The 60,948-nt window shown below is 46.4% G+C and overlaps 2 protein-coding genes across 2 annotated transcripts; one reads left to right on the top strand and one right to left on the bottom strand.

Moving 5' to 3' along the window:
• Positions 1 to 17,083: 17,083 nt before the first annotated feature.
• On the top strand, positions 17,084 to 42,835 carry LOC134413402 (uncharacterized). The gene is made up of 9 exons (XM_063147585.1): positions 17,084 to 17,408; positions 21,315 to 21,422; positions 22,207 to 22,293; positions 23,462 to 23,591; positions 30,103 to 30,188; positions 33,634 to 33,873; positions 35,305 to 35,412; positions 39,796 to 39,882; positions 42,526 to 42,835. Exons 1-9 carry the CDS (start codon positions 17,220 to 17,222, stop codon positions 42,637 to 42,639), a joined length of 1,149 nt encoding a protein of 382 aa, XP_063003655.1. The 5' UTR covers positions 17,084 to 17,219; the 3' UTR covers positions 42,640 to 42,835.
• Positions 42,836 to 46,448: 3,613 nt separating this feature from the next.
• On the bottom strand, positions 46,449 to 58,048 carry LOC134408117 (cathelicidin-2-like). The gene is made up of 4 exons (XM_063140629.1): positions 57,751 to 58,048; positions 50,907 to 51,014; positions 49,624 to 49,710; positions 46,449 to 46,985 (listed from the first exon to the last, which is right to left on the bottom strand). The coding sequence occupies exons 1-4, from the start codon at positions 57,931 to 57,933 to the stop codon at positions 46,848 to 46,850; spliced, it is 516 nt and encodes a 171-aa protein (XP_062996699.1). The 5' UTR covers positions 57,934 to 58,048; the 3' UTR covers positions 46,449 to 46,847.
• Between the last annotated feature and the right edge of the window lie 2,900 nt (positions 58,049 to 60,948).

A 60,948-nucleotide genomic window follows, 5' to 3' on the forward strand; every position in this document is an offset into this window, starting at 1 on the left:
AACCCCCCGCTCAGTGCAGGAATTTGCACATCCCTGTTTTGATTCTCCTTCCAACTTTCCTCTCTTCTCTTCTAGGCTCCGAGGCCTTTCATCAGGACCAAGAGGGACAGAAAGAAGGCAGCCTTTGCACCGCGCCGAGGGAAGCAGCGGGCAGGCACCAGGCCCGTGTGCCGGGGCTGCTATTCCGGGCTGATGATCATCGCCCCTCCTGTCCAAGAGAGCCAAAACGGGAGCTTTAAAGCGAGCGACTCGGAGTCAGGCGGGGATTCCAGCGGAGAAGATTAGTCCCCTCCCGCCGCACAACCTGACAGGCTGCTTCATGCCGGGGCTTGGAGCCCAAATCCCTAATTGGCACTGGGGGCCCAACTAGACAGGGTGTTATTCATGCAATTCTAACCGTGTGGGTGTTATTTAAAAAATAAATAGCTGTAGCACTGGGGATCTGGTTCAGGGCCACCGTTTGGGGCAAGGGGGCACAGGCCTTTATCTCACCAAAAAAGAAAACAAAACCTTCACAGAACGACTAATTGCATGAATAACTCCACGGCTAGTTTAACCCACCAAGGAAGCAAGATGTCTAAGCACAGTGTTGCCACAACCGCACAGAAAGTGGTGGATGAAGAAGGAGCAAACGGGGCGTGAGGGAGAGGAGTGTGGATCTATCCCCACCTCGCCCCGTCTGCAACCCTTCTCCCAGCGCACTTTTATCCTTCCAGCCCTGGGGCCCAGCTAAGGACAAAGTGAAGTTGTCAGGGAAAAGGCGGCGAGGCTTATAAACCGAAGATGGGACTCCGTCGTGCATCCGACTTCCTCTGTGGTTGTGACATAGGTAGATTTAGAGACGTCAAGCTTGGCAAATCCGCTGATGACGATGGCTCCTCATGCATTTGGGTAAAATGAATACACACAGACGGGAGCAGCCTCGGGGCAGCTGACTCCACAATCAACCACAAGTACATTTGAATGTCTGAAGAAATGCCCCTAAGGGGTTCATAGGTTAGAGGTGGAGCCTGCAACCATGATGCTCCTCCCATCAGGTGGACAGCGCACAAGAACAGGCAGCAAGCAGTGGCGAGAGGGGAGGGTGAGGGAAGGCACAGCGCACACACACCAGCCCCAATACAGAAACAAACTTCAAAGTGATCTTGATAGGCTGGAGTGCTGGGCTGAAAACAACAGAATGAAATTTAATAGGGATCAATGCCAAGTTCTACATTTAGGGAATAGAAACCAAAGGCACAGTTACAAGATGGGGGACACTTGGCTCAGCAATACTACAAACGAGAAAGATCTTGGAATTGTTGTAGATCGCAAGCTGAATATGAGCCAACAGTGCGATATGGCTGCAAGAAAGGCAAATGCTATTTTGGGCTGCATTAATAGAAGTATAGCTTCCAAATCACGTGAGGTACTGGTTCCTCTCTATTCGGCCCTGGTTAGGCCTCATCTAGAGTATTGCGTCCAGTTCTGGGCTCCACAATTCAAGAAGGACGCAGACAAGCTGGAGCGTGTTCAGAAGAGGGCAACCAGGATGATCAGAGGTCTAGAAACAAAGCCCTATGAAGAGAGACTGAAAGAACTGGGCATGTTTAGCCTGGAGAAGAGAAGATTGAGGGGAGACATGATAGCACTCTTCAAATACTTAAAAGGTTGTCACATAGAGGAGGGCCAGGATCTCTTCTCGATCCTCCCAGAGTGCAGGACACGGAATAACGGGCTCAAGTTAAAGGAAGCCAGATTCCGGCTGGACATCAGGAAAAACTTCCTGACTGTTAGAGCAGTGCGACGGTGGAATCAGCTACCTAGGGAGGTTGTGGGCTCTCCCACACTAGAGGCATTCAAGAGGCAGCTGGACAACCATCTGTCAGGGATGCTTTAGGGTGGATTCCTGCATTGAGCAGGGGGTTGGACTCGATGGCCTTGTAGGCCCCTTCCAACTCTGCTATTCTATGATTCTATGATTCTATGATTCTATATCAGCAGTGTGCAAACTGAGAGCTGTTTTCCTCCCTGCCCTCTGCACGATTGCAAAGCTGCCCAGGGTGCATCTCTTCCTGCCCTCCCTGGAGATGGCGGGGCCTGAACCTGGGACCTTCTGCATGCAAAGCGGGGGCTCTTCCACTGAACTACAGCCCCTCCCCAGGCCCTGTTCTGTCCCTTGCCCTGACTTAAATGGCAAGGCTTTCTCATCAGCATTGAATGATTTGCCTGTCCAGTGGGAGTAATATTCCAGAAACGTACTAAATTTGTTAGGAGAGCTGTATGGGAAGAGTAAATGCTTGCCTTTACAGAGCTTCTCTAAATGAGTGATTTATGTTGAACCACTCACGGAAGTTTGCGGGTCATTTACATGACCCTGTTTACCTCCAAGACATCTCCCGCACCTTTCCCTTGAAATCTTGCTTTATAAAGAAACGGAGATAATGGAGTATTTGAAATAATCCTGGGATTAATTCCCCCAATAGATGGTGCTCTTTCATTGAACTTTATGGAACATTGCCCAGAGGGGAAGTTTCCAATTACAAATCACTTGGTTGCTGTCTAAAGGAGCCTGTAGTGAATGTGGAAAGGCCTGAGGGGAAAAAACTTGGTAAGGTTGCAGTTTTCCCCCTTAATGTAGAGATGCCCACACTATTGAGAACTCATTTAGTTGCACATCTGAGGAATTTGTTTAATTCATTCTAATCCCATAGGTTTAGGACTACAATCTTGAAAAACATAATCGGACAACAGAAGACTTGCCCCCGTAAAATTTATACACTGCTGATAATGACCCTATATCAGCTACAACAACTGTTCAAATAAAGGTTTTAAGAAACCTGAAATGTTATTCCTCCCCTCTCCCAGCTCAGTCAACAGAGGTTGTAATGAAACACATTTTTTTTAATCACTGGAATTTTACTCTTATCTAATTTATAGTGTCTGGAGTTACTTGAGCAATAAAACATTTTGATCAAAATAACTGGAATCTGTTTATTAATTATTGGAACAGGTGTAGGCCAAGACAAGAGGTCTGTCAGTTTTAGACATAGTTCATGTGTGTTAAGCTCTCTTCTGTTTCTGGTCACTCTAGTATAGCTCTTGCAGCTTTAACTGTTGTGATGGAGAGGGAATTCCGCCAGGTGTTGCATGCATATAAATGACACTTGTGCTGAAATCTCCTTTTCTAGACAACTGTTAAAGATACAGGAGCCCTGTCCTCCTTTCCATAGGGTCAGCTTACTTTAGGTGAGACCTGAGTTTAAGCGTGCAAATATGCTACCATCACATGTATTTCAATCCCTTTCTTCTAAGGCCCTTTCTACACCTAAGGGTTATCCCAGGAAAATGGAGGGATTGTCTCTGCCTGCTCCCGGGATCCCCCTGTGTGTCATTTGGATGCACAGGGATGATCCTGGGACAATCCGAGGAGAAAAGGCAGGTGTAGAAATGGCCTAAGTAAGCCTATCCAGGATTGGGTTGCATGTGAGCAAACCATCACACGCCAAATTGAAAACAAAACAAAACTCCAGTTTGAGGAGTGCATATCTCAAACGAGTTTTGTTTTCAGAGGAGACCCAAACCAATTATTCCATGAGCGTTCCATGTGGCATCCCTTTTGCCTTTGTCTAAAACATTCATAAATATGTATCTAAGCAAGATATGCCTTTCACACGCTTTATTTATTTATTTATTTTCTATACCGCCCAATAGTCGGAGCTCTCTGGGCGGTTCACAAAAATTAAAACTAAAGTGTAAAACAACAGTATAAAACCATAATATATAATACAATATAAAAGCTCAACCAGATAAAAACAGCAGCAATGCAAAATTACAAATTTAATACACCAAGTTAAAATTTATTTATAGACTGTTAAAATGCTGGGAGAATAAAAAGGTCTTCACCTGGCGTCTAAAAGCATATAATGTAGGTGCCAAGAGAACCTCCTTAGGGAGCTCATTCCACAGCTGGGGTGCCACAGCAGAGAAGGCCCTCCTCCTGGTAGCTACCTGCCTCACTTCCTTTGGCCGGGGCTCATGGAGAAGGACCCCTGAGGATGACCTTAGGGTCCAGGCAGGTTCATACGGGAGGAGGCGTTTCTTCAGATAACCTGGCCCCAAACCTTTTAGGGCTTTAAATGTTAATGGCAGCACTTTGAATCGGGCTCAGACCTGGACTGGCAGCCAATGAAGCTGGAAAAGGACTGGCGTGATGTGGTCTCGTCGGCCAGTCCCTGATAGTAACCGTGCTGCCCTGTTTTGTACCAGTTGAAATTTCCGGACCATTTTCAAAGGCAGCCTCATGTATAACGCATTGCAGTAATCCAAACGAGAGGTTATCAGAGCATGGATAACTGTAGCTAGGCTATCTCTAACCAGATAAGGGCGCAGTTGGTATATCAACCTAAGCTGATAAAACTCCTTCACTATAGTTACGCTATATGGGCCAGCAATGACTCCCAAATTACTGTCTCCTTGCTGTTGGTCAAGAAGAGGCATTTCCCAAGCCAACTGGTTCACTGAGTCCCCCACTACCATCAATTCTCTCTGATCTAGATCGGTAATTCTTTCTCCGTGATCAGTAATTCCAGACAAGTGTTCAGAATGGACACGGCTGCACTTGAATCTAATGAGGAGAAATGAAGCTGTGTGTCAACTCAGCACGGTGATGACACCTCATCCACAGCTCTGGGGTGTCCTCTCCCAGTGATCCATGCAGATAAAAAAATATTGTGGTCAAAATTTAACCTTGGGGAACCTCATAGGATAACTCCTAAAAATTTCTTTGTCCCCAGCCGTGCAAAGGAATAGCAGAGAGCAGATTCTGAGATGTGTTCTAAACCTTGATCAACTGGATTAATCCAGGCTTTTCCATGATCTGTGCTACACCTGTAATCTGACCCATCTCAATGCAAGTAGCTCCTCTGCCAACTATTAGACCATCTTAGAGGGCCCATTCAGAAGACACCTTAAACCATGGCTTTAACCATGGTGGTTAAGCCAGGAATAGGTTGACCATATTTTGGAAACCAAAAAGGAGGACGATACGGCTGCTCTCAAGGAGACATGCCCACCCCAACATCATGCCCGCCCCCCAAAGGGGTGGCCCCATCTGCCCCCCAAGGGGGGCGTGGCCTTGGTCACATGTCTGGTTCTACAGCTCACAAGTAACACCAACCTGTTCTACAAAATACATTAATGTTAAAATCGCTGAAATAAAGAACAAGTGAGACATTCAATGTATCTGAAATCAACATGTATTTTTAGTTGCTGTACAAATTTCTTTATGGTAGTTCTTTTTGCTGTCCTCATACAAGACCAGTAGAAAAGACAATTATTATTTTCTTTTCACCCTGATATTTTTACAGCAAAAAATCCATTACAAAATAAAGGGGTACCTTTAAAAAAAAATTAAAGAAATTATAAGCACCATCAATGTACATGGTGCAGTACGTAATAAAACAATAAAATAAATAAAGTCAGACAGGACATTGTTTCTTAGCTTGCTGCATTTGGTAATTTTAATTTGATACTGATGGATCCAGACTTACTCAAACTTAAGAGTAGACCCACTGAAATCAATGGGACCTACGTTAGTTCATCACTCCCATTGATTTCAGTGGATCTACTCTATGTATGACTCGGGGATAGGGTGCAATGCTATTTGACAAGCTCTAATGAAACAGACTTAGATGCGTGCAATAAATGTCGCCATGCCACCCACAGTCCTGATATTATGAAATTACATTTTATAACCTTTTCCTTAACAAAATGGTTATGAATTACAAGAAGAGCTAAATGTCTCTTACTCTGACCTCTATTTACAAAGCAGCGGTGTAATAGATGTGTGATTCGACATAACTATATTACCAATGTCTACAGAAATGATTTTTCCTAGGATAAGCAGAGAAACACAATACAATTAATTCTAGAAGAAGGACAGTGCCAGGACAAGTAATAAGACCTTGACCCAAGGATTTAAACATCTCCAAGCGTGTTTTTCCCCCTTTCTTTCTATTTTCTCATATTGTAACCAATCTTTTAACATTCTATTCATAACAGAAGGTCAGGAGATAGAAATTCTAAGAGGGGACCAGACAACAACAGACATAGAGTTCCAACCGGGATTAACTCCGCTCTGTAAACATGGAAATCTCCTTCATTAAAGAATTAATGAAGAAAAAAGAAACATTCTCCAAACTCTGTTATTTATTGTGAGAACCACTAAGCTAAATCACTACAATGCACTCTACGTGGGGTTAATCTTGGAAGACAGGCAATGAACTGCAGATTGTGCAAAATGCGGTGGCCAGATTATTAATTAATTCATTACATTACATTACATTTATATACCACCCCACAGCTGAAGCTCTCTGGGCGGTTTACAACAGTTAAAAATTGTAAACATTAAAAAGTATACAAGATTTAAAAAAAACATCAGAAACATAAAAACAACAGTATGAAAACAACAGGGCCAGAAGGCCCAAAGACCAATTCTCTAGCTGCCTGTACGTTTCTAAGCCCGATTCAAGGTGCTGGTTTTAACCTAGAAGGCCTTCCATGGTTTGGGACCACAATACCGGACGGAACGCCTCTCCCGGCATGAACGTACCTGTACACTACAAGGCTCACCTAAGGCCCTTCTCCAAGTCCCACCTCTTAGAGGTCGGGGTGAGGTATTCTGGCCAGATTGGAACGTTTGAAGGACAGGTGCTGAAAGAGCCACTGTGGCATCTAAGACCCAGAGAGGAGACACTAGGAACATAAGGGAAGCCATGCTGGATCAGACCCAAGGATCAGACCCAAGGACCTTGTCCATCATTAAGAACATCAGAAGTGCCCTGATGCTGGATCAGACCAAGGGTCCATCTAGTCCAGCACACTGTTCACATAGTGGCCATCAGCCAGGGATGAACAAGCAGGACATGGTGCAACAGCACTCTCCCACCCATGTTCCCCAGCAACTGGTGCACCCAGGCTTACTGCCTCGAATACTGGAGATAGCGTTCCAGTTCTGGGCGCCACAATTCAAGAAGGACGCAGACAAGCTGGAGCGTGCTCAGAGGAGGGCAACCAGGATGATCAGGGGTCTGGAAACAGAGCTCTATGAAGAGAGACTGAAAGAACTGGGCAGGTTTAGCCTGGAGAAGAGAAGATTGAGGGGAGACATGAGAGCATGTCTCTTCAAATACTTCAAAGGTTGTCACACAAAGGAGGGCCAGGATCTCTTCTCGATCCTCCCAGAGTGCAGGACATGGAATAACGGGCTCAAGTTAAAGGAAGCCAGATTCCAGCTGGACATCAGGAAAAACTTCCTGACTGTTAGAGAAGTACGACAATGGAACCCGTTACCTAGGGAGGTTGTGGGCTCTCCCACACTAGAGACCTTCAAGAGGCAGCTGGACAACCTTCTGTCAGGGATGCTTTAGGGTGGATTCCTGCATTGAGCAGGGGGTTGGACTCGATGGCCTTGTAGGCCCCTTCCAACTCTGCTTTTCTATGATTCTATGATTCTATGTTGGGCAAAGATTCTTGCAATGAAGTGTCTCTCGTAGGAACCAAGGAAACAGCCTTATCCTGAATCAGACTTTTGGTCCATCTAAGCTCAGTATTGTCGACACTGACTGGCAGCAAGGGCTCCCCAGGCTTTCAGGGTGAATTAAATCCATGAGCAAGTTGACTACAGGGTAGAAGGTCTCCTCTTGCGCTGAAGGTGGCTGGAGGGGGCAGGAACCAGGATGGGCCCCCGTACTTATCTGTTTCTCTACTTGCCTTACCTCACCTTTTCTTGGCAGAGCTCTTGTGCCTTTGTCAACTCTGTGTTGGACTGAAAACCAAAAGATGCCGTTCCACCCACCACTGCATTTCCACCGCCAAGGACTCATTCTGGGAAATGCCGTGGGTTACCAGCAAAGGGTCCCTGTAGAACCAGACCCTGGCTGGTTCTGTCACTGCATCACCGCAAGATGGGAACGAGAAGGCAGAGCCATCAGGTGGTGGGCACTGCCTGCTCCACTTGATGGTGGGCGGAATCCATTTTTTTCCTAACATTCCCCTGTATAAAAACATCCTAAACAAAAAATGGCGAGAAAACTAGAACAAAGGCAATAGGGGAGAGAAGCTTCCCTCACCTGCAGTCTGAAATGGTACGGTCTGCTCTTCAATTCAGGACTCTACCACCGCCTTCTGCTGCCTCCACCAGCCAGCCTCTTCTCTGAGGCGGTTCAACAGGTGCAGTCCAACGGCTTTGGCTTAACTGGGCTATGGATCCATTTGTAAGGCTAATTTTAACCCACTGCCCTTGGCACTCTGGGAAATAAATGGGACTTGGCAAGCTATTCCTAAATGGTAATTTGAGATGGAAATTAGAAGCTAATCACTTGCTGAAATCTAAATTGACCCAGTTAGGCGTCTGTGGCCCAGCTGTTCCCTGGGAGGAGATTAAATAGAATGGGCACGGGTTGGGTGAATTCGCTCTGCTGATTCTGGACTAGTTCTTGGAGCCGGTCCATACATTTGGGAAAACATGGACCCCTCTTGGAGTTGGTCAGCCTGCCCATGAAGCTCAAGCAACGTGATCCTATCAGCTCAGCAGGGAAAGATTTGCACTGGGTGCCAGTAATTCTCCAACCCCAATTGAAATCATTTTTATGAATGATTTGGACGAGGAGGTGCAGGGAACACTGATCAAATTTGCAGATGACACAAACTTGGGTGGAATAGTTAATACCCTGGAAAACAGAAACAAACTTCAAAGTGATCTTGATAGGCTGGGGTGCTGGGCTGAAAACAACAGGATGAAATTTAATAGGGATAAAAGCCAAGTTCTACATCTAGGAAATAGAAACCAAATTATTATTATTATTATTATTATTATTATTATTATTATTAATTTATTTATATAGCACCATCAATGTACATGGTGCTGTACAGAGTAAAACAGTAAATAGCAAGACCCTGCCGCATAGGCTTACATTCTAATTAAATCATGGTAAAACAATAAGGAGGGGAAGAGAATGCAAACAGGCACAGGGTAGAGTAAACAGGCACAGGGTAGGGTAAAAGGCACAGGGAAACCAAAGGCACAGTTACCAGATGGGGGATACTTGGCTCAGCAATACTACAAACGAGTAGGATCTTGGAATTGTTGTAGATCACAAGCTGGATATGAGCCAACAGTGTGATATGGCTGCAAGAAAGGCCAATGCTATTTTGGGCTGCATTAATAGAAGTATAGCTTCCAAATCGCGTGAGGTACTGGTTCCTCTCTATTCGGCCCTGGTTAGGCTTCATCTAGAGTATTGCGTCCAGTTCTGGGCTCCACAATTCAGGAAGGACACAGACAAGCTGGTGCATGTCCAGAGGAGGGCAACCAGGATGATCAGGGGTCTGGAAACAAAGCCCTATGACGAGAGACTGAAAGAATTGGGCATGTTTAGCCTGGAGAAGAGAAGATCGAGGGGAGAAATGATAGCACTCTTCAAATACTTAAAAGGAGGGCCAGGATCTCTTCTCAATCCCCCCAGAGTGCAGGACACGGAATAACGGGCTCAAGTTAAAGGAAGCCAGATTCCAGCTGGACATCAGGAAAAACTTCCTGACTGTTAGAGCAGTATGACAATGGAACCAATGACGTAGGGAGGTTGTGGCCCCTCCCACACTAGAGGCCTTCAAGAGGCAGCTGGGCAACCCTCTGTCAGGGATGCTTTAGGGTGGATTCCTGCATTGAGCAGGGGGTTGGACTCGATGGCCTTGTAGGCCCCTTCCAACTCTACTATTCTATGAGTCTATGATTCTAAGGCGTTGGCTTTGCCCTTCAAAGATCTAAAGGCCTTAGGGGCTGATTCTCTGGAGGGGCCACCTGTCCTGGTCGAACTGACTCTATTACTACGAGCAGCAGGGGAGGGGGCCAGTGGCTGTGTTGTCAGTTGGGCAGTGAATCTGCTCCGGGTTTCAATCAGACCTCGAAAAGGGCTCTCCAAGGCGTGGAGCCCACTGACATTGGAGCCACCAGCCAGCCTCCGCTGCTTTTCAAGACACCCTCGCTGCAGAGGCCTATTTGTCCGGCATGCAGGAAAGGGCCTTCTATTGTGTTGCTCCCAAATTCTGGAGTTGCGAGGGGTCCCCACTCTCTCTGTGTTCAGAAAGGAGGTCAAGAGACAAACTTTGAAACTTGGCTTTTGAAGTTGTTATGGCTTTTAAGCGTGTTTTTCATGTTTTAGTACGTTTCAATGTGAAGATGTCTTTTATGTTTTGAACTTTTTGTAAATCACTTTGGTTGGCCTCAGAAAGGCAGACTAGAAATACAATTAAGAAAGAAGGCAGCCCCTTGGAACACGTAGCAATATTTACAGGGGTGCCACAAAAGCAGCAATGCCGTCAGAAAGCTGCACCTCAACGCACAGCAGGGCAATGTTGCAAAGGATGCTGGGATGTAACTGTCCTACCCTACTTCTAATCCTCCTCCTTGGACTTGTTAAGGTCAAGCATGAATTCCTGTTCACCTGTTCCTTCCATTCCTACATCAAACAGATAAAAGGGAAACCGGGACTGCACCCATCAGCCCCAGTTGCTGGGGAACACGGGTGGGAGGTTGCCCCATAGAATCATAGAATAGCAGAGTTGGAAGGGGCCTACAAGGCCATCGAGTCCAACCCCCTGCTCAATGCAGGAATCCACCCTAAAGCATCCCTGACAAATGGTTGTCCAGCTGCCTCTTGAAGGCCTCGAGTGTGGGAGAGCCCACCACCTCCCTAGGGAACTGATTCCATTGTCGTACTGCTCTAACAGTCAGGAAGTTTTTTCTGATGTCCAGCTGGAATCTGACTTCCTTTAACTTGAGCCCGTTATTCCGTGTCCTGCACTCTGGGAGGATCGAGAAGAGATCCTGGCCCTCCTCTGTGTGACAATCTTTTAAGTATTTGAAGAGGGCTCTCATGTCTCCCCTCCATCTTCTCTTCCCCAGGCTCAACCTGCCCAGTTCTTTCAGTCTCTCTTCATTGGGCTTTGTTTCCAGACCCCTGATCATTCTGGTCCTACTGTGTTGGTCCCTGGTCGACAGCTGCCTGGCCCCTGTGTGAACAGAGTGCTGGACTAGATGGACCCTTGGTCTGATCCAGCGTCAGGGCTCTTCCGATGTTCTTATATGCTGCTGTCCAAGCGTTGGGCAGAAGTCACGAAAGGGCTGTTTTACACACCTCATTGTAGAAAACATCAGAGCTTCCTTTTTACAGATGGTTAAGAACCTTGCTTGAAGTTTGCTTTTCATCCCATAAATGGAACTGAAAAAAATTGAGATTCAAAAATTTGAACGTGGGAGAAAGCAAGACGGACCAATTCTGCCTTCCAGGGAGAGGGTTTGGAGTTCTTAGTCTTGGTTTGCACCCCTGTGTATTTATCCACATCTGTGGTGTGGCGCTGGGATGCCAACTTGTTGTTTTTACAGGCTCTTCATCTTTAAAACTTGCAAAGCAGGTAGTTGCGACATGGTCCTCTCCGTATTGGAAATAGCTGTACATGGTCGGAGCGGCGAGCCAAGAAGATGATCTTTGCGGCAGAGTGGTGAACAGAAACCAACGGACTGATGTGAGAAGAAGGAAGGCCAGAGAGAAGAAGGTTGCAGTAGTCCAACCGTGAAATAACCAGTGCATGAACAAGCGTCTTGGCGGAAGAGACAGACAAAAATGATCGAATCCTGGCAATATTATACAGAGAAAGATTAATAATATGTAGCAAGGAAGGGAGGATAGCAGGAATAAGACTAATAAAGACGTGAGAAGGAATCGGATCACGAGAACAAGTGGAAGGCTTCGAAGAGCGCAGTATTGTAGACAGTTCATCCGCTGAGACGGAAGGAAACGCAGAGAAATTTCCAGGAGGAGCTGACAGATGAGGAACAGGAACTGGAAGAGGAGCAGAGCTGGCCAGATCAGAGCGGATAGTTTGGATTTTAGCATTGAAAAAAGAGGCAAAGTTATTAGCAGCCAGAGAGGCGGGGAGAGATGGCGGATTAGGCTTCAGAAGAGAATTGAAGGACGCAAAGAGCCGCTGAGGATGCCTAGAATTTTAACTTGGCGTTTTAAATTTGTAATTTTGCATTGCTGCTGTTTTTATCTGGTTGAGCTTTTATATTGTATTTTATAGTATGGTTTTATACTGTTGTTTTATACTTTGAATGGTTTTCATTTTTGTGAACCGCCCAGAGAGCTCCGGCTATTGGGCGGTATAGAAATGTAGAATGACCCTATGAAAAGGAGGACAGGGCTCCTGTATCTTTAACAGTTGTATTGAAAAGGGAATTTCAGCAGGTGTCCTTTGTATATATGGAGAACCTGGTGAAATTCCCTCTTCATCACACCAGTTAAAGCTGCAGGTGCCCTGCCCTCTTTTAAATCTGGTCACTCTAGTATAGCTCCTGTACTTTGTTGTGATGAGAGAATTTCACCAGGTTACCCATATATACAAATGACACCTGCAGAAATTCCCTTTTCAATACAACTGTTAAAGATACAAGAGCCGTGTCCTCCTTTTCATATGGTTACCCTAAGAAATGTAATAAATAAATAATATATTAAATAAACTCTTAACAAGGCGTGTGTGTCACAGAAATTTTTTTCTGTGTGTGCATTTCAGCACCTCAAAAGAAGTTCTGACTCTTAACTAGTGTGTGTTGGGTGTGTGTGTATGTCTTTGTAGCTGATCATGGGGGAAGGAGAAGAAAGTGGAAGAAAAAAAAGAGGGTTTATCATGAGATAATTTAAATATGTGTTAACTTTAGGGTGACCATATGAAAAGGAGGACAGGGATCCTGTGTCTTTAACAGTTGTATTGAAAATGAAATTGTCGGAGCTATACTAGAGCGACTAGATTGTATATATGGAGAACCTGGTGACATTCCCTCTTCATCACAACAGTTAAAGCTGCAGGTGCCCTGCCCTCTTTTGAATCTGGTCGCAGTATAGCTGCAGCATAGCTCCTGCAGCTTTAACTGTTGTGATGAAGAGGGAATTTCACCAGGTTCCCCATATATACAAATGACACCTGCTGAAATTCCCTTTTCTATGCAACTGTTAAAGATACAGGAACCCGGTCCTCTTTTTCATAGGGTCACCCTAGTAATGGCTAAGTATTAGAGCTTTCCCTCACCTTCTCTCCTCACTTTCCCTTTTCCACACACCCCCTTGCCCCCCTATTCTTCCCTTTCCTTTGTCTTAAGAGGCTGTTTTATCGACCAAGGACTTAAATCTTAGCTTTTAGTGATTGGAATAAAATTGTTTTGGTCCCTAAATGTGAGTCTCTGTGTTATTCCTATGAATATCTGGCTCATCCCGGTTGTGGACAAGGCACGGAGGTGGGTTACTTGGGAGTTCAGGACGTTTGGTCCAGGAGCCTACCTTGCAGGGTTGTCAGGTGGACCTTGACATCCTCTACACAGAGAACTGAAGGTTGTCTCCCGTCCTCCTTGCTGCCGCAGCTCCTTTGTATATGGGCCCTCCTGCAACTGGGCCGGTTGCTTCGAAATGAGACTGGGGAAGCAGGCACAGCTAGGGCTGACCAACAACCCGGCTGGAAGGAAGGGAAGCCGGGCGCCGCTAGCGTTGGAAGCCGGGCCGGTGCCAGACTATTTTGCACCCTAGGCAAGGCGAGCTACTTGCACACACCTCCAAAAATTGCCAACTTCGATTCAGCTGTTCAAGAAGAGTTTCTGAACGATTATATTTTCCTTTTATGTGTCTTCCTTAAAACAGCTAATTTGTATAAAACGGTGAGCCTTAAAGGGCAGCACTGCGCCCCTCTTGAGGTCTGCGCCCTGGGCGGCTGCCTAGTTGGCCTAATGGTAGCGCCGGCCCTGAGTGCGCTCTTTGCCCTTCCAGAGCGCACAAGCGGCTGAGTTATACGCTTGCGCCGTTGCATTTGGCTGCTCCGCAAATCTGTACACAGATTCTCGCTACTCCTTTAATGTCTGTCACAGTTTTGGTAAAATATGGGAACATCGAGGGTTCATCACTTCTGCAGGGACCTCTGTTTCCCATTGGGCCTTTAATTTCTCAGCTTCTGGCTGCTATACAGCTCCCGTCCGCTTTGTCTGTTGTTTGGTGTAAAACTCATTCTTCTGCGACCGACTCTGTTATGCGTCAGCAACTTGTTTTGCCGACGTGGCTGCACGCCCTGCAGCACAATATGGGACTCGGGCACCCTCTACTGACAAAATGGCTTTCTGAAAAATAATTAGAGGCACCTCCAAGCCTTATCAACAAGACCCTCGCCCCAATGGGCACTGCAGAGTGTCTCATAGCTGGCTGGAGACGTCCTTGGCCGGCCTCGGCAGGGGTAAAGCACAAGAACTTACATACGGGGGACACAGTTGTACAGCGAGGTGAAGTTTGCCCTGTCCTGGACGGGGTTGCACTCTCCCTAAAGGATCGGGTCCGTAGTTTGGGGGTGCTCTTGGATCCAGAACTGTCACTTGAGGCACAGGTGAACTCAGTGGCAAAGAGCACCTTTTAGCAGCTTAGGCTGATATACCAACTGCGCCCTTCTCTGGACAGAGATAGCCTAGCTACAGTTATCCATGCTCTGATCACCTCTCGTTTGGATTACTGCAATGCGTTATACGTGGGGCTGCCTTTGAAAACGGTCCGGAAGCTTCAACTGGTACAAAACAGGGCAGCACGATTACTAACAGGGACTGGCCGATGAGACCACATCACGCCAGTCCGTTTCCAGCTTCATTGGCTGCCAGTCCAGGTCCAGGCCTGATTCAAAGTGCTGGTATTAACATTCAAAGCCCTAAACGGCTTGGGGCCAGGCTATCTGAAGGAACGCCTCCTCCCATATGGACCTGCCCAGACCCTAAGGTCATCCTCAGGGGTCCTTCTCCGTGAGCCCCTGCCAAAGGAAGTGAGGCAGGTGGCTACTAGGAGGAGGGCCTTCTCTGCTGTGGCACCCCGGCTGTGGAAAGAGCTCCCTAAGGAGGTTCACTTGGCACCTATATTATATTCTTTTAGACGCCAGGTGAAGACCTTTTTATTCTCCCAGCATTTTAACAGTCTATAAATAAATTTAACTTGGTGTTTTAAATTTGTAATTTTGCATTGCTGCTGTTTTTATCTGGTTGAGCTTTTATATTGTATTTTATATTATGGTTTTATACTGTTGTTTTATACTTTGAATGTTTTTAATATTTGTGAACCGCCCAGAGAGCTCCGGCTATTGGGCGGTATAGAAATGTAATAAATAAATAAATAAATAAATAAAATTGCCATTACATGAAATGTTTTTCGTTGAAAGGTTAGTTTATAGAGAGTGTAGAAAATATGTAATCAATAGAAGAGGAGAGGAGGGATTGTATAAAGCATGGAGGCGCTTCAAAGGTTATAAATGTATGTGGCTGGGGATGATGGTTAGAGAGTTTCTGCCCTCGGTTTGTATGAGGTAAGAGCTGTCTCCTGTGCATGCAGATCCAATAAAAGAGAGGCAATGAGTGGGGTGCCGCAGGGCTCAGTCCTGGGCCCAGTGCTCTTCAACATTTTTATTAATGATTTGGACAAGGAGGTACAGGGGACGCTTATCAAATTTGCAGATGACACAAAATTGGGTGGGAAAGCTAATACCCTCGAAGACAGAAACAAACTTCAAAGTGATCTTAATAGGCTGGAGTGCTGGGCTGAAAACAACAGGATAAAATTTAAAAGGGATAAATGCCAAGTTATATTATTTAGGAAATAGAAACCAAATGCACAGTTACAAGATGGGGGATACTTGGCTCAGCAATACTACAAACGAGAAGGATCTTGGAATTGTTGTAGATCGCAAGCTGAATATGAGCCAACAGTGCGATGTGGCTGCAAGAAAGGCCAATGCTATTTTGGGCTGCATTCATAGAAGTATAGCTTCCAAATCACGTGAGGTACTGGTTCCTCTCTATTCGGCCCTGGTTAGGCCTCATCTAGAGTATTGTGGCCAGTTCTGGGCTCCACAATTGAAGAAGGACGCAGACAAGCTGGAGCGTGTTCAGAGGAGGGCAACCAGGATGATCAGGGGTCTGGAAACAAAGCCCTATGAAGAGAGACTGAAAGAACTGGGCATGTTTAGCCTGGAGAAGAGAAGACTGAGGGGAGACATGAGAGCACTCTTCAATGACTTGAAAGGTTGTCACACAGAGGAGGGCCAGGATCTCTTCTCGATCCTCCCAGAGTGCAGGACACGGAATAACGGGCTCAAATTAAAGGAAGGCAGATTCCAGCTGGACATCAGGAAAACCTTCCTGACTGTTAGAGCAGTATGACAATGGAACCAGTGACCTAGGAGGTTGTGGGCTTTCCCACACTAGAGGCCTTCAAGAGGCAGCTGGACAACCATCTGTCAGGTGTGCTTCAAGGTGGATTCCTGCATTGAGCAGGGAGTTGGACTCAATGGCCTTGTGGGGCCCTTCCAGCTCTGCTATTCTATGATTCTATGAAAGCGTCTCTGTGCCTGGATTGGCTGTGGAGTGGTTCCTTACCTGGTTGGGGGAATTTCCCTAACAGCTGCCATAAGAACACAAGAAGAGCCCTGCTGGATCAGACCAGTGGTCCATCCCCTCCAGGATTCTGTTCACACAACAGCCGCCCAGTTGCCCACGGGAAACCCACAAGCTGCACATGAGTGTAACAGCAGCCTCCCACCCATGTTCCCCAGCAACTGGTATACATAGGCATGATGCCCCTGAGGTAGCACAGAGCCATCAGGACTAGTAGCCATCATTACGTGTGGAAGTGTTAAAGGCCTCTTGGATCATTGTTGGTTTATCGATGGTCCTGAAACGCTTCCTGTTCCGCAGTTCAAGATTGCTTGCCTAATAACCGTGGCCTTGCACCTGAGGGAATTTTGCATGGTATATAAGTGGCCACTTCAGAATTCTGAATATGATTAAGCAATTTCCCATATTCACCCCCTTCTGAAGTATCCTGTTCTCCTTTCAGCTTGAGGAAGCGGAGCACCAGGGAAACTCCTTTCCTCCTCCTCCTCTTCCTCATGTTCTTGTTTTGTTACATTTGAAGAATATGTATGAAATATTTCTGGTAACTGAAAGAGAGGGGCCACCCCTTGGGAAAGTCCGCTTGAGGGCTTATCTCGTGAGTCACGAATACACGTGTTCAAGAAAACCACGGCACAGCAGTGAATAAAAGGGCCCTCCACGGGGCACGAAACACAGCCACCTCCTTCGCGGCTGCCCCTGGGAGAACACAGTGGCCAAGATGGAGAGATACACCTGGAGAGTCCTGGCGACCCTTGGCCTTGTGGTGGCCGCCACAGCGTTGGATCCTCAGCAAGACGCGCCACTGAGCTACGAAGAGGCCGTTTCCTCAGCCATTGACTTCTACAACCATGAGCCGGAAGTGGCTTTTGCCTTCCATCTCCTGGAAGCCAGGCCCCAGCCGGAGTGGGTAAGTGAATGCCAGGATCTCATTTATTTATTTATTTATTTATTGCATTTCTATACCGCCCAATAGCTGACGTTCTCTGGGCAATTTACAAAAATCTCATGCACCCCACAGAGTGTTATCCAGCAAATGGTGCATCGGACTTTCAACCCAGGTTCAAATTCTAAATTCCAGCTCAGCTTGTGTTACGTTACTCGAGACACGGGTCGATTGCTTGCAGCCTCAGTTTTCTTCTGCAAAATGGACAGAAGATCATATAAAAATAGGGTGACCATATGAAAAGGACCGGGCTCCTGTATCTTTAACAATTGTATTGAAAAGGGAATTTCAGCAGGTGCCATTTGTATATATGGAGAACCTGGTGAAATTCCCTCTTCATCACAACAGTTAAAGCTGCAGGTGCGCTGCCCTCTTTTGAATCTGGTCACAGTATAGCTGCAGTATAGCTCCTGCAGCTTTCACTGTTGTGATGGAGAGGGAATTTCACCAGGTGAGACATGCCTACAAATGACACCTGCTGAAATTCCCTTTTCTATGCAACTGTTAAAGATACAGGAGCCCGGTCCTCCTTTTCATATGGTCACCCTATATAAAAATGATTCCATTTGTAACACCACAGCTGTGCCTGTGATCTGAAAGGTTCTTTGGTTGTCTCCTTCCCTCAAGCTGAAGGGATCATAACAATTAGGGTGGAGAAAGCATGTCAAATACATAGGTGAAGCATTGGGGAAATTCATGTGAGTGAAACATGGGAGCAGAGCTGTCTACTTACAGTTTTCGGAGTTCCAGGCTCCACCTTATCCTTCCAGACTTCCCATTCGGTCTCCTTACACAGTAATTCCTGTCAGGAGAAGTGGGCTAGGCTCCCATCTCCAAGGGACCTCCAATTTTAGTCCACTCCCGTCCTGTGAGGTGTTGGTGGAGTAGTCTACAATCAGTATTTCAGGTTGCATCAAAACTTTCTGCAGCAGAGTAATAATACTGGACTCTCTTCTGAGAACTTTGGTTCAATTCTACACGTAGACACTTTATGAGGCCATTCCATTTAAAACTGTCTTTTCATGAATTCAGATTTGCTCCTCCCATGGCACACGTATCTGAAAAGCGATGTCCACATTTTATTCTCCCAGCATTTTAACAGTCTATAAATACATTTTAATGTGGCGTTTTAAATTTGAAATTTTGCATTGCTGCTTTTATCTGGTTGAGCTTTTGTATTGTATTTTATATGATGGTTTTATACTGTTGTTTTATACTTTGAATGGTTTTAATTTTTGTGAATCGCCCAGAGAGCTCCGGCTATTGGGCGGTATAGAAATGCAATAGATAAATAAAATAAATACAACAACCCTGCTTTCACAGTGCGAATGGCACCTGAAACCATATGAGTTTTGGATTGTCTGGTTTGAGTCCTAAATGGAATGTCCTAAACTATTTCTGCGAAGGTGTGGTGCAGAGGATGAGCGGAGAGTAAAATACAAAAATCATCCCCAAAGCAATTCCCCTTCCGTCTCTCCAGTGTTGAGTAACTGCAGTAATCCAAGTCTGGTTTAAAAATAAGCAGGTTGACGCAATGGAAAAGAGGGCAGGGCGCCTGTATCTTTAACAGTTATAGAGAAAAGGGAATTTCAACAGGTGTCCTTGTATGCATACAGCACCTGCTGACATTCCCTCTTTATCACAACACTTAAAGCTGCAGGCAGGGCCGGTGCCAGGCTTTTTTGCGCCCTAGGCAAGGTGAGCTGCTTTCACACACACCCCGTATCCTCCCCACCCCAGGTAGGCAGAGACAGGTTACCTGTCCCTCGCCTGAAGTCCTCCTGGCTTGGCGGGATGCTGCGATGGGGTGGGTGGGCAGCTCCAATTACGTCCGTTCGCCACCCCACCCCACCCCAGCATCACGGCTTGTCTTTCGCTGGGAGCCCCCAGCCGAAACCAAGCCGGGAAGCTAGGGGAGGGCAGTCAGATGGCTCCACGTTCTGATGTCCGGCGTGCGCCGGAAGTCAGAATGTGGAGCCGTTCCTTCCCCTCCCCCAGCGTCCCGGCTTGGGTTTGGCTGGGAGCCCCCAGCTGAAGCCAAGCCAGGACGCTGGGGGAGGGCGGTCAGACGGCTCCATGTTCTGACGTTCGGAGCGCGTCGGATGTCAGAACGTGGAGCTGCCCATCCCCGCCCCCCAGTGTCCTAGGTTGGCTTCGGCTGCTGGGCGGGCACCCAGCTGAAGCCAAGCCAGGGACGCTGGGGAGCAGGGCGGAAGGCTGGGAGGGCGACTTCCGGGGACACTTACCTTGGCGCTCTAGGCGGCCGCCTAACTGGCCTCTATGGAAGCACCGGCCCTGGCTGCAGGAGTCCTGCCTACCATGACCAGATATAAAAGAGGGCTCCTGCAGCTGTAACTGTTGTGATGAAGAGGGAATTTCACCAGGTGAAGAAGTCCTTCCTTTTATTTGTCCTGGATCTCCCACTACTCAGCTTCATGGGCTGACCCCACTGGGTTCAAGTATTTTGAGAGAGGGAGTAAAATGTCTCCCTATCCACATTCTTCACGCCATGCATAATTTTGCACACCTCTATCATGTCTCCCCTTAGCCTCCTCTTTTCCAGGCTGAACAATCCCAGCTGTTGTAACCTTCCCTCATCGGGGAGATGCTCCAGCCCTTTAATCACTTCAGTTGCCCCTTTCTGCACTTTTTCCAGCTCTACAATATCCCCTCTTTGGTGTGGTGATCAGAACTGTACACAGTTCGGCCCTGGTTAGCCCTCATCTAGGGTATTGCGTCCAGTTCTGGGCTCCACAATTCAAGAAGACGCAGACAAGCTGGAGTGTGTTCAGAGGAGGGCAACCAGGATGATCAGGGGTCTGGAAACAAAGCCCTATGAAGAGAGACTGAAAGAACTGGGCATGTTTAGCCTGGAGAAGAGAAGATTGAGGGGAGACATGAGAGCACTCTTCAAATACTTAAAAGGTTGTCACACAGAGGAGGGCCAGGATCTCTTCTCGATTCTCCCAGAGTGCAGGACACGGAATAACGGGCTCAAGTGAAAGGAAGCCGGATTCCGGCTGGACATCAGGAAAAACTTCCTGACTGTTAGAGCAGTACGACAATGGAATCAGTTACCTAATGAGGTGGTGGGCTCTCCCACACTAGAGGTCTTCAAGAGGCAGCTGGACAACCCTCTGTCAGGGATGCTTTAGGGTGGGTTCCTGCATTGAGCAGGGGTTTGGACTCGATGGCCTTGTAGGCCCCTTCCAACTCTGCTATTCTAGGATTCTACAGTAGTCTAAGTGTGGTCACACCATGCCCCGATCTACACAAAGCAGGATATAACACTTTAAAAACGTTATGAAAACAATGTATGTAATGTGTTCTGGGCCTGAACAGTTGTCATAACCATTATAAACCATTATAACCAGTAGTGTAGATCCTGCCCATGAAAGCTATCACTCATTGCTAGAAAAGCTATCTCTTCCTCCTTTTTGCCATACCAAGACGCCAGAGCGAAACACCTTAGGAAAATAGCTTCATCAGCAAATATTAACTAGGCTACACAGACTGATCTACTGACTGAAGCTTGCAGTCTTGATTAATATTATTTATTTATTTATTTATTACATTTTCATACCGCCCAATAGCCGAAGCTCTCTGTTATCCTGCTACTCCTCCTATTTGGGGGCTGAATAAAGAGATCTGACTCTAAAAGGGCTTGAGTTTTGTCCAGCCATTCCTCCATTTCAGGTATAAAACATCCCTCGGTAAAGCCCCCAGCACGATATGTGCGAATTAGGCCAGAAATTAAGGCCTGCCAACGGTGTCTCAAAAGATGTGGGAGCTCTTAAAATGTGACCATTTTGGCATGGATTTTTTTTAAAAAAATGTATTTATATAAAATCTGTTTGTCTATTTCCCCAGGACTCCTTGAGTAACGGTGTTCAGGAGCTGGCCTTCACAATGAAAGAGACCACGTGCCCAACCTCGGAGCAACGAAATCTGGACGAATGTGCCTTCAAGGAGGATGGGGTGAGCTGATCTGCTCTTCCTCTCTTTCGCTGCATTCACCACCCCACCCCTGGCCATGTGGTCATGACTCAGGGCTTGAGTGGGTAGAGTACAGGCTCTGATAACCTCTTGTTTGGATTACTGCAAGGCGTTATCATAGAATCATAGAATAGCAGAGTTGGAAGGGGCCTCCATCCGAGGGCCTGCTCCTGGTGGTTCCACATAAATCCATCCTCCGATTGGAATCCACCAGGGGAAGAGCCTTCAGCGTGGTGGCCCCCCCTCCTATGGAATTCCCTGCCTCTGGAGGTCAGGCAGGCTCTGACCTTGTACTCTTTTCAGCGCCTCCTGAAAACATCTTTATTCCAAGAAGCCTTTCTTTAACATGCAGCCTTGGATTTCTGATTTTTGCTTCTTTTTAAATTTTGTTTTAACTGTTTTATTCTGTTTTTATTTTCATTTTACCTTGTACACCGCTCCGAAATTTTTCAATGGGGAGCGGTATATAAATTTTCTAAATAAATACATAATAAATAACTCTGCAGACGAAATGGAGAGTTAGCGTTTGTAAAAATGTTGGCAGCTCTCAGACGGTTGGCCTGTAGTTAGGTGGGCTTTTCCTCACAGCAGGGAGTCGCTTTCAACTCTCAGTTGTCCTTTAGTTTATAAAAGGGAAGTGTTTTTTCGTTCTTCCAGGGGTGTGTGCATGTATGCATGGACTTCCCCTTTTTTCCTCCTCGAGACAAGCTGAAGGAACAATGCCAACAACTGGGCGACCATCTTTTCCTTCTCTTTTCCCTCACAGCTGGTGATGGAATGTTCCGGAACGTTGTCTGTGGATGACCAGGGGAACCGCGACATCCTGCTCAATTGTGAAACGGTGGCTCAAGAGGTAAGTTTTACCTCGCCTGATGTGAACCTGAGGAGAGGCCCCTTCTGGTAACGATGGTCCGGGTCCCGGGTCAGAGGGAAGTTGCAGAGCCCACGTGTGTGGAGGAGAGAGAGCCAAGGGTAGCTGTGGTGAGGTGGACAGAGAAGACGAGGGAAGATTTCCAGCATAGTCTTTTCCTGGATAGCCAGTGTGGTGTAGTGTTTATGTTAGAGGGTTGGACTGGGACTTTGGAGATCCGGGTTCAAGCCCCCACCCCCAGCTGCTATCTCTGGTTTCAGATCAGTAGGGGAGATGCCCTCCGAGGAGGTTCCTCCGGGGACCAGGGCTTGGAGCCTAAGCCCTTTCCCCTGGAGGAGGAACAAGAGATTACATGGGCCAAATTAGGCCCCCGAGCCAGAGGTTCTGCATGCCTGGTAGTAGAGAAAAGGGTGGGATACGTGTGTGTGTGCGTATCTCCTAATCTCTGAACCAGTGTTGCATGCAGCCCTTGGGGTTGAAAAGGTTGTACATCTCTGCTCTGTGCCACCGCACTGGACTGGCTCCCCTAAAGCCCTGGTGCCATCATCTAGAGCAGTGGTTCCCATACTTTTTCAGGTAACCATCCTCTTGGTTCCACAAACTCATGCCCAGTACCCCCTGCGTGCGGCCCCTTTAAATGGGAAGCACCCGCCGCAGACTTGCCGAGAGAGGGAGGGAAAAGAGAGAAAACGCCTCTGTTTTGCAGCCAGCATGACGGGGCACACCAAGCAGGGTATGTCTCTTCATTAGCGTTTTGGTGCTTTTGAAACATTTCAATTCACCATTAAAAGGACTCTTCTTAAATTGTATTAATACATGTGTGGATTCTTCCCCTATATGGCTTAGGACCAAACTACCTTCTCCCATAAAAATGTCCCACGGTCTTAAGACCTACTGGAGAGGCGCTTCTTGGAACAGACCACTTCAAGCGCCCCCCCCCGCCACCCCTTTGCCTCTTAACGCCCTCCTATGCAATCCAACCGCCCCCAAGGGGGCAATACCGCCCACTTTGGGAACCACTGCTCTAGAGAGCTGCAGTCGGGGTAAAGCGCACAGCGCTATGAAGACCCCTGGCTTGACCCTGTATCCGAGGGCAGCTCCGGCAGGCATGATCCCAGGAAATACTGACCTCGCGTCTCTCTTCCTTCAGCACATCCGCGTCCGGAGACGTATCTTTCGAAAAATCTTCAGGAAAGTCAAGAAGGGGATTAAGAAGGTGTTCAAGGGGAAGAGAATTCTTTTCCATCTAGGAAGAATCCCCATACACAACGGGCCTCCGGGCAGAATCAGGGGATGAAGAGACGGAGGGCACGATAGTTATCCAGTGTGGTGGAGCGGCTGGAGCGGCGGACTGGGAGTTGGGAGATCCGGGTTCTAGTCCCCAACTCGGCCATGGAAACCCACTGGGTGACTTTGGGCCAGCCACAGCCTCTCAGCCCAACCTACCTCACAGGGTTGTTGTTGTGAAGATAGAAATGGAGAGGAGGAAGATTATGTACGCCGCCTTGGGTTCCTTGGAGGAAAACGGTGGGATATAAATGCAATAAATAAATATCCCCATGGTAACGAAGGTGCTGCTGCTTTTTCGTGTGGCACCCCAGTTGTGTTGCTTCGGCTAAATCCTGATTGCTGAGCAGGCTTTTCGTTGGAGCCCTCTTCCAATACCTCTGGTCTGCTACCTCCCCAATAAATGATTGTGCCATTTAGATCCAGGCTCACGGGTGTCACTGCTGCTCCTGCTCCCGATGGGGTGGCCACACACCACCCTCTAGGCCTGCATCGTCCCGTGGGGAAGACGGTGGAAGTGAGAAGTGAGCCTTTGGTGTGTGCCTTTATTCATTTGCAATAACTACATCCAAATCCAAAAACTAAAATAGATTCTGGAGTGGCGAACATCGGAATGAAACAGTAAAACGATAAAAAGATACTAAAATGGTTCAATTTAAAGCAGAATACCGATAAAAATGGCGGCTGGCCAGTTGACGGATGCTTTCTTAGGGTGGGGGAGGGGTTTCCGTCAAAGCTGCAGAGAGAGAAAAGAAGTCAGGAACTTACTCCGACTTTTTCTCCGGAGTCGATGTCAAGACAGCCCTTTGCCTCGCTCCAGAGTTGCAGCGGAGGCGTGGCTGGGCAGTGCCCGACGCCTCCCCAGGAGAGCAGGGGAGGGAAAGCCACGGGGTTTCTGAGGGGCACAGCACCAACCCGACATCGTGAAGACACCCTCTTGGAAGAGAGCTGTTGTCAGGAGGCGTTGTCAGCACAGTGTTAACGCATGCCTGACCTCCAGAGGCAAAGGGATCCAAAGAGAAGGGGTCACCACAATCAAGGCTCTTCTCCTGGTGGATTCCAATCAGGCCATGGGTCTACGTGGAACCACCAGAAGCAGGCCCTCCAGAGACCTCAGTGACCGGGCAGGTTGGTAAGGGAGAAGGTACTCTCAGGTGAATCCTTACAGGAGACCTTAAGTAGTGTTGGAAGAGGCATGGGTGTTTCTTTTTATTATTTACTAAGGGTGCAGTCCTATGCATGTTTAGACAGGACCAGTGTCCTACAACTCCCAGCATTCCCTCGCCAGTCATGCTAGCTGGGGAATGCTGGGAATTGCAGGACATTGGTCTGTCTAAATATTAGGGCTGTTCACGGACCCCCCGATCCGCTTCTCTTCCAGATTCGCAAAATCCAGATCGGGCCCGCTTCTCTTCACATCAATTCACCTATGGTTCGCTTCGCTTCGCTTCGCAGCTCCAGATTCTAATCGGAGCTCCGTTTCCCCCCCCCCCCAGACTTGCATTGAAATCCAAACGCCTATAACTGTTTTTCTGTTAATGTTAGAAACCTCAAAATCAGCACCATGACAGCTTATCCATGTATACACATTCATGCCAAGCCTCAAGCAAATCCAAGCATCCCCTGATTTTCGGGGATTTGTGAAAATCCCACACCAGAAATGGGATTTACTCTGACAGTTTTACAGATACAAACTTGCAAATAGGCACCCTCACAGATGCCATCTCGGTCCACATTCATGGCAAGCTTCAAGCCAATCCCACCATCCCCTGAATTTTGGAGATTTTTTAACCTTTTAACTCACCCCAATTCAAATCCCATGCTAGAACTCCATCAGTTTTCACATTAGAAACCTCAAATTAGGCACCATGACAGCTTATCTATATATACACATTCATGCCAAACCTCAAGCAAATCCAAGCATCCCCTGATTTTGGGGGGATTTTTGAAAATCCAACACCCCAGTATCTCAGGGATTTTTAAAGCTGAAGACAGCTAAATGGGCTTTCCTTATTGATGGCCATTTCAAAGGTAATCCCAACATGCCATGAATTGGGGAGTAGATAAACCTTATGAATCTTCTTCCACACTTCAAAAATTTACTTGGAACTTCAAGAAGTCTAAGCAGGGTGAGCGCAGGAAGGGCTAATGCCCTGAGTCAAAGCAAAACACACACAAACCGTCCCTGTGAGGCGGGCACAGAAGAGGAGAGGCAGCAGCAGGCAGTGGCTATGCCCTAGCCTGAAGCAGTGGGAGCAAGCATGCAAGCAGCTTGTGGGGTTGACCCACACAGCCCATCTACATCTCCCAGGCACCAGGAGAGCAGAGAGGCAGGCAGAGAGGTGCTACACACACACACACACACACTGTGCCACAGATCTATGGGGAAGTAAGTCCCAGGCAGCAAATCCCAATACCCCACAACAACAGCACCCAGGCGTTGGTGGGAAGGCGGGCATGCAGCAGACATTTCTGGGGGCACAAGGAAGTGAGCCAAGGATTGTTTCCACTTTCCAGGCCATCAAAGCCAGTATGCAAACCAGCCCTGTGAGGCGGGAACAGCACAGAGAGATGCCTTTTGCATCTCATAACTAATAGGGGGCTAGGAGGATAGAGTAAAGCTAATGATAATAATCAACAACAATAAGAAGTTGAACCACAATGAAAGTCTGCCTGACTTCACTGAAGAGGGAAAGCCAGGAGAGCTTGGGCTATGGGGTGGTATATAAATTTAATAAGTAAATAAATAAATAAATAAATAAATGCAGCAGGGGTGATTAAGCAGCACTGCAGCAGTGTTGTTGAATCACAACTATACATATATATATATATAGGCCATGTCTGTCTTTTACCAGTAAGAGGACAGTGGACGTGCCCAGGGGGAGGGGGAACTGTAGCAATTTGACTGCTCCTGTCTAGGGACCAATCTTTGAGAAGCTGCATCACACTTCAACTCATGACAGGCATAGTAGCGTCACTGACTAACCTTTGGAGGGTTCTAATTACCCCCCAAGGACAGGAGTGTACTGGGCACATCCACATGTCCTATGGACCTCATCCCCTTGCACCACATCTATTCAGTTGTTCACCAAGGTTAGAGTGGGTAGCAGTATTGTGTTTCCTATCTGTTATTTATTTACTTAGTATATGATTTAAGGCTGTGTTTGTGCTTCAAAAACACTGGAAAAAGTCCCTTCAGACAAAGAAAGAAAAGTTACCCAGTATCCCAAGTTACTAAGTATCCCGTTTCACTTATCCCCCCCCCAACATTGGGATTGGAGGATGCTTCATCAGGTGATCACATTTGGGAGTTGAATCTGCCTGTCATCACTTAAAAAACCCTTACCCCCTCCCACTTTAAGCAATTTTAAACAAATTAATAGCAAGCAAACTGCAGGACGAAAGAGGCTGAACATCTCCACAAATGACCCCCAACCACCACTCCCTAAGCACAGTGAGTTTCATGCATGTGGGTGTCAAAACAAAAAAGTTATTCGCTAATCTTTTCCGCAATGCAATCCTATGAGAAAAATATCCAAAATGGCGGGCGGAGCACTTCGTGAAAAGAGGAGCGATTTGCTTGTGGCTGTTCCTCTTCGCAATGCTTCACTAGCCCCCCGACTCGCTTCTCCTCCGCCTGTAACGGAGGCGAAGCCCCCCGATCCGTTTCTGCTTCTCTGAACCAAAGAGAAGCGGATCACAGCCCTACCAAATATGCATCTGACCATGAACTATTAAAAACAAGAGAATAAGAAGGAACAAACTGAGAAAAGGGAATCTTTCTGCAACTCATCATGAGATTGGAAGCGAACAGCCCACGGAAAGATGAGGCAGAATTAACTTTTCTAGATGAGTCTTTTACTGTCCGTTCCTCACTCAACCTTGGTCATGGGTGCTTTAGACGATGTCATCACCACCCAGTTTCACTTCGGGTTTCTAAAAGCAATTTCATGGGGGGGGAGGGATGGATTTGGAGTGGGGAAACCCCCTTTTTTAAGTGAAACAAACCATTCTGTTTGCACATTGGCCAATCAGATGTCTATGGGAAACCCACAAGCAGGACACAAGTTCAACAGCACCCTTCCACCCATGTTCCCCAGCAACTGGTGTATAAAGGCTTACTGCCTCTGATACTGGAGATAGCACACAACCATCAGGGCTAGTAGCCCTTGTTAGCCTTCTCCCCCAAGAATTTATTCAACCCCCTTTTAAAGCCATCCAAATTGGTGGCAATCCCTACACCTTCTGGTAGCGAATTGCATAGTTCAACTCTGCGCTGTGTGAATAAGTCCTTCCTTTCATCGGGACGGTGTAAAAGCTGGAACGGAACGGAACAGGCCGAAACGACCCCATTATATTAAAAAAAACATACTAAAAACAGTGGCATGTGTTAGCAACACTTGGGAACAATATTTTAGGACTAAAACTATTGCAATATTATATCACTATTTACCCCAGAACAATTGAATAGATTATCCTTTCATGGTCCGTCACAGTTCACACACTCCAGGGAATGCCCAGCCAATAATTGTATTAATAATTGTAATAATAATAATAATAATAATAATAATAATAATAATAATAATAATGACCCTACATTGTCGCAGAGGATTTGGTGATCACGGCAGCAGCACATACAAAATGCTGCTGCCTTTTCATGACGAGGAAGGACTAATGCCCTGAGTCAAAGCAAGACATGCACAAACCGGCCCTCTGAGGCAGGCACAGAGGAGGAGAGGCAGTAGCAGACAGCTCTGCAGGCACAAGTAAGTGAGCCAAGGATTGTTTCCAGGCCATTCAAAGGCAGAAAAACAAACCGGCCCCGTGAGGCGGGAACAGCACAGAGAGATGCCCTTTGCATCCCATAAATAATAGGGGGCTAGCAGGACAACAGTAAAGCTTTGTGTTCCTTGCTTCAGAGTGGATTGACTACAGAGCCATTATTAAATAATAATAATAATAATAATAATAATAATAATAATAATAATAAGAAGAAGAAGAAGAAGAAGAAGAAGAAGAAGAAGAAGAAGAAGAACAAAAAGGCTGACTGACTTTATTACCAGTATGGGAAAGTGGACGTGCCCAGTGCCGTGGAGGAAACAGTGGACTGTGCCACTACCTCTCAGTCCTTTGGCTGCTCCTGTCTAGGTTCCTGCCTTTGAGAAGCCACATCACACATCAACTTGTTGGGTTGAGTACCTAGGTTGCTCCGTGCTGGTTTTTTTCGCCTATGTTGCGAAACTCCGTGCAACTCATTGGTTTCCACTGTTTCCCCTTTAGAAGGTTTTGATTGTCCTCCAGGGCAGTGGGCACTGGGCACGTCCACATGCCATATAGGACATCATCTACTTCCACCGCTGCTATCCAGTTGTCCACCAAGGTTATTGTGGGTACCTTGCAGGGCTGTGTTGCCTATCTTTTATTTTACTTTGTATATTATTTAAGGTTGTGTGTGAGTTTGCTTGGGCTACTGCTTCGCCAATTCACTCCTCAGTGGCCGAAGTCCGACCCAAAGACAAAGAAAGAAAAGTTTCTCTGTATGTCTTTTGCTTATTCCCCCTCCCACCCACCCCAACATTGGGATCGGAGGATGCTTCACATGGGATGATATTATTATTATTATTTATTTATATAGCACCATCAATGTACATATTGATGGTGCTATATAATATTATTACGATTGGGAGATGAATTTGTGTATCAACGCTGGAAAAAAAAGGTTCCTCCCTCCCCATTCAATAAAAATTAATTGCAAGCAAAACACAGAACGTAATTTTTATTTTTTTTTGAAAATCTACACAAATGACCCCCAATCATCAATCTCTAAGCACAGTAATTTCCAGGGATCTAGCTTTAAAAACAAAGAAGTTATAGGCATTTCTTCGCCCAATACAATCCTATGGGGGGAAAATGTCCAAAATGGCGATTGGAGCTCCACAATGACGTGAGGCACTCCGCTGCTCCCCCGATCCAATTCGGAACCGCTTTTGGCGGAGGCGGATCGGATCACTCCGCTCACACTTCTACGAAACGGAGTGGGGCACAGCCCTATTCACTACAGTAAACACCCTTTTTTCTGCCCCTTTGACCTGAGCTTTTTTGCCAGAACATTGATATCCCAGCTACCTCCCAGAAACTCATGGTGAACTACAGTGGTCTTTCCCAATTTTGTAACAACCCTTTGGAAAGGTTAGGTTGAAAGATGTGAATGGCCACAGGTCATTGTAAGCTTCATGATGGAATGGGACAGCCCACCCCCACCCCTGCCATCATAGTCTGATATTTTAAGCACACTACCAAACCACACGACAACTATGGGCTTCTGTAGGAAACGGTCTTTGCAGAACTTCACTTTGGATTCTGAGGAAGTTTATTAAATGTTCCAGTTCGTACAATGAAAGTGGTTTATTTGATTGCATTCACGCACAGAGAAGTTGCCTTTCTAGGCAATTTCCCAACAATAGATTGTGTCTCATTGTGCTCACTCATAATTTTCTTTTCCAGCTAATTTGGGGAATGGTTATCGGAACGTGGTTTTGGTGCAATTTTTGGAACTTTTTATATCTGTACCACCTAGTCATGTGCGTCTGGTGAGTTTGGTTGACTTTCCTCATTGGGAAGCTGCCATTACGGCCTGTTTTGCACAATATGGACTTTGGCCCGGAACGGGTATCGGAACGTGGTTTGGGGGCAACATTTGTAGATTTTTACATCTGTCCCACCTAGTAATGTGCATCTGGTGAGTTTGGTTGACTCACCTCATTTGGAAACTGCCGGTACGGCCCGTTTTGCCCTGTACGGACTTTGGCCCGGAAAGGGTATAGGAACACGATTTTGGTGCAATATTTGGAGCTTATTATATCAGGCTCACCTAGTAATGTGTGTCTGGTGAGTTTGGTTGACTTTCCTCATTTGGAAGCTGCTGTTCCGGCTTGTTTTGCGCAATTTGGACTTTGGCCCGGAACGGGTATCAGAACGCAGTTTCTTTGGACGTTTTGTGGCTTATTGCATCCCTGCCATGGAGTTATGTGTGACTGGTGAGTTTGGTTGATATCGCTCGTTCTGAAGTGTCCGTTCCAGCTGTCCCATTCTGTTCTGGATGTTGTTTTGGGAGTTCTGGGGTAAATAGTGATACAATATTGCAATGGTTTTAGTCTTAAAATATTGTTCCCAAGTGTTGCTAACACATGCCACTGTTTTTGGTATGGTTTTTTTTTAATATAATGGGGTCATTCCGGCCTGTTCCGTTCCGTTCCGGCTTTTACACCGTCCCCCTTTGATCTGTCCTGAAACTCCCAAAAATCTCCATTCAAGAATGTGCCTTCAATTTACTTTACAATATGCTTTCATTTCCCATCATTTCCAGTATTGTGCATTGTCCACCACTAGAGGGCACTGGGTTAGAGAAGGCGTATAGGTACTGTGATGGTGCCATACAAATGAACACCAGTCCTATGTAGTAATAGCAAATGCGCAGATCTGGATGTAGCCAAACCCAAAACATCACCTTGTGTGCACAAGAGGAAGGTTTTTGCAGACTTGGGGGAGAAAGCAGAGGTTTGCGGAAGGACCCTCCCCCCGCCACACACAAATGCCAACGGGGGCTGGGAATGATGAACGTTGTAGTACACAACCTCTGGAGGGCGCCAGTTTGGGGAAGTCTGGGCTACACAGGCAAGTTAGCCTGACCTAGAAGACGTGAGGGCATGAATGACAGCGATAATTTCCCTCTCCCTCTCCTCCTGCCTGAGGCTGATGGGAGATGAAGTCCAAAATGTATGGAAAGCACCAACTTGGGGAAAGCTGTCAAAAAGTAAGCACTGCTTATTTTTTTCATTCTTCCCGAAATGTCTATTTCTCCCCTCCCCCCACTGCAAAAATCAAAACAAAACCAGAGGGGGAGAAAAGTCCCCCCCCCATGTCTTCCAAATGTCTGAAAATTTTACATCTCTACCAAAAAGGCACACTAGACATGGGCAGGGGATTAGTCCAGCCTTTCCTAGCCTGGGCTTCCAGATGTTTTGGACAACAACTCCCAGCATTCCCAACCAATGGCCAGGCTGGCTGGGAATGATGGGAGCTGAAATCTGACACATCTGGAGGGCACCGGCTTGGGGAGGGCTACCCTCCCCTCTTAGCCCAGCAGCAGGGTTGCTGGAAAAGGGGAAGAGTCTTTGAAGGCCCAGCTGAATCATTGCTCTGCAACGTTTCCTTTCCAAGCCGTCTAGAGAATCACAGAATCATAGAATCGTAGAGTTGGAAGGGGCCTACAAGGCCATCGAGTCCAACCCCCTGCTCAATGCAGGAATCCACCCTAAAGCACACATCCCTCACAGATGGTTGTCCAGCTGCCTCTTGAATGCCTCTAGTATGGGAGAGCCCACGACCTCCCTAGGTAACTGGTTCCATTGTTGTACTTCAGCCCATGATTCCGTGTCCTGCACTCTGGGAGGATCGAGAAGAGATCCTAGCCTTCCTCTGTGTGACAACCTTTTAAGTCTTTGAAAAGTGCTATCATGTCTCCCCTCAGCCTTCTCTTCTCCATGTTAAACAGGCCCAGGTCTTTCAGTCTATAAACAACAATTAGAATTAGGGCGGCCACTTTCACACACTGCTAAAAAAGAGGAAATGCATCTCCGAAAAAGTGGTCAAAAGTCAACATCAATAGGCATTATGTTTGCAAATGTTGATTTGTATGCATAGATTCAAAGTTAGAAATTTTAATTCTAATAAAAGTACAAGATATCACTCTGTAGTGGGCAAGGCTGACCAGGTGCCGGAACAGTCTGCCGTTCAGATGCTAACTGTTCAAGGAGCCTGTCTATCTCCTTCTTAAGGTTCATTGGCCTGGTTGGCATGCAACACTAACCCACGGTTTATTTAACCCATGATTTGTTACCCTATTCAAAAGGTTTGTCTGTTTCCCAAGACCTCCCATCTTCTTGGGAGACAATAATGAGGCCTGCTAAGTAATCCGCAAAGCTTTATTCAAGCAATAAACATTCCTTCCCACCTGAAGAGAGTCTAATCTCTAGGAATTTTCCTCTAGGCAAAACTATGCAAACTAAGCGAGACAATTGTCTTTTCAAGAAGAATGGAAAGCCCTTTCCCAAGTCATGTTAACTTCAGAGAGACTGGTTCTGAGGCAGCTTCTGACGAGATGCCAGCCGGGCTGACTGTCTCTCACCTTCCTTTAGCTCCGCTCGTTTTAGTCTGCGGCGTACTCTAGGATCGGCTGACCTCTCCATGCCCTTCCCTTCGGAAGAATACTGGCTTCCCACTGACTGTGTGTCGTTTACCCTTGAGGAGAGAAGCTCTGGAGAAGGTTCATTTCCGGCTGGTGAAGAGCCCGTGAGAGCTTTCTCCCAAACTGGTACAGGCTGGCCTGTTTCTGGCGCCGACTCCTCTACTTCAGAGTCTGATTCTGATTGATGGCCTGAAACACCTTCCCCCAACCCAAGGGGAGCAGGTCTAGATGTGACACACAGATCCTTTGCAGCGCTGCAAAGGATGCTGAAAGCAAGTCTTGAATTTCCACTGAACGTTGCCCGCGGTATGAAAAACTATTTTCTTTCTTTCTTTAATGGATTAGATGCCTCATAAATTGATGTCTACAGGCATTCGGCAAAACAGGACGCCCTGTGCACGCGGAAGGGGCTTGAGGCGCAACTCTTGGATTGGGGTTTCATCATGCTGCCCCAAGATTGGAGAAATGAGTTACACAATTTAAAGAAACAGAGTGAATTATGCAATGGGAAAGAAAGGCAAATAGATTTTTGTTTCTATTTCTTTTAGGGAACTGAAACTCGGGATTGGACGAAACACGTTGCTTCACCTCTTAAGCTGCATACATTTCCCAGCTCTGGGATTATTATGGTTTTCTTTCATTTAGGTACAACAGAACATTGAGAAATTCCTTCTCTTCCCGTCCTCATGTTCCGCTTACTCTGGTATGTTGGCCAATATGCATTTCTTGTCTTCTGGGAAAGCCTGCTTGAGTGTTTGTCTCATGAGTCATGAAGTCCAGAAAACTAGGGCAAGGCAGTGAATAAAAGGCCCTTCCATAGGAAGAGAAGCACAGCAGCCAAGATGGACAGTTGTCCCTGGAGAGTCCTGGTGACCCTTGGCCTTGTGGTGTCCACCACAGCACTGCCTCCTCAGCAAAAGGCGTTGAGCTACGAGGAGGCCATTTCCTTGGCCATTGACTTCTACAACGAACAGCCAGGGGTGGCTTTTGCTTTTCAGCTCCTGGAAGCAAAGCCCCAGCTGGAGTGGGTAAGTGAGTGGCAGGTTGTGATGTATCACGCAGAGTGCCGTTTTAGACTTTCCACCCAGGTTCTAATTCTGAATTCCAGCTCAGCCTGTGTGAGTAAAGAAGGCCAGAAGCCTTGATATACCTGCTCTGTATGTAGGCCTCTGTACGTAGTTTGGTTCTTGCAAGTGAACTGCATGATGGGATTGGAATAAAGTATGTGCCTGAACGTGCTGTAAAGCTAAAACTGTTATATCAGCAAGGAAACGCTTAATTAGAATTTCTAACTGCCAAGTCCTCTTGATATAGCAGAAGACAAATAGGCTAGCTTGATCAAGAGGACTGACCATCCAGGTCAATCTGTCATCGCCAGAAGAGTTATGGGACACCTTTTGATTAGGTATAAAGAAGACGTGTTCTTCGGTCTGTCTTTGTTTTGCTTTAGAACTTTGCTAACTGCTAATTGGTTAAGATGCTGCTGTGTATAAATAGACCTGCTTTTCACACTACCAGCCGAGAAGTTCTTTGTCTGTAGGAATTTCTCCATACAGCTGTATTACGCTCAATAAAACAGAGTTGCCTTTCAACCAAAGTGGATTTTTATCTTTGATGTATGTGTTGTGCCACTTGGGACACTGGTCAGTATCTTGCAGTCTTAGTTTTCTAAGCCACTCCCAACTTGGGTGGCTTTCTAAGGCAATTGGATCAGTTCGTGGAGGACAAGGCTCTCAATGGCTACTAGTCATCGTGGCTATATATATAAAACCTCCAGTATTACAGGCAGTATGCCTAAGTACCCCAGTGGCTGGGGAACATGGGCAGGAGGGTGCTATTGCACCTATGCCTTACTCGTGGCTTTCAGACAGGCAATTGGTGGACCACTGTGTGAAGCCAATGCTGGACTAGATGGACCCTTGGTCTGATCCAGCAGGGCTCCTCATCTGCAAAATGGACAAAAAAAGTCATATAAAATGTATTCCAGTGGGCCGTGGGCCAGACTTTGGACCCAGGTTCAAATTCTAGCTCAGCCCCTCTTACATGACCTGGGACAAGTCACTGTAACCTAGCCTCAGCTTTCTGCTACAAATTGTAGATTTTGACTCACCAGGAACAAAAATATACTCAAAAGGTAAGCAAATGTGCTCTGAACTTGCAGCTCCGTCAATTTCCTGCTTAAAATTGTCTCATGCTGATTGATCACATAAAGTTTTAATGAATTAATCCGCCTAATAAAGCTTACAGTCCTCATTAATATTCTATTACTCCTCCAATTTGGGGACCCAGTACACATATTTGCTTCCGAAAGAGCACGGTGGGGCTTAGCGTCAACTCAGCACCAGAAGAGGAAGCGGCCCGCTGATATGCTCAGAAATTAATCCCGGCCGGTAACTCAAAAATTGCAAGAGTTTCCAGAATCCATTTGTTAATTCCCCTGGGAATGTCTCTCTTCCTAGGACCCCTGGACTCAAGCTGTTCAGGAGCTGGCCTTCACAGTGAAAGAGACCACGTGTCTCACGGCTGAAGAGCTGAATCTGGATGAATGTGACTTCAAAGACGATGGGGTAAGCGCTGCGTTTCTGTCTTTCTCCCTGACCCAGCCACAAAAGTGCAGCCGAATAGTGGGAAACAGCTAGAGCGCACAGGGCCCAATGGAGCTGGACCACGGTGATTTCTTGAAGTCATGAGGGTGCTGTGATTTAAGTGCTTTTAAAATGCAAAACTGCACATGTTCAGAGTTTAGGTTGTTGTTGTTTTTAAAAAAATAAATCAGTGTTGGCAAACAGTTTCATTGTTGTTCTAACACATTGGTTCCCAAAGTGGGCGCTACTGCTCCCTTGGGGGCGGTGGGATTGCATAGGGGGGCATTAAGAGGCAAGGGGGCGCTCGAGGTGGTCTTTTCTGAGAAGCGCCTCTCCAGAAGGTCTTAAAACCCAGGGAGGTTTTTATGGGAGAAGGTAGTTTAGTCCCAAGCCATATCAGGGAAGAATCCACACATGTATTAATACCGTTTAAGAAGAGTCCTTTTAACGGTGAATTGAAATGTTTCAAAAGCACCAAAACGCTAATGAAGAGACAGACCCTGCTTGGTGTGCCCCGCCACGCTGGCTGCAAAACAGAGGTGCTCGCTCTCTTTTCCCTTGGCAAGCCTGTGGCGGGTGCTTCCCATTTAAAGGGGCCATGCTCAGGGGGCACTGGGCATGAGTTTGTGGAACCAAGGGGGTGGTTACCTGAAAAAGTTTGGGAACCACTGTTCTAACATGTCGGGAACGTAGAAGGGGATTTAAAGCATGGAATGACAGTTGGGGGGGCGGAAAGAGAAATGCTACTTGGTGCTTCTCAAGAAACGTAACATACATGGTCTTCTAAAGCCCTCCTATGAGACCCCGGTCATAAGTCCAAGGTCTTAGCTAGCTGCCCCACTGACTAGGACATTCTCCCATTGAAAGTAATGGTCTTGCACTTCTCCCTTTTGTTTCAACTTGTGCAAGGAAAATATAGGGAGGCAGTGGAGGCTGGTGGCTCCAATGTCAGTGGGGCGGTGAATCCTCTCCGGGTGCATAGCTCCTTTAGAGTTCTGACTGGTTCTAAGGATGTACAGATTTAATAAAATCTGTTCTGCCTGAGTGGGTTGCCTTTCATTTCATTGTCTGCTCATTGCTGGAATCGGATTTTTTCCCCCAGTTTCCCAAATTTGCGTAAATTCGCACTTGTGCATATTCACGCTTGCGCAAACTCGCATTTGCAAACATGTGCAAATCCCTCCCCCCCCATGTGCACTTTCATGCTTTAGCCTATGCAGGAAATGCAAATTTTTGGCCGGTGGTATTTATTTATTTTTCTGCAGCTAAATTTGTGCAAAATTCCAGAAATTATAAAAGCAGGTCTGCAAGTCCACAGAATCTGCGTGACTCAGGAAAAGCCAGCCCACTGCAGAATCTAGGAGTTCGATTCATAGAAATCTTAACTCTTCTTGGACTGAAATTCCCATAATTCCCATAATGGCCATGCTGTCTAAGAATTATGGGGGTTGAAGTCCAACACAGCTGCAGGGCTTTGTGTGAAGGCTGAGCTGGAATAAAACTGAAATGAAATTGTCCCAGGAGTCGACCCAATGAATGTGAACCCGGTGAAACCTGATATCACTTCTTGTGGGCTGGTCTAAGTCATTTCCATTCTGGATTTCTCTGACATCCCTTGTTTTGACTGAAAACTGGAGCGGATTCACCGCGCCACTGACATTGGAGCCACCACCAGTAGGGGGGAGGTCATCTCAGCATAGGAAAACCATACACCTGAGCTTGTTTCATTTTGGTCAGTTGGCTGGGGCATTCTGGGAGCTGTAGTCCAACACATCTAGAGGGCATCTGTTTGGGGGAAGCTGCCATACATTGAAGTGCAACGTGTCTCTGTTGCTGCTACGCAGTCAGACTGAGGCTTGGTCAACGAACACGTGCAATCCGTTCCCAAGAACCTGAGTGCAAATTGATAGTGGGGGCCTTGCGAGACCTACAGGATAATCTGGCCGGGAGTCGGGGCGACGGCGCGCTACAGCTAGCGCGCGCCGTCGCCCTTTTCCACACGTAAGACACGACGGGGCAAGGGGAAGCCCCGTTGCATCTGCCATTTTTGTTTTGAATTAAGGGGCCATGTGCGCAGGAGCGCACCGCCGGAGAAGGTAGGTGTTTTTAAAAATAAATATAGGGTCCCCGCTCCCCCTGCCCCTGATTCCCCCCACAATGCTTGTTGCCCCCCTGCCCGCTCGCTCACCCATCCTCCCCCCCTCTCCGATGCCCTGTCTCCCGTCCTTCTTTCCCCCTCCCTGATGCCCTGTCCCCCGTCCTTCTTTCCTCCCTCCCCCCTCCCTGATGCCCGTGCCCATCCTTCTTCCCCCCCTCTCCTGCCGGGTCCAGCCCTTCCCCCAGCCCCTATCTCCCCCCCCTGGCCCGATGGGCACAGTGCTCCTATGAGCGCTGTGCCCAGTCCGTGGCTTCTCCCAGCTACTCGCGGTAAGCGAGCAGCCAGGAAAAGCCACGGAAGTCGCTAGACTTTCCGCAGCCCCAGCCTCAGTCCGGGTCTGCGGAAAAGCCAGGCCATAACCACATCTGGTTATCCCGGGTTAAGGGAGGACTTTGCCCGTCCTGACCCCGGGATCCCCTGTGCATCATCTGGATGCACAGGAGGGAGACCGGGCCTCACACCGCGCTAACGCCTCGTCTAGCAACTGCCTGGGGGAAGTTTGCCAACTGACCACAATGAAACAAGTTCTTCTGCTGGGAAAAGGGCAGAAAAGGGCAAAACAAATGATTACGGGGCTGGAGCATCTCCCCTTTGAAGGAAGGTTACAACAGCTGGGCTTGTTTAGCTTGGAGAAAAGGAGGTCAAGAGGAGACATGATAGAGGTGTACAAAATGATGCACGGTATGGAGAATGTAGAGAGGGAGACATTTTTCTCCCTCTCCCATAATACTGGAACCCAACGGGGTCCTCCCATGAAGCTGATAGGTGGGAAATTCAGGATAGATAAAAGGAAATACTTCTTCACCCAATGCAGTTAAATTATGGAATATGCTACCACAAGATGTGGTGATGGCCACCAACTTGGATGGCTTTAAAAGAGGGATGGATAAATTCCTGGAGGAGAAGGCTATTAATGGCTACTAGCCCAGATGTTCCAGCTCCAGTATCCAAGGCAGTAAGCCTATATACACCAGTTGCTGGGGAACATGGGTGGGAGGGTTCTGTTGCACCACATCCTGCGTGTGGGTCCCTGTTCAACAGCTGTTTGGCCATACAGATGTAGAGGGAGGGAGGGCGATCCCAGACTTACCTCCTTCCGGGATCGTCCCCCATGTTCAAATGGCCAGTGTGATATCCAGGATGGGAGGACGGATGTCATGTGAGTGGAAGCGGAAAGTTACAGTAGCTGGAGCGCACTCGCGCTCCAGCAAAAAGTAAGTGGGGGAAACCCACCCTCGCGGGGAAGAGGGATGACGCTTGGACAGGCAGCCACACACCTCCCATGGTCTCGGGATGATCCCAAGACCATGGGAGGAATCAGATTTTCCCAGGGATTATTTATCCCTGGGAAAATGGGTGCTCGTCCCACTGTGCCCCAGGGAGTCCCTGTGCACCGTTTGAACGCACAGGGACTCGGCCGTGACATAGAAATGGCCTGTGTGAATGGAGTGCTGAACTAGTTGGACCCTTGGTCTGATCCAGCAGGGCTCTTATTTATTTATTTATTACATTTTTATACCGCCCCATAGCCGAAGCTCTCAGGGCGGTTCACAAAAATTAAACCTTAATAAAACAACCGACAGGTTAAAACACAAATACAAAATACAGTATCAAAAGCACAACCAGGATAAAACCACGCAGCAAAAATTGATGTAAGATTAGAATACAGAGTTAGAACAGTCAAATTTAAATTTAAGTTAACATTAAGTCTTAAAATACTGAGAGAATAAAAAGGTCTTCAGCTGGCGACGAAAGGAGTACAGTGTAGGCACCAGGCGGACTTCTCTGGGGAGCTCATTCCACAACCGGGGTGCCACAGCGGAGAAGGCCCTGCTCCTGGTAGCCACCTGCCTCGCTTCCTTTGGCAGGGGCTCACGGAGATGCTCAAGGCTCTTCTGATGTTCTTATGCCTTAATCGGAAGCAGTCTTTTTTTTTTCATGACACACAGAGATAAACAAAATCAGCTGCCGTTGCCTGCAGCTTCAGTTCATGCTAAGTGTGCAGAATTTGGAGCTGTTAAAAAGCTGGCAACCCTGAGGTAGCAGCCTGAAGTTCAGCCTCATAGAAGGAAGCTGGGGTTGATGGCTTTTGGATTATGAAGGGCAAGTGCACAGGCCCTTCTTGGAAAGTGCCCTCCCCCAAAATAAGCCGATGGAACAATGGCAATCATTGAACGGCCATTTTGTCCTTTGCTTCTTCCTCACAGGTGGTGAAGAAATGCTCTGGAACATTCCTTGCTGAGCAAGAGGTTCCCAAAATCCAGCTCAGCTGTGATGATGTCGCTCAGGAGGAGGTAAGACTACGCCTTGAGTGAATTTGGAAGCCTGTGTCTGGTCCCAGGAGCTATATTAGCCTGACCAGATACAAAAGAGGGCAGGGCTCCTGCAGCTTTAACTGTTGTGATGAAGAGGGGATTTCACCAGGTGCTGCATGCATACAAATGACACCTGCTGAAATTCCCTTTTCTATGCAACTGTTAAAGATACAGGAGCCCTGTCCTCCTTTCCATATGGTCACCCTACCCTTGGTCAGTTCCAGCAGGGCTCTTCTTGTGTTCTTCACATCTTCTCATGCCTCCTTTCAGATATTAATTTCTAAAATCAGGCCCATATGAGTTGGACTCCATTCTGAGAGGGAACACCTTATGTGTCAGCTTTCCCCAACCTGGTGCCCTCCAGATGTTTGGGACTACAACTCCCAGTGTCCCTGACCATTGGCCATGCTTGCTGAGGCTGATGGGAATTGAAGTCGCAGACCTTTGGAAGGCACCAGCTTGGGGGATACGAACTATATACTAACAGCAAACTCATTCTCTGGGTGCAGGTCCGTCTGGAGTCAAAAGCATCCATGTACAAGGCGTGGTGATGTTCAGCAGGAAACTCTGAGGTTTGCAGAAATACCAAAAATCTTTTCAAAGAAGCCATAAGGGAGTAGGGTGACCATATGAAAAGGAGGACAGGGCTGCTGTATTTTTAACAGTAATGTAGAAGAGGGAATTTCAACAGGTGTCAATTGAAGAGGATGAATTTCCCTCTTCATCACAACAGTTAAAGCTACACTAGCTATAGTAGAGTGACCAGATACAAAAGAGGGCAGGGCTTCTGCAGCTTTAACTGTTGTGATGAAGAGGGAATTTCACCCTCTTCAATTGACACCTGCTGCAATTCCCTTTTCTACATTACTGTTAAAGATACAGGAGCCCTGTCCTCCTTTTCATATGGTCACCCTATAAGGGAGAGGGAGGGGGAAAAACCCAAAGCTGGAAAAGGCCTGGCTATTCCCCGTGACCCTATGGACTGCGGTTTGATTGATGTATATATTGGTGGGGTAGGCTAGGGAGGTGAGAATGGAAACCAGGAAGGAGGAGGAAATGGGACGGAGTATCCTGGAAAAGGGCCTGGTTAGCTGGCTGGAACCCCAAACAGGAGAACTCCATACTGCAACATTTTGTTGCAGACCATACTTGCAATGTTTATATTATAAATTCTTAATTCTTTGTATTTATCTAGATCAATCTATCGTTTTCTGTACTTCTCTGGGTGTGGTCGTTTTACTCTCTCATTGAAGGCAACTCACTTTGTAAACGATGTTGTGTGTTTATAGGAAATTAGAAAATTAGAGAAATTCAGGGAGGTGCATGAATTTTGCTATTAACCGTAACAGTGAAATGGAAACTCCAGTTTCAGAGGCAACGTGGGCTTTCCTATACGAGGCATTTATCGTGCGCTCATCAGTCCCTGCTCATGATTGTTTATGGGTTCTTTAAACAATATGGTGGCCCTGCAGTTTCATTTCTGCGTCTAACCAGCACTTTTTGCAAGTGTTTTTTTTAGAGCTGGGAAAAGGAACCATTTAATTATAAAAGAAAGTGCGGTTTACTCTTGTGTATTTGCACTATTCCAATATATCACAGTGCCACCTAGAGGTTATGTAGCGGAAAAGCAGGAAAGGAAACACCCCTCGTGTAGTGCTCAGATCTCAATTCTGCGGCAAAACTGAAAGGAGATACAACAGATAAAGAACTGATTTTAACAGCTTTGTGTAGAAAAGCTCTGTATCGCCCCCAAAAAATGAAGGAGAGAATGATCATCCCACGCGATTTTGAGTTTCTGAGAAACATCTGGTTGCCCCCTGTGGGGTAGAGGATGCTGGACTGGATGGGTCATTGGTGTGATCCAGCAGGGTTAGGACTGCACACACAATCCCAGGAAATACTTGTCAGGATCTGTCCTGTCCTGCAGCACCATCTGGCGGCAGCTTTCCATATAACCAGCCGCAGGGTTTCGCAGGATGCGAGCCCTGGCTGGTAATGCTTTGCAGGGTTCAGGCCCAGACCAGCAGGCACTCCCAGGTGGGCTCATACGGAACAGCTGGGAGCTGTCAGGAAAGGGCTATATAAGAGCTGCTTTTCACCTTCAGCCTTTGCCACAGCAACATGGTCTCTCGTGCTAGCTGCAGCTGGTTCTTGGCCCTTTGCTACCACAGCTCTTGCCTCACTGGACCTCTTGCTCCTCTCAACCACGCCTCTGCCCCCTTTGCTACCTGGTATGTGCCTGAACCTTGCTTTGCCTTTGACCATTGACTTTTGCCTCTGGCCCTTGTTTGGACTTTGTTCCTCCTGGACTCTGCCTCTTGCCTTACTCCTTGCCTGCTTGTTGACTGGGCTCCTCTTCCTCCTCTGGCCGCTGCTTGGATTCTGAACCTGTGTTTGTCCTTGTACCTGTTTCCTGGATCTGCCTCTGTCCCCCTGTTGGACTCTGCCACCCGAAACGCGTACCTCACTCCCAGCTTGCTCCACCAGTATTCCAACTGCCCAAGCCAGTCCCATCTCCGCCCGTCCCGTCCCGTCCCCGGCATTCCTGCCTAAGGACCCTGCTGCCCACGCCCCAGATCGTGACAATACTGACCTAATTTCTCTCTCTATCACTCTCTATAGCGCATTCGTGTCCGGAGGGATTTTCGCTCATTCCTAAGGAAGCTTAAGAGACGTTACCCTGGAAGTTGGTCCCAGATTGCACATGGACATGGTAGAGAAGTGAAGATTGCATGAGAAGGTGGGGCTGCTACTGCTGCCCCTGCGGACGGGTGCCATTGCTGTGTCCCCTTCACAATGGCTGACAGAGGCCTTTTTCTTCTAGCACCACTGTCTTCCACCCAGTGTCTTCCGCTTGATGTTGAGGCTTTCAGAATCCCCCTTCATTTTCCTCAGCTTATTGCCTTGAAAATAAATTTTTGTGCAATTGGAATTCAGACTCTTATTTCTGCTATAAAATTTGCCCAGGTGTGTGTGTGTATGTGTGCTGAATTAAAAAGAAACCCATGCCCTTATGGTAACAACTTCCCGAGATTTCCAAAATCTATGTAGTGAAATATCTTTATTACGCCAACTCAAAGATCAGCCCCAAAAAACCATGCGTCCTTTCGAGATCTTGAGAACTTTTCACCAAAACAAAATATTATTTTAAAAAATACCCAAGTGTGCCGGGGGTGGGGTGGGGGAATAGGAGAAAAAAAAGGCTGTCTTGATGTTGTAGACAGAATGTATGTCTGGTCACATTCAGAGAATAAGAGGATAATAGAATCATAGAATAGTAGAATTGGAAGGGGCTTACAAGGCCATCGAGTCCAACCCCCTGCTCAATGCAGGAATCCACCCTAAAGCATCCCTGACAGATGGTTGTCTAGCTGCCTCTTGAAGGCCTCTAGGGTGGGAGAGCCCACAACCTCCCTAGGTCACTGGTTCCATTGTCGTACTGCTCTAACAGTCAGGAAGTTTTTCCTGATGTCCAGCTGGAATCTGGCTTCCTTTAACTTGAGCCCATTATTCCATGTCCTGCACTCTGGGAGGATCGAGAAGAGATCCTGGCCCTCCTCTGTGTGACAACCTTTTAAGTATTTGAAGAGTGCTATCATGTCTCCCCTCCATCTTCTCTTCTCCAGGCTAAACATGCCCAGTTCTTTCAGTCTCTCTTCATAGGGCTTTGTTTCCAGACCCCTGATCATCCTGGTTGCTCTCCTCTGAACACGCTCCAGCTTGTCTGCATCCTTCTTGAATTGTGGAGCCCAGAACTGGAGCAGTACTCAAGATGACGCCTAACCAGGGCCGAATAGAGAGGAACCAGTACCTCCCACGATTTGGAAGCTATACTTCTATGAATGCAGCCCAAAATAGCATTGGCCTTTCTTGCAGCCCTATTGCACTGTTGGCTCATATTCATCTTGCGATCTACAACAATTCCAAGATTCTTCTCATTTGTAATATTGCTGAGCCAAGTATCCCCCATCTTGTAACTGTGCCTTTGGTTTCTATTTCCTAAATGTAGAACTTGGCATTTCATGGCATGAGGACCAGATACAGACTTTTAGAAATTTGAAATGGAAGCTGAAAAAGTCAAGTGTCCAATTTTTTCTTCCATATCCCAGTTGGAACATATTAAATCACAATTAATTACCTTACTATTACCTAGATCAGGGGTGGGCGGAAGATAGATATCCTCTCTTCTCGATCCTCCCAGAGTGCAGGACACGGAATAACGGGCTCAAGTTAAAGGAAGCCAGATTCCGGCTGGACATCAGGAAAAACTTCCTGAGTGTTAGAGCAGTACGACAATGGAACCAGTGACCTAGGGAGGTTGTGGGCTCTCCCACACTAGAGGCCTTCAAGAGGCAGCTGGACGACTGTCTGTCAGGGATGCTTTAGGGTGGATTCCTGCATTGAGCAGGGGGTTGGACTCGATGGCCTTGTAGGCCCCTTCCAACTCTGCTATTCTATGTTTTGGATCTCACCTCCCATAAACTCCTGCCAGCATGGCCAATTGTCAGGCACGCTAGGATTTGAAATCCAAAACATTGGGGGTTGTCAACCACCTGCCCATCTCTGATAGAAGTCACACTTATTGGGGTGTATTTTTGTTGCGCAAAAAAGGCTGGGAGGGGGCGAGGGACGCAGACATCGTCGTGAAAGAGAACCGCGAAAGTCCATGAGTGCCCAGTGATAAGCGTGCAATAAAACGCTCGTCTGATGGAACTCTTAGATGGAAATTATTCCCTGATTAGAATTTGGGCAGGGGTTCCTGGTTAAATGACCAGAAGAGCTGGGAGAGAGAAGTCTTTTGACTAGATAGGTTTTGTAGGGTGACCCTATGAAAAGGAGGACCGGGCTCCTGAATCTTTAACAGTTGCATAGAAAAGGGAATTTCAGCAGGTGTCATTTGTAGGCATGTCGCACCTGGTGAAATTCCCTCTTCATCACAACAATTAAAGCTGCAGGAGCTATACTAGAGTGGCCAGATTTAAAAGAGGGCAGGGCACCTGCAGCTTTAACTGTGGTGATGAAGAGGAAATTTCATCAGGTTCTCTGTATATACAAATGACGCTTGCTGAAATTCCCTTTTCAATACAACTGTTAAAGATACAGGAGCCCAGTCCTCCTTTTCATAGGGTCACCCTAGGTTTTGTGGATCAGCATGGGAGCTTCACTTGTTTTGCATTTTTTGGTTGTGATCCCCTGACACTGCCACATTTTAACATAAGCAAAACCAGATATTTATAATCTGAAAACCAAAGAAGTGACCTCACACAGAAAAAAACAAAATAACCACTGAATTAAAAGTGATTTCTCATGGCTTGTTACGCAAAGCAAGAATGTTTTGAAACACACCATTACTGCAATCTGAAAAACAAGACGTTGTGTAAAATCTTGCAAAATACATGCCTGTTTTTCCCATCACATTGCACAAAATCAGTCCTGTTAATTAAGTGAACTACTCTTGCAAGTACTTTTAGCTGGACCAACGCTCCTTTCTAAAATATCAAAAGTAAAAGTTACAGTTTCGGCTTAGGAGCAAGCTGAAAAGAAATGGACTCTCCATGACTACGCTGATGCTTCACAAGTGGAGCTCTGTGGCTTCTTAAAACAAAGAAAGAGAAAGTAGGAGCAGAACATGGCTGTGTGATACAGACTATGAGGAAAAGAAGAGGCTGGCTCTGGTGTCATAAAATACGAAAGGAGGTTTTCTTCATTTTCCTTATCCAAAATGAAAAAATATATATCCAAAAAACGTTCAACTAAACTTGTACAAACGCTCAACGTTTCCGACCTGGAGATCCTTCGTCAGGAGCTGTACAACAAAATGACTTCCTCTTTGAAGCAGTTATCAATTTAAAACCTTTTAGGTATTTTTTAAGGACCGTAGTCGTATTCGTTCTGCCTTTGTTGGCAGCCAAACAGTTCTGTATAATGAATAGAATCATAGAATCATAGAAAAGCAGAGTTGGAAGGGGCCTACAAGGCCATCGAGTCCAACCCCCTGCTCAATGCAGGAATACTTGGACACACATGGAGGGCGATAGAATCATATCATAGAATCATATCATAGAATAGCAGAGTTGGAAGGGGCCTATAAGGCCATCGAGTCCAACACCCTGCTCAATGCAGGAATCCGCCCTAAAGCATCCCTGACAGATGGTTGTCCAGCTGCCTCTTGAAGGCCTCTAGTGTGGGAGAGCCCACAACCTCCCTAGGTCACTGGTTCCATTGTCGTACTGCTCTAACAGTCAGGAAGTTTTTCTTGATGTCCAGCCAGAATCTGGCTTCCTTTAACTTGAGCCCGTTATTCCGTGTCCTGCACTCTGGGAGGATTGAGAACACAACTAGAGTCCTTAAAAAATACCTAAAAGGTTTTAAACAGTCCCCCCTAAACACAACCAAATGACAGAAGGTTTCTGTAAATCAGGGGTGCAGAACTTCAGGCCTGGGGACCGAATCCACCCCACCCCCTTTCCCACACACATTTCCCCAGCTTCCCCCCCCCCTTTTAAAAGTCTGAAATGCCTCTAAGGCTTAGTTATTTTCAACAAGAGCTTTAAGCTAAAGTATGCTGGGATTTGGTTAGCTTGCCCCTTTGGACTTTGATTGTGCCAACCAATGGAATTTGGCACCCAAGTGCTTCTCTGAAATGGCCTTCAGGCAAAGAGGTTCTGAAAGAGTTTCCTCTGGCTGCAAAGTGAGGTCAGGAATATGCAAAACCTCACTGCCGATTTTTTAAAAACCAACAAATTCAAAAATCTCCAAGGACTCACTAGAACATGAATGGCATTTGGATAGCCAGAGGGAACGTACAATCATATCTGACCACCCAAACGAGGTCAGTAAGTCTATGCAAAATGTTTGTGGCATTCATTGAAGCTGGTGATGCAGAGAAGAAGGCCTCAGAGCTCCGATAGGGTCTCCTGTTTGGGTTGAGCTGCGTGTGGCTGTTATTCTTCTTCGACAGACATCAAAGCTGCAGTAGAATAGGAGGACGGAAAGTACTCCGAGTGGACTTGGGGCGGAGGTACCACTGCCTGGGGCCGAGAGTTGGGTTTTGGTTTTGGGCTGCCAGGGCTGTTTGCCCGCTAGGATTTCGAAAGAAAAGAGAAAAGAAATGTAAGCACCTTCTCATGTCTCCACTCAGCAAACTCATTTCGAAACAGGAACACCGCATAGCCTGGACGACACTCTGAGCAGAAACATCCTAGCAGCTGTCTCTACAACCTATTTACCCCAAGGTGGCTGTGCAGTGGCGCTACGTTGGTTATACGATGCACCTGCCAACTCACAGCCATTGTGGGGCTTTTCTGCGAAAGTGAGCCTTAAATGATTCACAGACTTACCACGACGTTTTGCTTTCCTCTGACGTAACCAACATATTTCCACTATCTTTCGGGCACCAGGCAGTTAACAACATAGGCTGAGTTTTAACTGACCCCAGAATAGTTTGCTTTAAATGGATATTTTTGTTTTTATGTTTTTGATGGTTTAAAATTTTTATATGTGTTTTTAAGAGCCTCATGTGGCGCAGAGTGGTAAGCAGCAGTTACTGCAGCTGAAATTCTCCACATGGCCTGAGTTCGATCCCAGCAGAAGCTGGTTCTCAGGCAGCCGGCTCAGGTCGACTCAGCCTTCCATCCTTCCAAGGTCGGTAAAATGAATACCCAGCTAGCTGGGGGAAAGGGAATAACGGCCGGGGAAGGCAACAGCAAACCACCCCGCTATAAGGCCTGCCAAGAGAAAACGTCAGCGAAAGGAGTCAGTAATGATTCAAGTGCTTGCACGAGAGGTTCCTTTCCCTTTCCTTTTTAATGTCCACTGTTTTTAACTGTTGCAAACTGTGGCGTTACACCCCACAAGTCAGTTCCCAAATGTATGTCTGCAGTTTGTAAGTCTGTGGTGAGTTTAGAATGTTGGCCTGAGTAAGTAGAGTTAGAATGTCTGGGGAGAAAGAAGAGTGATATATAAGAGAATGACTGAGGGGATTGTGAGGGACTTGTTAGGTACTCTTAGAGTCTTTAGTGCTCTCTGTGTTTAGAGTACTTAAGTTCTGGGAAATTTGAGAGTCAGTGTAGAGATTGGTGTCTTTGGAGTGTAGTGTGTACATAGTTGATGTATATTAATCAATACTGATAATAAAGAAAGCTCAAGATTGATTGTGTGAGAAAAAGGAAAGCGCGTATGTGAATGGGTGAAAGGATTGGATGAAAGGTTTCAAAAAGGTTTTAAATGTTTTATTTGAAACAAAGCTTGTGAACTTTTTAAAAATAAATTTTAATTATTTTGTTTTTAACTACCACAAAAATCCCACGTGTCTGTTTGGCATTTAACATCTGAAGTTTACTCATTTAACACCCACTCTGACAATCATTCACCTCAGCACATACAATTCACAGTGTTTTATTTTATATATTAAAATCCTTCTCCATTTAACCCCTTTCTCCACATAGTTTGGAGGAAGGTGGTTTTTATCCCTTGCCTCAGGCGAATCAAGCGGTGGTGCTTGGCTTGAGCAGGGAGTAGCCGCGGCCGGGTCTGTTGTTCAGAGCCTGCGTCGTGGCACAAACCACCCAGAGAACTTCAGCTGTGGGGCAGTATATAAATGATGATAATAATAATAATAATAATAATAATAATAATAATGATGATCAAGACCCATGCTAGGTTGCCTGGAGCGCGGAAGACGGGGTGGACAGTAGGGGGACTGTTTCACAAACCCAATGGCCACCAGAAAGCCCACGCTCCCTCCGGTCATGGGGATTGACTGTTCCTACTCCACAGCTGCGACGCTACAGCATTTCTAAGGAATGCACGGTCAAAGCACTGCTGTAAAGACACCCTGCTAGATACTCATAGTTAACTCAATTCCCTGAGTGTGGAACTTTAACTTAGTTACGTAGCCAAAATGGCACCATCCATATACAAGGGGGGGTGGAGAGAAAGAAAGAGAGAGAGAGCAGCAACAGCTTAATGGAATGCCAAGGGGTGGGGTGACCATATGAAAAGGAGGACAGTGCCTGCAACAAGCCTTTAGTTCATTTTGTTCAACGGCTAATGTTTGCAGGGTAATTATAGGGTGACCATATGAAAACAAGGACAGGGCTCCTGTATCTTTAACAGTTGTATTGAAAAGGGAATTTCAGTAGGTGTCATTTGTATATGTGGGGAACCTGGTGAAATTCCCCCTTCATCACAGCAGTTAAAGCTGCAGGTGCCCTGCCCTCTTTTGAATCTCGTCACAGTACAGCTGTGGCTTTAACTGTTGTGATGGAGAGGAAATTTCACCAGGTGCGACATGCATGCAAATGACACCTGCTGAAATTCCCTTTTCTATGCAACCGTTAAAGATACAGGAGCCCTGTCCTCCTTTTCATATGGTCACCCTATCTAACAGTTGCATAGAAAAGGGAATTTCAGCAGGTGTCATTTGTATGCATGTTGCACCTGGTGAAATTCCCTCTTCATCACAACAGTTAAAGCTGTAGGAGCTATACTGCAGCTATACTGTGACCAGATTTAAAAGAGGGCAGGGCACATGCAGCTTTAACTGTTGTGATGAAGAGGGAATTTCACCAGGTTCTCCATATATACAAAGGACACCTGCTGAAATTCCCTTTTCATCACAACTGTTAAAGACACAGGAGCCCAGTCCTCCTTTTCATAGGGTCACCCTACCCCAGGGAAGCCCATTTACTCCCCCAGTATGGCTGGCAAATGACTCACCTGCAAGGGGTGGCATTTCATAGAAGTCAACGGAGAGTCTTGCATGAAGTTGAGCATTGACACCTGGGCAGAACAGTCCCTTATGGGCTGTGGAGGAAAGAAAGAATCAAGATTAATCTTGAGGCTCAAGGATTTACAGTTCCTTTCCCACCCCCTTCCTTATGCACCCCAGTTCCTCCCAGACCTCTTAAAGCTGCCAGGTGACCAGAGAAAAAGTCTTCATCTACTCCTGTGCTTTTCAGAGCACTGTGATCTACAGGGAGTCAGGAGGTGGAGATTTTTCACTGCATGGAGCTGAAAGGTTGTAAAAACTTTTGGCTGTACTCCATAAAGTAGGGTGACCGTATGAAAAGGAGGACCGGGCTCCTGTATCTTTAACAGTTGCATTGAAAAGGGAATTTAAGCTGGTGTCATTTGTATATATGGGGAACCTGGTGAAATTCCCTCTTCATCACAACAGTTAAAGTGCAGGAGCTATACTAGAGTGACCAGATTTAAAAGAGGGCAGGGCACCTGCAGCTTAAGTGTTGTGATGAAGAGGAAATTTCACCAGGTTCTCCATATATACAAATGACACCTGCTGAAATTCCCTTTTCAATACAACTGTTAAAGATACAGGAGCCCTGTCCTCCTTTCCATAGGGTCACCCTACCATAAAGCCATGATCCTACAGACCCATCTCTTGCTTTGCTGAGTGTAATGGCACGCCTTAGCTCTCCTTGCAGCTGGCAGCCATGAGAATAAGTCTTTGTTTATTAATTAATTAATTAATTACGTTTCTATACCGCCCAATAGCCGGAGCTCTCTGGGCGGTTCACAAAAATTAAAAACATTTTTAACAGCATTTTAACAGCATTTAACAACGTTAAGTTTGTTTTTAATGGACCCCACAATTGTTGTTTTAAAATGGATACTGTTGTTTTTATACTGTTTTTGTGTGTGTGTGTGTGTGTGTGTGTGTGTGTGTGTGTGTGTTTAAATTGTATACTTTTAATGTTTACTATTTTTAAATGTTGTAAACCACCCAGAGAGCTTCGGCTGTGGGGCGGTATATAAATGTAATTAAATAAATAAATAAATAAATAAAACATTCAAAGTATAAAACAACAGTATAAAACCATACTATAAAATACAATATAAAAGCTCAGCCAGATAAAAGCAGCAGCAATGCAAAATTACAAATTTAAAACACCAAGTTAAAATTTATTTATAGACTGTTAAAATGCTGGGAGAATAAAAAGGTGTGTTAATACACACCCACACCCACACCCACACCCACTTACTCCATTTGCCTTGTATCTGCATTCTCCAATCCTGTAATTGTTCTTTTTGCGACAGTGGGTTTCTTTGATGGTGAAGTTCATGCTGAAATGAACACCCCAGCCAAACCTCTTTGGAATAGGGGTAAAAAAAAAAAGGGGGGAGAGATTATTAGTAGTATACGTGGCACTTTACTATGACGTAAACAAAAATGATTCTTTATTCCAATGAGTTTACAATCCACATTTTGGCCCTGGGCGACGGAGAGTAAGAAAGGGGAAGGGGAAGAGGAACAGACGTAACAGGGTGAAGCCAGAGATTTAGGTAATGTTAGATCCTGGACTTTGAAGGTTGGCCCTACGATGAAGCAGGGTGAAGTCCTGCCTCAGGTGATGGTGTGAGAGGAGTAGTGAATTGTGCTGCTCTTCACCACCCCTGCCAGGAGGTCCTGCTGCTGCCTCTTCCAGTAAGTTCTCGAGATAGTCCTGTCCTGTCAGCCATTTCCCCACGGGTTCCCCCCTCCCACGCCTGGCTCTGAGGAAACCTAACTCCAAATATCGATGTAAGATTCTCTTGAGAAAAGAGAAAGGGGTCTGGAAACAAAGCCCTATGAAGTTAGACTGAAAGAACTGGGCCTGTTTAGCCTGGAGAAGAGAAGATTGAGGGGAGACATGATAGCACTCTTCAAGGACTTGAAAGGTTGTCACACAGAGGAGGGCCAGGATCTCTTCTCGATCCTCCCAGAGTGCAGGACACGGAATAACGGGCTCAAGTTAAAGGAAGCCGGATTCCGGCTGGACATCAGGAAAAACTTCCTGACTGTTAGAGCAGTACGACAATGGAATCAATTACCTAGGGAGGTTGTGGGCTCTCCCACACTAGAGACCTTCAAGAGGCAGCTGGACAACCATCTGTCAGGGATGCTTTAGGGTGGATTCCTGCATTGAGCAGAGGGTTGGACTCGATGGCCTTGTAGGCCCCTTCCAACTCTGCTTTTCTATGATTCTATGAAATTCAGTCACGGACGCTCCACATTGTGGTTCAGGTGCCAGTTAAAGACATTTATTTGTACAAGCTTTAGAGGTATAGCCAAGCCTTTGCTCTGTTTCCTGATATGTATTTATTTATTTATTTATTTATTTAATTACATTTATATACCGCCCCCAGCCGAAGCTCTCTGGGCGGTTTACAACATTTTAAAATAGTAAACATTAAAAGTATACAATTTAAAAACACACACACACGATATGTAGTCATGATTTTATTGTATTTCATTGTGTAGTGGTAATTTTAGATTATGATTCTAACAGTGTTCATTTGTTGCATTGATTTTATAGGAGTTGTTCGCTGGGATCCTTGCAAGGAAGGGCAATGCAGACATATAAACTAGAAAATAAATAAATAAATGGATAATATTATTATTTGCAGAGCACGCCAAACAGATATAGTGCTTTGTAGAGCAACATTCGCACAGAGAAGAGGAGGCATCACTGTGAACATACAATCTAAAATCTTCCTTTCCAGTCTTTTTGAAGAGAATGCAAAAAGAATAGAGAGGAGAATTTGCTCTCTTTTATGTACAAGAGGAACGAGAACAAGATTTCCCCCCTAACCAGGCCCCATCAGGTCTCCTTCATAATCATCCAGGAATCGTTTGGCAACCTAGAAAGTGTGACCTCATGAGTATCTATTGGGCCAATAAAACGAAAAGTACATATTTTTCTACAGTGTTGTAAAGCAAAGCAATAGCAACCTTACACGAAAAGCGGAGTTCATGCCAGTGCTGTGAAAAAGCAACCACAGGAAAGGGTCATATTATGGCACGTTAAAAACTAACAGATTTATTACGACCAGCTTTCGTGGCCTAGAAAATCCTCCTTCTTGTTTTTGCTTCAACAATGTTAACACACACACACACCTCCGGAAGTTCTTAAAAACCCAAGCCACTTAGTGGTGCATATGGCTTCATCTAGACCGGTGGTTCTCAACCTTCCTAATGCCGCGACCCTTTAATACAGTTCCTCATGTTGTGGTGAGCCCCAACCATAAAATTATTTTCGTTGCTACTTCATAACTGTAATTTTGCTACTGTTATGAATCGTAATGTAAATATCTGAAATGCAGGATGTATTTTCATTGTTACAAATTGAACATAATTAAAGCATAGTGATCACAAAAACAATATGTAATTATATATTGTGAAATATTTATTTCTAATTACATATGTGTTTTCCGATGGTCTTAGGCAACCCCTGTGAAAGGGTCGTTCGACCCCCAAAGGGGTCGCAACCCACAGGTTGAGAACCGCTGATCTAGAGTATTGCGTCCAGTTCTGGGCTCCACAATTCAAGAAGGACACAGACAAGCTGGAGCGTGTTCAGAGGAGGGCAACCAGGATGATCAGGGGTCTGGAAACAAAGCCCTATGAAGAGAGACTGAAAGAACTGGGCAGGTTTAGCCTGGAGAAGAGAAGATTGAAGGGAGACATCATAGCACTCTTCAAGTACTTAAAAGGTTGTCACACAGAGGAGGGCCAGGATCTCTTCTCGATTCTCCCAGAGTGCAGGACACAATAACGGGCTCAAGTTAAAGGAACCCAGATTCCAGCTGGACATCAGGAAAAACTTCCTGACTGTTAGAGCAGTATGACAATGGAATCAGTTACCTAGGGAGGTTGTGGGCTCTCCCACACTAGAGGCCTTCAAGAGGCAGCTGGACAACCCTCTGTCAGGGATGCTTTAGGGTGGATTCCTGCATTGAGCAGGGGGTTGGACTCAATGGCCTTGTAGGCCCCTTCCAACTCTGCTATTCTATGCTATGATTCTATGGCTTTCTGTGGGAGCAGGGATTATCCTGATGCATCTCTGCCTATTGCCTTTGGCCCAACATTGCTACAGCCCTCAGCTCCCCAAAAGTTTTCTGGGGACTGCCTTGAGGGTGCCGCATTGGTGCTGTGCTCCCCCTAAACCCTGCAGTTTCCTTCCTGTGGGGTTGTGCTTGCTAATCCCCACACCAAGGAGGGAGCGTGGGGCTTCTGGCGGTCATCTGGGTACTGCCGCTGGGTTCCCCCCCCAGATTGGCTACAGAGCGAGGTCAGACGGCAGAAGAGCTGCGATGACTTTGCTCAAGCAGGAAAAGTTGGGTTAAGTCTCCGACTTTTCAGCTGCAGATCTTCGGAACTTCGCCCTGGGGTTGCGCCGAATCGGCAGCAGCGTCATATAACCCACGCGGCACGGATTCAGAGCCACCCCGGAGCAAAGGCAATGTATAGACAGCCCCCCTGCGGCTCCTTCCCAGACTTTGCCCATCGCTTCTTTCTCTCTGCATCCCTGGAAGTCCCTCCCTGAAAACATAGGTGTTGCCTACCACATTTCCCTCTGCCTTAAAACCCATCACTTAGATGTTGGCTAGACTGGGCCAAGAGGTTTTGGTGTCTAAATGGTGCCCCCCTTCCTGCTAGGACCAACACTTCAAAAGGTTTTGCTGCACCATTCAGACACCTATTTCCTGCCTCTATGTGTTACCCTCAAACCCACCCACCCCACACACACCCAGAGCCTGGGCTAAGCCTACATTTGGGTAACTGCAGGCTAACCTATCCTTCCCTCGGGGCTGTCTATACGCAGGGAGAGCCCCACAACGGCTGTTGGATCTGCGCCACGTTGGTTAGATGATGCAAGCGCAGGTTAGCAGCCACTGCAGGGCTTCCCTGAGATGCTGTACTTTGAAAGAATTGGGGATTTACCCCGACTTTTTCAAATGGAGAGGCATCAACACAGCGCTTCTGCTGTGTAACGATGGTCTGGGGCCAATCCACGGTCAACCAGGAAGAGGGCAGAGGTGGCTCTGGGACCCGGATCACCACTCAGAAACCCCGCGCTCCCTCCTTGGTGTCAGGATTACCCAACGCTGCCCTGGGAGGTGGAAAGCGCAGGGTTGAAGAGGGAGGCGGGTCCAACCCACCGCCATGAAGGCAGACTCCTTGCTACCTCTCTGTCGTCTTCCACAGTAAACCACTCCAGATAGGGATTTCTCTTTCTTGGTTCACAAATTATTATTATTATTATTATTATTATTATTATTATTATTATTATTATTATTATTCCACCCCATAGTGGAAGCTCTCTGGGCGGTTTACAAAGATTAATTATTATTATTATTATTATTATTATTATTATTATTATTATTATTATTATTATTATTATTTTATATAGCACCATCAATGTACATGGTGCTGTACAGAGTAAAACAGTAAATAGCAAGACCCTGCCGCATAGGCTTACAATCTAATAAGACTAACAATGCAATCGTATGCACGTCTACTCAGAAATAAACCCCATTGAGTTCAAGAAGTTTTACTTCCAGGTAAGTGCAGACTAAATATATGAACGGAAACTGAGCCCCAAACCAGGTAGGGACTAAGCAGTATAGGACTTGCCCTACTATTTTCACTTATGTGGGGAAAAAAGAGGTAGTGAAACAAGTAGATAGGTTTGTTTGTTTAGGTTGGGAGAGTGGCTTCAGTTGTTTAGGTGTTGGGACTGAATTATTTGTTGTATTTGCATTGAATTTGAATCAGTGATGAACAAACATGATTACCAAGAATGAAAGAGCCATCAGCTAGTTTATCACATTAGGCAACACTAGGAATTACAGCACAACACTCTGCGCATGTTGAAACAGCATTTATTCACGCATAACTAGCTAAGTCTAGAGGAAAAGCACACTAAGGACCAGCATCCTAGAAGAAAAGAGTCAGTTCTGAACAGGTCTTTTCGCTTTGTCCCACCATCTTCCAGGGAGATGGAACACTACACCAAACTACATTACTAGCGTAGTTGTCCCCGATTCTCCCTTTCTTATTCCTCTGTCAGAAAAACAGGCTTGTACTTCTCATCAAAAAGTTTCTCATTGGCTTCCGAGTGCAAGTTCCGAGTGAACATTTAAAAACCAATATACAACCATAAAAAGCATAAAAATGGACTACATATCCACTATCCAGGGGTCAGTTAAAAAAACAACAACACCAAAGTCCTCAACATATGCTGTTAAATGCCTGGGAGAAGAGAAAAGCCTGGCGCCAAAAAGATTAACCATGTTGGCGCCAGGCGAGCCTCGTTGGGGAGATCGTTCCCTAATTGGGGGGGCCACCACTGAAAAGGCCCTCTCCCTTGTTGCCATCCTCCGAGCTTCCCTCGGAGTCGGCACTTGGAGGAGGACCTTAGATGTTGAGCATAGCGTACAGGTAGGTTGATGTCAGGAAAGGCGTATTTCAATGGGGGTGTGCACAGGCAAATGTTCCAGGACATTGTGCCATTTTGTGCCTTCTCCAGTGGTGCAAGCAAGTCCCAGGGGTTCAGGGATATTTTTTTTTGGAATGAGGCTTCTGGCATTTTTTGTAGCACACATATAGAAAGGGTTGGGTCCAAATTTACATGGGATCAGCTATGCCGTCGGAAATAGACTTCCCACCTTCTCCTTTCTTCAACAGTCCTTCCAGCCCCCTGAAAATACTACAGAAAACCAGGGCCGGATCTACACTACTGCTTTAAAGCGCTTTATAACAGTTTTATAGCGCTTTAAAGCAGTTAAAGCGCTTTATAACTGTTATAAAGCACTTTAAAGCAGTAGTGTAGATCCGGCCCAGGAGATCCTGCTATATGGGATGAACAGTGGAAAGGGGAGGGCAGACTTTGAGGAGAAGGACCTTCCTCTCGCAGAAGGCAGATCCTGGATCCATCACAAAATTTTTAGAGCGGTAATCACCAGTTACCGCAAAACAAAAGTATCTTGTAGTACTTTAAAGACTCACATGTTCGTTATGGCATAAACTACAGTCTATCAGGACATTTCTACACCTGCATTTCCCCCCAGGATCATCCCTGTGCATCCAAATGACACACAGGGGATCCCTGGAGCAGGCAGGGACGACCCCTCCATTTGCCTGGGATAATCCTTAGGTGTAAGGGCCTCAGATGCATGAAGAGTTTGCCTGAGTTACAAATATATGGAGACCTACGTGGTTGGATGGGGGGATTGTAAACCGTGAAGTCAGAGGGGAAATGAAATGCAGAAAACGCGGACAGTGATGATTACCTTATATACATATACACAGGTTGAGATTCACAGCATGGACTCTCCAACAGGTACAGCTCCCCCAGGAGATGTCTAGCGGGTCCTGGTACTCTAGTGATGCTACAAGTGCTACAACTCAGCTCTCCCATCTCCACCCCGCTCTTGTCTGGGGGTGCTTCCAGACGAGGTTTTCACTGTGCAATCGCACTGCCTCGCTCATGGAATTTGACAGGAGGGGTCCACACATCACCGTCTTCCGTTTCTAAACCTCCCAGGTTTGCCCACTGCTTCTGCCATCTTTTTTTTTTCTTATGAGAAAGAAGTTGGTTAAGGAGGGAAAGACAGAATAACTCAGTGTTTTTTGACTGGGAGCTCTTGCTAGGTTTTCAGCAGCAACTTCCCAAAGCTGCTTGCATTTTCCCAGATACCAAATTAACCCTTAGGGGAGGGGCAGAATGGCGGGGGGGGGGGGGAGAGAGAGAGAGAGGCATCCTTGATATTTGCTGACCATGTAAGAGCCACTAGCCGAACACAAGATCCACTAGACTAAACTTGGGCCATAGCTAGACCTAAGGTTTATCCCAGGATCATCCCTGTCTGAGCGCTGGATGCCCTGTGTGGCACTTAGATGAACAGGTTTGACCCCAGGACAATCCTGGGATAAACATTAGCTCTAGCTATGGCCTTGATCAGCCAATTTGGGCTCCCCACAAAATCCCAAATCTTTTACAATGAGATATCATGAAGCTGTAACAGATCCCTGAAAGGTCATTTAGAGCCACCAATATTTACCGTTTTGTAGGTGTTTCTGAGTTTCAGGAGCTTGAAGACAGCCTGTCCTTCAGTTTCTTGGTTGTACTCGTCGACTGCCATCCGGGCTACATCGCGGGGCAGGAGGGCTGGGGGAGCTTCCAGGCTTTGAGAAGTTGCCCCCACAAATGTCACCAACACTACACCCAAGAGGAACAGCTCCATGGCTAATCCGCTCCACCGTCTGAGCAAGAAAACTCTGTTGTAGCTCTTTATTCACCGGACAGAAAGCCAGCTGAGCTCAGCCGTTGGGAGTCCTTGAACTTGCTCAACTTGCCAAAAACCACATCCTCTGGAAACAACACTCGATACGCTTGGGATCACACAGCCCGGCTAGGATAACATTTCTGGCTTTCAGTTTCCATATGAGCAGATACAAGAAAGAGAGAAAGATTCCTAAAGTTCTGGATCCAAACCTTCTTGGGAAAGAATATTTATACAGCTGGATCAACATAGAAGCAAAAGCAAAAAGCAATATATATATATATATATATATATATATATATATATATATATATATTCTTGGAAGTAAAAAAACCCAAATGCGGGGCATAGTCTGGGCGTTCTCACTATTCCACTGCAGGATTCACTTCAGAATCCAATATAAACTTCTCCTGTTAACCTTCAAAGCTTTTCACGGTCTAGCTCCTTCCTATCTCTCCTCTCTCCTCTCACACTATTGCCCCGCTCGTGCTCTTCGCTCCTCTGATGCCATGTTTCTCGCCTGCCCAAGGGCCTCTACTTCCCTTGCTCGGCTTCGTCCATTTTCGTCTGCTGCCCCTTACGCCTGGAACGCTCTTCCAGAACATTTGAGAACTACAAGTTCAATCGCAGCTTTTAAAGCTCAACTAAAAACTTTTCTTTTTCCTAAAGCTTTTAGAACTTGATGTTGTGCGGACTTTACACTGTTAGTTTTACCCTACCCTGTGCCTGTTTGCATTCTCTTCCCCTCCTTATTGTTTTACTATGACTTTATTAGATTGTAAGCCTATGCGGCAGGGCCTTGCTATTTACTGTTTTACTCTGTACAGCACCATGTACATTGATGGTGCTATATAAATAAATAAATAAATAAATAAATAAATAAATAATTAATAATAATAATAATAATAAGGAGGGTTTCAGTTGATCCAAAGCAAAATAGCGCAGAAGGTGTAGGCATGCTTGAAATCGTCCCATTTTGGACACATTCAATTCAAAAGCCACATATCCCATCTCTCAGGGATGCTTTAGGGTGGATTCCTGCATTGAACAGGGGGTTGGACTAGATGGCCTTATAGGCCCCTTCCAACTCTACTAGTCCATGATTCTACTTAGTAAGCAGTGTTTTTGTTGTCACACACTGATACTCAGCCTGGTCAGATGACACTTCAGACTCCGTGGTTAGCAAAACTGCGGTTCTCTGGGGTTAGCACTAACCACAAGCTTCGCTGTCACACCTAACACTTTAAGCCACGGCTAGAGTCGCTAACCCTGCAGCAGACGGTCTGACTGTGGTTCGTGAGTGAGCAGGGTTTAGCAAAACACATCGCACAAGACCTTGCAACCCATGGTGGGCTGTTTTGATCGTGCCAACCAGGTCAATATCTCATCAAGTTTTCATCACAATTAAGAGTGCACTGAAGAATCAAGGTGGGCAGAGAAGCAAATGGACTCTGCTCAGAGCTAGGAAAGAGACAGGACTAGCAGCTTCATACAAACAAACCAACCCTGCTTCCTTGTGTGGTGCAAGGTTTGAAGTGTGCTATCATGTCTCCCTCAATCTTCTCTTCTCCAGGCTAAACATGCCCAGTTCTTTCAGAACAATACATTTTGGAAGGATCAGTGTGAAAGGGGCCTTTGAGGTAGGAGTTTACCTAGAGAGGGAATCAGGGACCCATGTTCTCAGGTTGAAGAAATAGGCTGAGTTAATGGGAATAGGCACTTCATTGGTGGGGATATTTAAGTTTAGTGGTGGGGAATTCACGAAGGCATTGGAGGGCAGAGTTTACCCACTACTTCATGTTTACCAAAATGACCTGGTGGAGGGGATCACTGCATCATGCACATGCATATAGATGATCATTTATGAGCACCAAAGGGCCGTTGCCATCTTTTCCTAATCTGGTGCCCTCCATATCTGTTGAGCTACCACTTCTATCATCCCCAGCCAGAATGGCCCTGCTGGATGGGGTGATAGGAGCTGTAGTCAACACATCTGGAGAGCACAGGCTTGAGAAGTTTATTTATTTATTTATTTATTTTATTACATTTATATACCGCCCCACAGCCGAAGCTCTCAATTAACAATTAAAAATAGTAAACATTAAAAGTATACAAAAATGAAAAACAAAACAAAAACAGTATAAAAACAACAGTATCCATTTAAAAACAACAATTCTGGGGTCCATTAAAAACAAACTTAACGTTGTTAAATGCTGTTAAATGCCTGGGAGAAGAGAAAAGTCTTGACCTGGCGCTGAAAAGATAACAATGTTGGCGCCAGGCGAGCCTCATCGGGAAGATCATTCCACAGTCGGGGGGCCACCACTGAGAAGGCCCTCTCCCTTGTTGCCATCCTCCGAGCTTCCCTCGGAGTAGGCACTTGGAGGAGGACCTTAGATGCTGAGCGCAGTGTACGGGTAGGTTCATGTCGGGAGAGGCGTTCCATCAAGTATTGTGGTCCCAAGCCATGTAGGGCTTTATAGGTTAAGACCAGCACCTTGAATTGGGATTGGAAACATATAGGCAGCCAATGCAAATGGGCCAGAATCGGTGTTATATGCTCAAACCTCCCTGTTCCAGCTATCAATCTGGCCTCCGCATTTTGCACAAGCTGCAGCTTCTAGACCATCTTCAAAGGCTGCCCCATGTAGAGGGCATTGCAGTAATCTAATTTGGAAGTTACCAAAGTATGGACAACTGAAGCTAGGTTATCCCTGTCCAGATAGGGGTGTAGCTGGGCCACCAACCGAAGTTGGTAGAAGGCACTCCGTGCCACTGAGGCCACCTGAGCATCAAGTGACAAAGATGGTTCTAGGAGAACCCCCAAGCTACGAACCTGCTCCTTCAGGGGGAGTGCAACCCCATCCAGAACCGGTTGAACGCGCCCCATCCGATCAGAGGAACGGCTGAGCTTCACGAACGTCTGCCTGCTTCCAGTAAATTCCAATGCGTCTCTGCTGATGTGTGCCTGCACTC

Source organism: Elgaria multicarinata, chromosome 1 (assembly GCF_023053635.1).
Source record: "Elgaria multicarinata webbii isolate HBS135686 ecotype San Diego chromosome 1, rElgMul1.1.pri, whole genome shotgun sequence".
Taxonomy (NCBI): Eukaryota; Metazoa; Chordata; class Lepidosauria; order Squamata; family Anguidae; genus Elgaria; species Elgaria multicarinata.

What these genes read in the sequence shown, in the direction of transcription:
- LOC134413402 (XM_063147585.1), top strand. Translation starts at nt 17,220, where the DNA reads ATGGAGAGATACACCTGGAGAGTCCTGGCGACCCTTGGCCTTGTGGTG. An exon ending in CATACACAACGGGCCTCCGG is followed by an intron (nt 23,592 to 30,102) that starts GCAGAATCAGGG and finishes TTTCTTTTCCAG; the next exon opens with CTAATTTGGGGAATGGTTAT. An exon ending in GTGACTTCAAAGACGATGGG is followed by an intron (nt 35,413 to 39,795) that starts GTAAGCGCTGCG and finishes TCTTCCTCACAG; the next exon opens with GTGGTGAAGAAATGCTCTGG.
- LOC134408117 (XM_063140629.1), bottom strand. Translation starts at nt 57,933, where the DNA reads ATGGAGCTGTTCCTCTTGGGTGTAGTGTTGGTGACATTTGTGGGGGCA. An exon ending in GCAGATACAAGGCAAATGGA is followed by an intron (nt 49,711 to 50,906) that starts GTAAGTGGGTGT and finishes TTTCCTCCACAG; the next exon opens with CCCATAAGGGACTGTTCTGC. An exon ending in TGAAATGCCACCCCTTGCAG is followed by an intron (nt 46,986 to 49,623) that starts GTGAGTCATTTG and finishes TCGAAATCCTAG; the next exon opens with CGGGCAAACAGCCCTGGCAG.